We start from the raw sequence: 72,089 nt of genomic DNA, 5'->3' as shown, positions 1-72,089 counted from the left end.
AGGAAGAAATATATGATTGTCATCATTTGCAGATAAAATTACTAAGTATAGAGGAAACCCCAAATAAGCTACAAATTGTTAGAATTAAAGGAGCCTTTAGCAAGGTGGCTGGATATGAAATCAATAGATGAATGTCAGTGGCATTTCTATACGCCAGCAATAAATAGTTAAAAACTGTAATATTAGGAAGATCATTTATAATAGTAAAAAGATACTACACAATACCTATAATTAAACCTTAAAAAGATATGCAAGTCCAAAACTTAAAAGTATCAAATTCTTCACAACACACTGAGGAGACCTAGATAAATAATTTTCATGCTCAAACTCATCATTACAGTAATATAAAATAAAACAACCATGTGATACCAATTTTAACTTATGCAATTAAAAAAGATTGATAGCACCATATTATTCAGTGTTCTGCAGAAAAACAGAACCAATGGGATATATATATATATATAAATATAAATATATATAAATATATAGAAAGTGATTTATAATGAGGGATTGGTTCACAGACTGGGAAGTGCCATGGTTTGCTGTCTGCAAGCTGGAGGCCCAGGGAAGCTGGTGGTGTTGTATCAGCCCAAGCCTTAAAGGCTGAGAACTCGGGGAGCCAATGGTCTGAATCTGAAGGCCTGAGAACCAGGAACACGGATGTCTAAGGGCAGGAGAAGATGGATGTTCCAGCTGTAGTAGAGATAGAAAATTTACCCTTTCTCTGCCTTTTCATTCTATTCAGGCCTTCAATGAGTTGGGTGATGCCCTCCCATTTGATGAGAGGGGGTCTTCTTTATTCAGTCCACTGATTCACATGCTAATCTCATCTGGAAACACCCTCACAGATGCACCCAGAAATAGTGTTTTACCAGCTATCTGGGCATTCCTTAGCCCTGTTGAGTTGACACATAAAATTAGCCATCACAAACACTAAGTAGTGGGAAAGATATAGTGTAACAGGCAGTATCACACATTTTAGGTGTGAGTTCAAATTGGCACAGCTTTTTTGGAGAGAGATCTGGCAGCACTAATACAATTTTTAAATGTTTATACCCTTGGACACAGCAATTTTACTTTTGAAAATTTCCCTTTAGACACATATGCATAAGAGTACAAAGACTTTTGTACAACAATTTTCGTCACATTGTAATTTGAAACACTCCGTCTACCAGTAGATGACTAGCTAAATAAGTTGCTATAGATGTGATATACAATGAAATACAGTATCAATCACTCATATGAAATGAGATAAAGTACACATGCTGAGATGAAAATATACCAAAGGCATTTGATTAAGGAAAGATGAGTGTCGGTATCCCTGGATGCAGAGACTGAGGCAAGGATTTGGATGCAGGTAGTTTATTTGGGAAGAATCCCAGCAATCAGGTGTGAGGAAGTAACAAGAATGAGGGGAGGAGCAAAGGGAGTATGATCTTCACATAGTGTGGCAAGGGGTTTGCTTCAGTTGGGACCTCCTGAGAAGTGTAAGGAAGGGTTCCAGCATTGTCCCTTGTCCCCTGATTGAAGGACAGGAGACAGAAGGTGAAAAGATGGACAGCCTGTGCAATGGGAGTTGTAGCTCACACAGAACTGCCCACTCCACTTGTGGCTGAAATCAGAGGCAGTCCAGGGAATGTGACGTGTGGCATTAGAGGAGTTTGCTACAGACCGATTCAATTTAGGTAGAAGAGGATGTCTGCATACATCCCTAGAGGTATGTATGAAAAGTCGTCTTTTTCTTTTTTTCCTTTTTTTGAGATGGAGTTTCACTCTGTTGCCCAGGTTAGAGTGCAGTGGCACGATCTTGGCTCAGTGCAACCTCCATCTCCCGGTTTAAAGTGATTCTCCTGCCTCAGCCTCCCGAGTAGCTGGGATTACAGGCACCCGCCACCACAGCCACCAAGCCTGGCTAATTTTTGTATTTTTAGTAGAGACAGGGGTTCAACATGTTGGCCAGGCTGGTCTTGAACTCCTGACCTCGTGATCCACCTGCCTCGGCCTCCCAAAGTGCTGGGATTACAGGTGCGAGCCACCGCGCCCAGCCGAGAAGCCCTCTTAAGCTGTGACCGGATGAACTGCTGCCCTCCATTCCCTCCATCAAGGAAACATAATGATGCCTGCATAGAAAGCTTAGGATAAGTAGGTTACTCTTTGTCTTCTCAAACATTAGGGAGCCTCAGAATCACCTGTAGGGCTTGTTAGAACACGAATTGCTGGTCTCTGCTTCCAGGTGTTCTGATTCAATTGGTCTGGAGCAGGCTGGAGAATTTGCATTTCTAATAAGTTGTCAGGTGATGCTAATGCTGCTGGTCTAGAGATCATGTACTGAGAACCACTTGTCTAGAACATCTGTGTATTTTTCCCAGCCATTGCCCAGAGCCTGCCGTGTTAGTTCCCAAACCTGTTCATGTCATCTTCACTTGTTATTATAGTCAGGTAATTTAATTAAATATTGCATGAGCTAATGAGATACAAGTAGACAAAGAATTGTGTCTATACAATACGAGTTGAATGTTACTGAAAAGACTCAATATAGATGAGTCATTGAAAACTTGCAAAATGTCACAAAAATTCAAAATTGAAAATTTATAAGAATCTAGAAGATTATTCACAGATTACTCATAAATATCTTTAGTTCTTGCTCCATATGAAGTACCTGCAATAAGGAATGAATGCCAATATATTATGGTGTGATCCATGTAAAAAATACACCTGAAATGCCCTCGAGTATCAAAGAAGAGACGTTATACCCATATTAGATTACTGTCAAATACATATACATTTATTTGTTTTAATTTAACAAGAAAGTTTAAGGTGTTTATGATTTTTTTTCTGATTTCCTGCTTAGTTGACTATTTTGATCAACTAACCTGTCCTTATCTAATTGAATGAGAACTTCCATGGCCTCCAATTTTGAACCTTTCTGTTCTAAAGCAGGTTTCTCCCCAGGCACGAAGCTGAAAACTAGGAATTCCAATGAGGATCCTTCAATGTCCCAAATAGTATCTTATTATTTTAAAAAATGTCAATTCTATGTTTTCTACATTTTTCAGAATTGCTGCCTATCTACCTGGGTCATTACTCTGCTCACAAGTACACATTGAATAAAATCGAAATCCTCGGCATTCAGGGCTGTCTCTGAAATGATTGACATCTGTCACTTGCTCCCCCTAATTTTTCACCTCTCTTCATTTACCCTGTACCACACATAAAATATCATTTCTTGACTATGCATTTGTGTTTTTTTTTCATGAGTTCTTTCCTCTCCTCCTCTGTCTAGAGAACTCCTATTTATCCTTCAAAACCCAGCCCAAATGTCTCATCTCTGAGAAGCCTTCCCAACTCCCTCTTTTGTTCTAATAGCTCTTTGTTGTACATGGTCCTTGATACTACTTGTCAGAATGCTTTGGAGTTTTTTGCTTTGGTTTCAGTGGAAGCTGTAGCATCTTAGCTTTCAATATCTAGGACATTTGTAATATTTTCCCATCTTACTTTATCACTTTACCTGAACTGTGCTCCAGTCCTGACAGTCTAGTCCTGAGTAGAGGCTCAGGAATATTTGTTGAGAAATATTAATGAGTAAACGAATAAATAAATGGACTCTCATTACATCTGACGTATTTGATATTTCTTATTCAAGCATCTGTAGACATAAAAACCCACCATAATTTAAATGACAACTTAAGTATAATATATGTTGACTTGAATCACTCATATCACTCACTCTTATCACTCACTCTTTTAGTGCTTAGCAATTTCTTCTTGTATCCATAAATAAAGTCCATTCCTGTTTTAAAGCCTGTTTGAAAAAAAACAGAGTGAAACTCAAATTGTTGAGAAGATAAGTAGCTTTATTAAATATGATAGCTTCAGCATTTTACAGATTCACCAGCGAAACTTCTCAACTGAGAGAGTGTGATGCTGCCCAGGTTCTTTGGCTATAAAGTAGGGGCAATAACAGCTCTGACACCTCAGGGCCATGGTATTTGGTGAGATAGTTTATGTAAGGTGTCTGAATGCAGCATGGACCCAACACATACCAGTGGATTTAACTGACTAATTTTTGTTAAACTGAGCACAAAAACAGAGACCAAATAGCAGCAGAGGTTGGAGCTAACCATGTGCAATCCCCTAAGACCCAGCGATTCCACTTCTGACTGTACATCCAATAGAAAAGCTCACAAAGATGCATCTGAAGACCTGCCAAGGATGTTGATAGCTTCAGTACATGTAATAGTCCCAAACTAGAAACAATCCAAATAGCAGCATTAAAATGAAGAAACACATTGTATTACATTCACACAATGGAACTCCATACAGCAATAAAAACAAATGAAGGACTCAGTGTGGAACAACACGGATGAATCTCATAAGCACAACACAAAAGAAAGGAGTCATATGCAAAAGAGTACATATATCTTTAATTGATATAAATCTTAACAACAAGTGAACTAATCTGCTGATAGAAATTGTGAGTGGGAACAGAGACTGGGAGAGAGTCTGAGAGGCCTTCTCGGATGCTGCAATATTCTAGATCTTGAGCTAGGGATGGTTATCTGGAGGTCCTCAGTTTTTAAAACTTCATAAGGCTATTTATGAACGGTGTGCCTTTCTTTATGGATGTCACATTTCAATAAAAAGCTTAATTAAAATGAGAAAAGACAAGCAGGTTGAATGTTTGGCAAGAGGGACTAGCAAATGTAAAGGCAAGGAATTCCTGGTGTTTGAACATATAGCAGAGATGTAGAGAAGCAATAAGGAGGATGCTTCAAGAACAGATTCTTAAGTCAATGTGTATCTAAGGATAAAAAACAAAGCCTGTGATAGTAATGGCTTCTTTTCTTTTCTGGATTACATGACAAAAATGCTTGTCATCTGATGAGATAAAAGGATAGCCATCTGGAAAAGTAAATAGTCTAAACTTTACACTGTACATTAGGACAAATTCTAAATGAATCAAAGATGTATATGTAAAATAGAAAACCATTAATGTATTAGAAGATGAATGGGAGAGTTACTTTTTAATCTTGGAATAGAGAAGGCCTTTCTGACTATGACACAAAAGCAAGAACCCATAAAAAATGGATAAATTCACTACACAATTATAAAAGCCTTCTGTTTGGTGAAACAACCACAACCACATCACACAAAAAAAGCAAAAAAGAAAACATAAAAAGCAAAGCCAAAAGAAAAATGAAAACAGGACAGGTAAATTGTAATTTAATCATGGTAAGAGGACTAAACTTCTGTCTTAGTCCCTATAATGGAATACCAAAGACTGTGTACTTTATAATAGAAATTTATTTTGCTCATAGTTCTCAAGGTTGGGAAGTCCAGGATCAAGGAGCTGCATCTGATGAGGGCCTTCTTGCTGTGTCATAACATGGCAGAAATCATCATGTAGTGAAAGAATGTGCAGGAGAGGGTAAGAGAAGGCTGAACTTGCTTTTATAACAAATTCACTCTTGAGATAATGAACTCACTCCCATGATAATGGCATTACTCCATTTATGAGGGCAGAGCCCCCTCATGACCTAATTACCTCTTAAAAGTCACCCTCTCAACATTGTTACATTAGGGATTAGGTTTCTAACACATGAACTTGGGAGGACACATTCAAACCATAGCACCTTATGTTAAGAGCTTCTAGGAACAGATAAGAAAAAAAAAACAAAAAAAGATAGGAAAACAGATAAAGCTTATGAACAGATAGTTTACAGAAAAAGAAATACAAGTTGCTCTTAAACATATGAAAAAATGCTTAACCTCATTCACAATATGAGAAATGCAAATAAAAACAGACTTTATTTTTCAACTAATTGATTGGAAGAGAAACATGCTTGATAACACTCTTTTGGTGGGCCTCTGGGAAACAGGCATGTTTATATATTGCTGTTGGGTGTGCACATTGGAGCAACCCTTCTGGAGGCTATTTGAAAACATCTATCAAAATTAGAAAAGTATATCCCTTTGGCCTTGAATTCTAGTTCTGAGATTTGTCTTACAGATCTACTGGTCCACCTGCAATACCAGGTTATTCACTTCAGCATGGTAATCACAAGAGTAGAGACAATCCAAGACCATCAACAGATGGCTAGTTAAGCAGATGAGGCATCCATACAATGGGATACCATGTTAAAAGAAAGAAGCTCTCTATTAAGGACAATGGAATTCCATGTATAAAGGAGGAAAACCTCTAAATAAGAAAAGATCTGTAAGATACACAATCATGCAGAACAAGGCAAAGGAGAAGAGTGCATATAACATGTGAAGGTATGTGTGGGGATAACCAAATAATCTATATGAATAGTTGCTTGATCTGCATAAAGAAGCCTAGAAGAATACATTAAGAATATCAAAACAGAGTTACCTGTGTGTGGAAATGGAGATGGGTGGAAATTGAGAGAGGAAGGGATGGCTGGGAAGAAGACTTTTTCCTGGTTACCTTTTCATGCTAAAAAATGTTGATCTTTGTGAATATATTAGCTATTCAAATAATTTAAAACACATCTTAGCTTGTGCTGGGTCTAGTTCTAATTAGAATGCCCTGGCTTCTTCTTAAGCTAGTGATTTGGCAAGGTAGAGTAGAGAGAATTTCTGTTTTGGGGGTTTTCAGTCTTTTCATTAGTAAAAGAGCAAATGGAAGTTATGTACGAATCCAAGATTTGTGCTTTCTTTCAATGGCTTTTAGTGAAATAAAAGGATTGAAATAGGTTGCCTAACATATTTAGAGTCTCATCTTAGAGGACAGGGTTTTGTAAGGCTAGAACTTGGCAAGTGGGCACAACCAATGGGAAGCAGTTCTGGGTTCCCCATTTGTAGCTTCACAGGCAGAGACAAGAGCTGACAAATCAGAGGGAGCTAGCTGAGGGTTTGGCAAAAAACAATTTAGCAAGCTCCAATTTTACCCAACTACCTGGATATTTCAAATAAAAGTAGCTTTTAGGTAAAAATGATTCTGGACAATTAATGTGATTCCTTATTTTATGTTGTCTGACTCAACAGAGAAGGATGATTCATAATCCATGGCCCAGCCCGTGTCCAAATCCCATCGACCCTCTCATGGGGGCACGAGCTGTGTGGTGTTTATTCATTCAACATGCAGTTTCTGAGTGAAGAACTGAATAAAAGCAGCAGATCACCTCTATAATTCCAGCACTTTTGGGAGGCTGAAGCAGGAGGATCGCTCGAGCCCAGGAGTTCAAGACCAACCTGGGCAACACAGTGAGACCCCCTACTCTACAAAAAAAATTTTTTAAAAAATTAGCTGGACGAAGCCGGGCGCAGTGGCTCACGCCTGTAATCCCAGCACTTTGAGAGGCCGAGGCGGGCGGATCACAAGGTTGGGAGATCAAGACCATCCTGGCTAACACGGTGAAACCCCGTCTCTACTAAAAATACAAAAAAAAAAAAATTAGCCGGGTGTAGTGGTGGGCACCTGTAGTCCCAGCTACTTGGGAGGCTGAGGCAGGAGAATGGCATGAACCCGGGAGGTGGAGCTTGCAGTGAGCCGAGATTGCGCCACTGCACTCCAGCCTGGGCGACAGTGTGAGACTCCATCTTGAAAAATAAATAAACAAATAAAATTAGCTGGACATGGTGGTGTGTGCCTGTGGTCTCAGCTACAGGGGAGGCTGAGGTGGGAGGATCGCTTGAGACCAGGAGGTTGAGGCTGCAGCAAGCCAAGATTATGCCACTGCACTCTAGCCTGGGCGACAGAGTGAGAACCTGTCTCAAAAAAAAAAGGAAAGGAAGCAATTCTCTGTGTCTCTATCATTTGGCCAGACCTCGAAGCATACAGCCAGCAGGGTGAAAAGGAAATTAACATGCGAGGTGCACAGATGCGTGGCTGGTGGACCCAGGGTGGTGAGTGGCTCTCCATTAATTAAAGAGAACGTGAGGTGAAGTCGTTGTCTACAAGTTACAGACTTTGAGAAATTGTCTCAATAAAGGAGAACTTCATTTGGCCTTCGGTGAGAGCCAATCAATAAATTAGTTGGCTGAGGGTAGAGACATGCGGGGAGAACCAGGATCTATGTAAAACCAGGGGGGCAGTGAAGAGTCAAAAGGGCAGGCAGCGAAGCAAAGGTAAAAAAAATTAATAAAATAAAAAGCTGCTCCAGCCCCAGCTTGCATTCCCTGTGATGCATAAACCAGGTGATCTTCGTTAGCCTTGGGAGAGGCAGAGAAGGTGAGAAGTGGGGGCCGATTGTCACAGGACTGTGGCCATCTATTTCCCCCGTGACCATCTCCATTAGGACAGGATAGAGGTGAGATCAATCAGAAAGCCACCTTCACAGGGAAGACATCCTGGCCCCGTGTAAATGCGCTGTGAGCTGCTGTTAGTGACTCTAATGTGGTTCTGAGAGGCGTCCTCGCCCAGCCCCAAAGCTGCAGACTCAGGCAGGGCCCGGGGTGCTGAGCTGAGGGGCGTTCCATCACCTGGACAGGGAAGGCAGACGGCCCTGGGCTCCCAGCTGGCCTTGTAAAACTTGAGTCATGGTGACAGAATTCCTTCCATCATCGTTTATGCTGCACCTTCCTGGCTGCGTTACTGTTATTTAGCATCCTGCCGTCATCCATAAAGCACCTTGCTGCCATTTGTTCTTTATTTCTCACTCTCCTGAGGTTTGCTGTTCTCATTCCCTGTCTGGAGCAGAGAGGTGGGGGGTGGGGATAGAGAGAAAGAGGAGAGAGACAGAGAGAGAGAGAGAGAGATTAAAGAACTCTGTTCCAGGTTGCCACCTGCCTGCCCCTCGGCCCCCAGGGCCTGGCCTCCCCTCTGAAGGCCCTGCCCACCCTTGGTGGTGGCACCTGCCAGGTGAGTGTGGCAGGGCTGGAAATATGAGGCCTGGCATCTGGCCCTCTGCCCTGCTGTTCTGCTTTATAACCATGGGCAAATCTTTCTGTCTTTTCTGTGTAGCCTGAGCTATAAAATGGACAAATGATGGTGGTCCCCTTTTCTTCCTCGCAGTGATGCCATGCCGGATCTTAAGTTTTTCCCTAATGTAATAAATCTCAGAGACCAAATAGGATCATCAAAAAGAAAACCCACTGAGTTCCCAAGAAAGGCATGGCTCTTCACGCCCCTGTTCATGTGTGTTCTTGCCATGAAAGGCCGTCATCTGTGCAGGCATCCCCATGGCTCTCCCGTCCACCTCCTGAGTTCATCGCATATCAGGTCCTTCCTTTGCTAGAAACCCTCGATGGCCTGTATCTCATGCAGAGTCAAAGCCAATCTTCCGAATGGCCTGGGCACTCCACGGTGGCCCCTGCCCTTAACTGACAGCCTGGCTCCTCTCCCCTCCTCCCTGCTCTGCCCAGCCATGCCAGCCACCTTGCTGCCCTCGTGCACACAGCTGGGCCACACCCACGATACCTGGCACTTTCTGTTTCCCAAAGCTATCCTTTCTGACTCTTTCCTTTAATGTCACCTTCTCAGGAAAGGCATCCCTGACCAGGCTGGGAACCCCCCAGGGTGGGGACTTTGCTGCTTTGTTTCCTGCTGTATTTACAGTACCTTTCTCAGTGCTGAGACAATAAACATTTGCTGAATAAATAAGTTATATCTCCCTTTTAGCAAGCAATTAATAATAGTAATACACTTGGTATGACAGTTTCCAAAGCACTTCGAATGCAAATCCCACAACATTCATATATTGCAGGCACATTTGCCAGTCACAAACTTAGATATGTAAAGATGGTCACTTTATGTACCCTGGGAGTTAACTTGTTTCCAGACCCCCAATTCCACCCATCTTGCCAATACAAGGAAACTGAGTAAACCCAGGCTGATTCCAGGTATGATTCCCCAGCTGGTCTACCTTGGCTTGTGTTGGCTGGACTGGGCAGAGAATGAACCTTGCCCTATAGCAGCTTTTGGGGATGTTTGGCCTGGGAAGGACGATGCCTGGCTCACAGCCCACCCACAGCCCTGCTGTGTGCACCAGCCAGTGACACCCAGCTGTATTAGTCCATTTTAATGCTGCTGATGAAGACATACCCAAGACTGGGCAATTTGCAAAAGAAAGAGGTTTAATTGGACTTACAGTTCCATATGGCTGGGGAAGCCTCGCAATCATGGTGGGAGGCAAGGAGGAGCAAGTCAATGTCTTAATTGGATGGCAGCAGGCAAACAGTGAGTTTGTGTAGGGAAACTCCTGTTTTTAAAACCATCAGATTGCATGATGCCCATTCACTATCATGAAAACAGCGCAGGAAGGGCCTGCTCCCATAATTCAATCACTTCCCACCAGGTGCCTTTCATAACACATGTGAATTCAAGATGAGATTTGGGTGGGGACACAGCCAAACCATATCATTTCACTCCTGGCCCCTTCCAAATCTCATGTCCTCACATTTCAAAACCAATCATGACATCCCAACAGTCCCCTTAAATCTTAACTCATTTCAACATTAACTCAAAAGTCCACAATCCAAAGCCTCATCTGAGACAAGGCAAGTCTCTTCTGCCTATGAGCCTGTAAAATCAAAAGCAACTTAGTTACTTCCTAGATACAATGGGGGTACAGGCATTGGGTAAATATAGCCATTCCAAATGTGAGAAATTGGCCAAAACGAAGGAGCTACAGGCCCCCATGCAAGTCCAGAATCCAGTAGGGCGGTCAAATCTTAAAGCTCCAAAATGATCTCCTTTGACTCCATGTCTCATATCCAGGTCACACTGATGCAAGAGGTGAGTTCCCATGGTCTTGGACAGCTCCACCACTGTGGCTTTGCAGGGTACAGCCTCCCTCCTGGCTGCCTTCATGGACTGGCATTGAGTGTCTGTGGCTTTTCCAGGAACACAGTGCAAGCTGTCAGTGGATCTACCATTCTGGGGTCTGGAGGATGGTGGCCCTCTTCTCACAGCTACACCAGGCAGTTCCCCAGCAGGGACTCTGTGTGGGGGATCTGATCCCACATTTTCCTTCCACACTGCCCTAGCAGAGGTTCTCCATGAGGGGCCTCACCCCTGCAGCAAACTTCTGCCTGGGCATCCAGGCATTTTCATACAGCCTCTGAAATCTAGGCGGAGGTTCCCAAACCCTGATTCTTGACTTCTGTGCACTTGCATGCTCAATACCATGTGGAAGCTGCCAAGGCTTGGGGCTTCCACCCTCTCAAGGAACAGCCTGAGCTGTACGTTGGCCCCTTTTAGTCATGGCTGGTGCAGCTGGGACACAGGGCACCAAGTCCCTAGACTGCACACAGCAGAGGGACCCTGGGCCCGGCCTATGAAACCATTTCTTCCTTCTGGGCCTCTGGGCTTGTGATGGGAGAGGCTGCCACACGGCTCTGACATGCCCTGGAGACATTTTCCCCATTGTCTTGGGGATTAACATTTGGCTCCTTATTACTTATGCAGATTTTTGCAGTTGGCTTGAATTTCTCCTCAGAAAATGAAATGTTCTTTTCTATTGCATTGTCAGGTTGGAAATTTTCTGAACTTTTATTTGCTCCTTCCCTTATAAAAGTGAATACCTTTAACAGCACCCAAGTCACCTCTTGAATGCTTTGCTGCTTAGACATTTCTTCTGCCAGATACCCTAAATCATCTCTTTCAAGTTTGAAGTTCCACAAATCTCTAGGGCAAGGGCAAAATGCCATCATTCTCTTTGCTGAAACATAGTGAGTCACCCTTGCACCAGTTCCCAACAAGTTCCAAACCACATTTTCCTGTCTTCTTCTGAGCCCTCCAAACTGTTCCAACCTCTGCCCGTTACCCAGTTCCAAGTCACTTCCACATTTTCGGATATGTTTTCAGCAGGGCTCCACTCTACTGGTACCAATTTACAGTATTAGTCCATTTTCACACTGCTGATAAAGACGTACCCAAGACTGGGCAATTTACAAAAGAAAGAGGTTTAATTGGACTTACAGTTCCACGTGACTGGGAAGGCCTCATAATCATGGTGGAAGGCAAGGAGGAGCAAGCCAATATCTTACATGGATGACAGCAGGCAAAGAGAAACTTTGTGCAGGGTAACTCCCATTTTTAAAACCATAAGACCTCATGAGACTAATTCACTATCACGAACAGCGCAGGAAAGACCCACTCCCATAATTCAATCATCTCCCACTGGATCCCTCCCACAACACATGGGAATTCAAGATGAGATATGGGTGGGGACGCAGCCCAACCATATCATTATCCTGGCTCCTTGGCGACCTTTTGCTTTCCACACACACACAGGGGATTTCTTTAGGCCTGAGGAAGCAGCTTCTTCCCTTCTGCCCACAGCTGCACTCAGCATCACTCTTCCAATTCTCTTCAAGGCTTTTTCCTATCAGAGTTCCACTGGGGATCAGTTCTGGATTCACTAATTTTGGGTTTCCAAATCCATCAGGAGAATCTCAGATGCTACCCTGAGGGTTGGAGAGAGAAGAGGACCCCCACCAGCGGGTAAATCCCAGCTCCCCACTCCTCACTTTCTCTAGCCTGCCCTGCTCTGGCATGCATCCTCCCGTACGCTGTGTTCCCGCCCCAGTCCACCAGGTTTTAGTTTTGAGAGCCAAGTTTTTAGAAATTTCAAAGCCCTTTCTTTCTCAAGCTCTTGCTGCTTACAAACCAAAGGCAAGGCTGGCTGTCAAACAATGGCCCAGGCATGGACTTTCAAAAGTCTATTTTTAAATTGTAAGGGAAAAAACAGGAACCAACCAGAAGGGAAAATGTGTTGAATAATATTTCAAAACATCATGTGCGTACACATTCACTGCTGATTTACAGCTTATCAAAACATTTCTACCTACATAAGAGCATGAGATAGGCCGGGTGCGGTGGCTCATGCCTGTAATCCTAGCACTTTGGGAGGCTGAGGTGGGTGGATCACCTGAGGTCAGGAGTTCAAGCCCAGCCTGGCCAACATGGCAAAACCCTGCCTTTACTAAAAATACAAAAACTAGCCTGGCATGGTGGTGCGTGCCTGTAATCCCACCTACTTAGGGGACTGAGGCAGCAGAATTGCTTGAACCTGGGAGGCAGAAGTTTCAGTGAGCTGAAATCGTGCCATTGCACCCCAGCCTGGGCGACAAGAGCCAAATTTTGTCTCAAACAAACAAACAAACAAAAAAGCATGAGATCTGTATGGTACTGGTGTAGAGACAAACGGGGCCTCCAAGGTCATACCAGGCAAAAAGGGCACTTCCATCCTAAAACTCCAGTCTTCTGGTTCCAAAATTTGTTGTTGTTTTTAAATGATCTGTCACACTGATTAGCCTAGAGACTGTATTTGATTGAATCCTTGTGTCTTATACTTAACAAATGTGGGAAGTGTGAGTTGAGTAGATGAATTCCTACCCCAGAATGCAGCTCATCTGAGGGATTTATTATTAGACTCACTTTAAAAAAAATCTCTTTGTCCATTGCTCTTTGTCTTTTTTCCCTTATCCTGATGCCTGTTCCTCTTTCCATCTGTTGGTAGTATATCTCGATGGATTTTTTTTTTGTACATTTCCTTGCCCAATACGAGACTAGTAGGCATTTTATAATACTTTGAAGTATAAAATTCTTATTAATTTATCTTTTTATTAAATACAAAACAGACAATAAATTGCTGTTTCAAACAAGGAAATATTTTACAAACAAATAAAAATCAGAAGATCTGGTGGTCCCCAAAGTGGATTTTCAAAGCTGCTAAAAATATACAATCATTTAATTCTTCTGTAGAGGGCTACCTCTTTTTAGGATAAATAAATGATATGTATTTCTGTATACAGGGATTTTTAAAGCCATGTTTCCTTTTTTTTTGAGATGGAGTCTCACTCTGTTGCCCAGGCTGGAGTGCAATGGTGTGATCTTGGCTCACTGCAACCTCTACCTTCCAGGTTCAAACGATTCTCCTGCCTCAGTCTCCTGAGTAGCAGGGATTACAGGTGTCCACTACCACACCTGGCTAATTTTTGTATTTTTAGTAGAGATGGTGTTTCATCATGTTTGCCAGGCTGGCCTCGATCTCCTGACCTCAAGTGATCCTTGCACCTCGGCCTCCCAAATTGCTGGGATTACAGGTGTGAGCCACCACACATGGCTGATGTTTTTGTTTTCTTTTTCTTTTTTTTTTTCCTCTTTTTGCTGAGCGAATTTTATTGACTACTGTCAACCCTTATTCTGCTCACCAGGCTGTCTTTTGGTGAGAGGTTGGGTTAGGGGTTCCTTTTAATTGCCTGAAAAGTCTTACTGTATTTCTCTGGTTATTAAATACACATTTTTATTCTGGTAGTTGCATGCTTAACACATTTGAAAGGTTTCAAAATTTGGTTTTCCAACAGATGCTGTAATCTGTATTTCTAACGTTAGGAATAGTGACAAATTATGGCCAACTTTAACAGTTGATTGTGCAGTAAAAGTACAAACACTGACAAATATGGCATCAAGAGTCTATGCTTGTTTTCTTAGTTTTCTTGCTACTTTCTCCATCCTTTTAATCCATTCAGTCATTGGTGAATTTATTCATCAAACAAACACTTATTGGGCAGCTACTATATCCCAGGGGATGCCTAGACACCTGGTGGGTGCCGGGATGCAGAGTCTTTAGCAGGTGGGGTGTCTGTCCTCAAGGAACTAGACACAGAGGATCAGAGAGTCAGGGAAGGCTTCCCCAAGAAGATGACCTTTGAGGTGGGCTTTAAAGGAGATGATCAAGTGAGCGAGGGCTAAGGGCGACAACCTTTTGCCAATTTCCAGAAATCATTCCCCAGTGTTACTGCATGATTCTGTGTGGTTTTGCTACTCTGTGCTCACACTTTATAGATCCTTTCTTTGTGAAACGATCCTCAGATGACATAATTAAAATCTGTTCTCTGTCTCCTGCCACATCCCCGACTGATTTGAGGGAGGTGTTTGATTGTTGTTCCAGGCTCCAAGGCAAGATCAGAAATTGTGTCTTTGTGTCTGTGGGAGACAGGGATTGTGGAGGGATCCTCTGGGTCTCCCTGGATGGAATGGGACAGAACCAAATGCTGGAGGTGGAGGAGAAGACCCCAGGGGTGAGAAGCAGAGGAAAGAGAATAAGGTCCTCCAGGGTCCTCCAGCATGGGTCTCAACTGCAAGTGACTCTGAGGGAAGGCCACCTCATTCTCCTGAGCTCTCTGTGTATATTAACCAGCTAATAGTAAAGTTGTTTGACAACAGGTTCTTCTACCCCATTGAGAACACAGCACTGTTTTTTTTTTTTTCTCAAAACGACAAAAATAATTGAAAACAAACAAATGTTCAGTTGGGGACACGTTTACATTTGTTCAGTGAAATATTATCTAGTTATTGAAAATGATAAGTATAAAGACAATGGTGGACATGGAAAATATTTTAATCGATCTATATGTTAAAAAATGAATACAAATGTTCTGTATGCTATAATAACAGCGATGCGAAAGTAAATGCACACTGATAAGAACTAGAAAGGAATATGTAAAAAAAAAAATTCAGGATTAACGATGTTTGTATTCGTTAAGATAATGTAGGTAGTTGTAAAAGAAAAACTCTGAAATCCCAGTAGCTTAACACACTAGAAGTGAAGTTTTGCTCATAACAAGTCCAGTACCAATATAAAGGACCTAGGCTCCTTCCAGCTCATGGCTACCCCTCCTCCAGGGCCTCACAATCCCGTTCATTCAGCGGGTGGATAAAGAGCTATGCCCTAGCCCTCTTGGGCCCGAAGGTGTCCATCTTTATTTTCACTCACATTTGATTGGTCTAATGAGTCACATGGCCCCATCTTGATGCAAAGAGAGCTGGGAAATGTAGTCCTGGCTGGGCCACAGCATCCTTATAACAATTCCATATACAGAAGGGACCACAGTAAGTTAGCATACTTGAGTGCTTTAATGCTTTAGTATTTAGTCATCTGTTTCTGCCCCAGTGATATTTTTTCTTTATTTTAAGTTTTTCTCCTTTAGATTTGTTAGATATATTTTTTTAATAGAGAAAATTAAAAGACTCCTGTGTATTATTTTATTTCAGGAAGTGAGATGGGGCATATAAACTCAGGAAACTGAGATGACTGGGGAATAGAAATGCTGGTAGGCAAAGCAAAAGCAGAAATTAAAGTGCATATCTTACCCAGTGCACATCAGACTCAGTGTTTCCTCCCATTTCCAACCTTTTGCTGGACTATTAGTTATTATGGACTGAATTGTGCCACCCACCAAATTCATATGTTGAACCCCCCCTCCCCCACAGTCTGGCTGTATTTGAAGATAGAGCCTTTAAGGAGTAATTAAGGTTAAATGAGGTCACAGGGCGAGGCCCTACTCTAATAGGACTGGTGTCCTTGCAAGAAGAGGAGGAAACACCAGGGATGAGTGTGCCCAGAGGAAAGACCACGTGGTGACACTCAGTAGGCAGCCAGACATCTGCAAGCCAAGGAGAGAGGCCTCAGCAGAAACCAAACCTGCCAACATCTTGATCTTGGACTTCCAGCCTCCAGAATTGTGAAAAAGTAAATTTCTGTTGTTTAAGACACTCAATCTGTGGCATTTTGTTATGGCAGCCCTAGAAAACTAACACATTACCCCTCCCTCTACCAACTTTTTATCAAGACTGCCCCTAAAGCTCAGATGGTGTGCCACCTCCTCTGGGAAGCCCTCCTCTTACTCTAGCTGCATGGAATGTCTCTCCCTTGGACTGTCTCAGTGTTCTGATGTTATTCTGTCCACAGTCCACACTGCTTGGGAAACTTGCCTGTAATCCCATCTCCTTATCTTGAACGTGAGTTCCACAACATGAGGGACCATATCTTGTACTTCATGCACCTAGAACAGTGTCTGGCACAGAATGAGTGCTCAATAAACAAATGGCTAGCAAAGGAATGAAGGAGTGACTTTTGTTGTTGTTGTTGTTGTTTTCCCCTTGTGACACATCGAGACTCACTCTGTCACCCAGGCTGGAGTGCAATGGCACGATCTTGGCTGACTGCAACCTCGACTTCCTGGGTTCAAGTGATTCTCCTGCCTCAGCCTCCCAAATAGCTGGAATTACAAGTGTGAGCCATCATGCCCGCCTAATTTTTGTATTTTTATTAGAGATTGGTTTTTGCCATGTTGGCCAGGCAGGTCTTGAACTCCTGACCTCAGGTGATCTGCCCGCCGTGGCCTCCAAAAGTGCTGGGATTGTAGGCGTGAGCCACTGTGCCCGACCAGGAACAAATATTTCTAAATGAACTACCCTAGAACCAGTGGATAATATTTTGACTGATCAAAGCTGCCCCAAGGCAGTCTTTGAACCATGTAGCAAAGAGTCAGAGATGCTTTTCTCCAAGTGCTGTCTGGGGAGACATGATCTGTGTTTGACTATGCAGAGCATAACAATACAGAGTGGCAATTCTGAATAAGTCGAATGAGAAAGAGGATCTCCCTCCTTAGTACAGTGCATAATCTGAGACAGGATCAGAGGCTTGCAGGCATTGGAAATCTATTTTTTCTTCTGTACTTTTTGATATTGAGTCTATAGTGACCTTCTTGTCTGAACTAAAAACATTTACTACAATAATAAACACCCAAATATTTCCTCTTTCTGGAAGGTGCTGTACCCTCCTCCCTACTCTATCAGGTAGGCTACTTAAAATTCTTTCTTTCAAGCTTCTCTTTAAGTTCCTTCTGCTCCATAAATCCCAACCTGCCCACTGCAGCCTCAAGAGCAGAGCTCTCACTGTTGATTTCTGGACCAGGAATCATACTTTCCTCTTAAAGGCACCATAGGATGGTTGAGGTGGAGGTGATATCAGCAAAAAAGGTGGAGCAAGGACCTCCAAAAATCATCTCTTCCATAGAAACGATGAGATCATCAGCAAAAATGGTCAGAATCAATGTGTGCTGAAGTTAACCAAACTTGCAGCAATCTGGAGAGCATTTATTCAAGAAAAACAGCCGTATCTTTGTATGAAATGCAAGCTTTATGGCAATCTAATTGGCCTTATTACCATTGCCCACTCTTGAGCTCTGTAGTAGTAACCTTGAAAATCCATAGTCTGCAATCATGGCGAAAACCAGTGGCCTGGCAGACACTGGAAAGGGAAGAACAGAGCTGAAGCTCCTTCAAAGCCTCATTTCCAGAGAATTGCCACTATCTGACTTGTTAGTGGTTTCTGGAAGACCCCACACACAAGGCTGTCTTTATTTGATCTGACTGGTAGCTCCTCCAGTGTGAACAGCTTTTTTTCCCCAGGGACAGTTGTCTAAAACAATTAGGCAATTGTTTAACATTGCAGCTTCCCAAGATGGTAGATAACAGTTTGGGGAAACAGTATACAAACCTAAAAGCTTAAAAAGAAAAGCTAGGAAATGAAATGTCCATAGGGGTCTTTGAAAGGCTTTGACATAGTCTTGGGAATCTAGAAGGCCAGGCACATGTTTAGGACTGTGCACATGCTCCTGTTCAGGAAGGACCTGAGAAGGCCCTATGCTCTCTGCTTTGGCTAATTTTGAGACTCTGCATAAGCAGGAAGTGAAGGCCAAGATTGATTTTTAAACTGCCTGGCTAAGTGTTGAAATAATACCCCCAACATACACACAAAACTCCTCAGCAAAGACTAGGAAACCTATTGGTAATAGACATTTAAGGAAATTTCTGCCCAATCACTGGCTGACCACTGAGCAAACTAAACAAAGACTTCAATGGCCACACACAACAAAGAATAAGACTTTACAGAAGTAGTTCAGAAAAGTCACCAAGAAAACAACCACAGCAACAACAAACCCTGCAGAGAGGGAATAATTTGATTTCCAGAGTTGCCAGATTATATTATTTTAAATGTCCAGTTTTCAGCAGCAGCAACAACAACAAAAAACACAAGACTTGCAAATAAACAAGAAAGCATTGTTGATACACAGTGGGAAAGAAAACCCAGTCAATAGAAATTATCCCCAAGGGAGTCCAGACATTGGTTTACTTATTTAAAATATTCAAATAGCTAAAGGAAACCTTGTATAAAAAATTAAAGTATTAGAATGATGTTTCACCAAAAATAGAATATCAAAAGAGATAGAAATTATGAGAATGGACCAAATAGAAAATCCAAATTGAAAAGCACAATTACTGAAATAAAAAATTTATCAGAGAGGCTTAACAACAGATTTGAGCATGTCAATAAGAGAATTTTCCAGTCCAAGGACAAAGAGAGAGAGGAAACAACAACAACAATAAAGAAGTGAACAGCCTTGAGATCTGTGGGATTCCATGAAGCATACCAACATATGCATACTGTGAATGCCAGAAGGAGAGGAGAGAGAGGATGGGGCAAAAAAAATATTCAAAAAAGTAATCACCCCAAACTTCCCTAATTTGATGAAAAACATCACTCTATATATTCAAGAAGCTCAACAAACATCAGGTTAACTGAAAAGAGATTCACACCTAAATATATCATACTCAAACTGTTAAAAGCCAAAGACAAAGAGGAAATCTTAAAAGCATCCAGAAAGAGGCTACTCATCACATACACAGGATTCTCAACAAGATTTATCAGAAACCATGGGAGCTAGGAGTCAGTGAGTGACATATTCAAAATGCTGAAAGAAAAGACTGTCAAACAAGAATTATATCCAGCAAAATTATCCTTCAAAATGAAGAAGATGTAAAAATATTTCCAGATAAACAAAAATAGGGAGATTTTGTTGCTAGCAGATCTGGCTGAGAAAAAATACTAAAGGGAATCCTTAAGGTTGAAATGAAAGAATTTAGATAAGAATGAAGAAATAAAGAGCACCAGTAAAGGTAACTACATAGGTAAATATAAAAGGCAATATTAATGTATTTTTGTTTGTAATTCTTCCTTTCTTCATGCTTATAAATTTGTGTTAACTGACATATGGTGTATAAAAAATGTAATTTGTATGCCAATAACAGCACAAAGAATGGGAGGAGAAAATAATTCTATATAAGAGCATAGTTTTTAGATAATATTTAACTTAAGTTGGTTTAGGATGTTAATGGTAATCCTTAAGGCAAGTACTAAGAAAATAACTTTAAGAAATGGGGGCAAGGCTGGGCATGGTGGCTCATGCCCCTAATCCTAGCACTTTGGGAAGCTGAGGCAGGCAGATCACCTGAGGTCAGGAGTTTGAGACCAGCCTGGCCAAAATGGTGAAACCCTATCTCTACTAAAAATAAAAATTAGCTGGGTGTGGTGGCACACGCCTGTAATCCCAGCTACTCAGGAGGCTGAGGCAGGAGAATCGCTTGAACCTGGAAGACGGAGGTTGCAGTGAGCCGGGATCACGCCATTGCACTCTAGCCTGGGTGACAGAGCAAGACTCTGTCTCAGAAAAACAACAACAAAAAAGGAGGGGCAAAAGAAATGATAATAAAATTAAAATAACATATGAGAAAATAATTACCACGAAAAAGCAGCAATGGAGGAATACAGAAATACAAAAAGACATAAGACATATAAAGTAAATAGAAAAATGGCAGACAAAAATCTTATCAGTAATTATATCAAATGGAATGGATTAAACACTCCAACTAAAGGACAAATATTGGCAGATGGGTAAAAAATGATTCAACTATATGCTGTCTACAAGAGGTACATTTTAGATTCAAAGACACAAATAGGTTGAAAGTGAAGGGATAGGAAAAGATATACCAGGCAAACAGTAATCAGAAAAGAGCTAGAGTGATTAAACTAATATCAGACAAAATAGACTTTAAGAAAAAAATCATTACTAGAGACAAAGGAAGACATTTTATAATGATTAAAGAGTCAACATATCAAGAAGATTTAACAATGATAAACACATGTGCACCTAACATAGAGTTTTAAAGTGCATGACACAAAAACTGACAGAATTGAAGGCAGAAATAGACAATTCAGCAATAATAGCTGTAGACTTCAATACCTTAATTTCAATAATAGATAGACAACCAGGAAGAAGATAAACAAGGAAATAGAAGATATGTGCAATGCTATTAACTAAGTAGGCCTAAAAGTAATCTATAGCACAATCTGCCTAACAGCAGAATACATATTCTTTTTAAGTGCAAATGGAACATTCTTCAGGAGAGACCATATGTTAAGCCATAAAACAAATCCAAATTCACTTACAAGGGTTGATATCATACAAAGTATGTTCTCCAACCAAATGGAATGAAATTAGAAATCAATAACAGAAGGAAATTTGGGAAAATCACTGATTTTAGGAAATTAAACAACACACTCCTAAATAACCAATGAGTCAAAGCAGAAATCACAAGGGAAATTAGAACATCCTTTGAATCAATGAAAATGAAAACACAGCATACCAAAACACATGAGATGTAGCAAAAATAGTGATTGGAGGGAAATTTATAGTTCTAAATAGCCATATTTTAAAAAGCAAGATCTGAGTTGAAAAACTAAACTTCTGTCTTAAGAAACTAGAAAAGTAAAGCAACTAACTTCAAAGCTAGCAGAGGAGGAAATAAATAAAATAGGGAATAGAAAAACAACAGAGAAAATCAACAAAAACCAACAAACTAAGAAAATTGACAAACCTTTAGACTGAGCAGGAAACAGAGAGAAGATTCATATTACTAAAATCATTACTAAAATCAAATTTCTGAAATGAAAGAGGGAACATTACTACCAAGTAAAAAAGATGATGAAATAATACTAGGAACAACTGCATACCAACAAATTAGAAAACCTAGATGAGATGAACAAATTCCTCTAAAGATCAAAAGTACCAAAAGTACCTACACTGACTTAAGGAGAAATAGGAAATCTAAATAGGAGTAAAGAGATTAAATTAGTAATCAACAAACTTCCCACGCAGAAATGCCCAGGACCAAATGACTTCACTGCTAAATTCTACCAAACCTTAAAGAAGAATGAACACCAGTCCTTCACTTAGTCTTCCAAGCACAGAAGAGGAGCGATCACTTTCCAACTCATTTAAGAGCCAGCGTTACTCAGATATCTGTAACCAGATAAAGATATTACAAGAAAAAACTACAGACCAACATTCCTTATGAATATAGACGCAAAAACCCTCAACAAAATACTAGTAAACCAAATCCAGCAACATATGAAAATGATTATATGCCATGACCTAGTGGGATTTATCCTAAGGATGCAAGGTTGGGTCAACATGGAAATCAATGTCATATACCATATGAATGGAATAAAGGAAAAAACCCACCTGATCATCTCAATAGACTCAGAAAGACCCTATGTCCAATTCCTCTCTGCCACTTGCTAGCTTTGTTGCATTGAACAAATGCCTTGACGTCTTTGAGCCTTAGTTTCTTCAATGGTTAAGGATTAAATCAGTTAATATAACTAGCATCAATATATGCTAATGTTTCTTATTGGCAAACATGAAAGATTCTGATGTAATAGGTCAGGAGTGGGCCCAGGTACATGCATGTACACTTAATTAACAGGTTTCAATTGAAAAGAAAATATATGTGTTAATCTTTCGAGTTTACAAAGACACGTATGTTCAAAATTCTCTTCTGAGTGGTGCATGGTTTCAGACAGTTTCTGTGGCATGTGTTTTCTTTACATGCCCATTGGTTTTGTGCTATAGGGTACCCCTGGGACATACATGCCTGGATTGAGACTCATCATATGTGAAACATCCTGGCCACAGTAGATGGTCAATAAATTGTAGTTCCCCCTTTCTTTTCTTGATACATTTTTTGTGGCTCTATGAATTTGACATGTTTATCTCATTATAAACTGGGTGCTTTGTCTACTGAGCTCACTTATATACCCCTTTGGAGGAGAGACCTATGTCTTCTGCTCCTTTTGTGCTTACCACAGAGTCATACGCATAATAGTTGTGTAAATTTGCTTTTTAAAAATATGTTGTTGAGAATATAAGAGAATTGATAAGCTAAGTGAAATAATTCATTTGATTTTAAGTTGTAAAGTCATTTGGAAGTGTTATTACCTAGCAGCAGTGTGCTGGATTCACTAGCTAGACTACACTAGTCTAGTCTTCCTAGTGGCACTTAATTTACACAATGGTAGCACCATGGAGTACAGAGTTACATTTAATATTATAGCACTGAGCACATAGTAGGTGCTTAATAAACAACTGTTGGATTCACAGAGGAGTGGCAAAATATGGGCTCATTTTTATTGGTGAGAGAACAAAGAAAAGCACAGAAGCTGTTTAAGACATGAAAGATGCTAGTGTCAGGGTAAGCAATGTGTTCTTACCTGTACCAAATGTGCAAAGCAGATTTTTGGAGACAAAAACAAAAGGTTATGTTGAAGGCAATCAATTTTGCTTAATTTTAACATGGCCACATTTATGCCAAGTGATTAGTGTTTTCTCATTAGCTTAGCAACTGTAGTGTGGCTAACATATTTGGCAAATGCTGATTTTAGAAGTCAGATGTTGTGCCAACCTTGCAAAATGATCTAGATATAGTTTTTAAACCACCCGACCACTTCACAATTGTTTAAATGGGTCATAATAGCTTTTCATCAAAAGAAATATATTTTCTTGATGGAAAGGAATTTATTTGAAGTATTGAAGATAATGTTGAATATTAGGAAAAAATGAACACATTTGAAAGGCAACGATATTGGATATTAAAGAAAAATCACTCCCGCAAGGAATCTGCCACCATGGTTTCCACAAGGCCAAAAATATACGAGGTCCTGAGTGTGCTGCCCTCTCAGGCAACACAGAAGATGCACCATGGGGTTGTGGGGGAAACGAAGATTTTGTACTTCTCACTCTGAAGTTCATTTTTATTTTGACTTTGCTTTTCATGTCAATTAGAGGCTCTTTGTTAAAATGATTGCGTAATTTTCACAGAACTATGCTCTCCCCTCAAGGGAGGCTTCTGCATACCATCTTTTTAAAGTGTGGCAGAGAGAAATGTAAATGCCCAAGAGATACAAGCAAGGCTTCTGGCTGAGAGAAGGGGGATAAACTCCTTGTTCAAATACCCGACACAGAGATTGCGGGGAACGAAAGCTTCCTTTGCTTTGGAACTCATCTCTGTGCTCGGTTCCTGTCTTGTGATAAGGTTACAGTGAATGGGGCTGGCATCCTTCAAGGTTACTGTTCCAGAAAATATTTGCAAATAATTTGATGTGCTGTCAGTTAGTAGGCTGCAGTGAATTCTTATAATTCAACATACTAATGTGGTTTTTTAATGCCTTAAGCTATAAATAAGTTGGATATGCAAAAGTTTCTGTAATGTTTATTTAATAACAATATTTAAAAAATAAATCTTGATTATTCCATCGCGCTTCAATGGAAATCTTCCACTCCGACGGTTGGTTGTCTGTGACCTCAGGCGGTTCCTTCCTTCCTTTGTCTCATTTGATATCACTAAAGAAACACGCTTGTTTTTCTTTTCAGGCTTTGGGAAGCAGCACTCTGATGCCTCTGCCTACATGCTCCTCATCCAAGTCTTTGCTTGTTAAATGACTGAACTCGATTCAATTTGAATAATCCCAGTGGGATGGCGCCTCTTTGGGTGTGGGGCCCTGGGAAGATGAAGCGGGCACCCCTGGATTTAGGAAGCCTGTAGGCCAGTTGGAGCCCCAGGCTCCATATCACAAAATCAGTGTGCCTCGACTGTATGAGAACACAGAAGGGAATATTGATCAGTGTGTGGAGGCCGTGGCCCTGAGTGGGGCCTGCAAAGACATATGTATATATATAGTTACCAGGTGGACGGCAGAAGCCAGGGTTGCAGTCAGAATGCACCAAGATGGGAGGTATCAAGGGTGAATCTCATAATGGCAAGACAAATTGTAGTGCCGATGTTTCTATTGATAATTTTCTGGAATGGGGTCATTTAAACTATGGATCAGCCGAGGGTATGCTTTGACCCCGGGTGTGCCTCACGGGAGACCTCCAGGAGCTTCTGGAAGTTGCGTTCAGCCAAGAGCCCTGGGGCTGGGGTCAGAAGGTAGCAGGATCCCAGTGAACTAAAGAGCAGCTGTCCGGGTGGGGGCGCCCTTCTGAGGGCCCGTGCTGCTGCTGATTGTAAAGAAGCGCCTGACAATGCAAAGACACGGCAGAGTGCATCCTGTGTAACCGGCGCATGCGCGCCCAGAGGCGCCGCCCACGCTCCTCAAGGTGAGAGCGAGAATGCAGAGGGTGGGTAGGTAGGAGGTGGGGAACAATTTTGTGGCTTCATGATGCCCCCTGGGCTGTCCCCAGTGCCAGGGCAGGCCCAGCCTTTGGGGAATGTGTGCAGAGGAGGCCTGTAAGCGGGGGACAGCTGGAGACCAAGCTAGTGAGCATCTACCTCCCCGTCTGGAGGCATGCTTCTCAAGGTGCTGTGTCAATTTTTATTAAAAAATGGCTTTATTGAGATACAGTTCACACACCATACAATTCGCCCATTTAAAGTGTTCGGTGACTTAAGTTTAATGATGTTAGTATATTCGCAGAGTTGTGCATGGACCACCGTAATTAATTTTAGAACATTTTCTTTACCCCTGAAAGAACTTTATATCCTTTATCTATCCTCCTCCTCCCCTCCCATCCCCGCAATTCCCCCATCCCGCCATCCTCCCCAGCCCTAGGCAACCACTAATCTACTTCCTATCTCTACAGATTTGCCAGTTCTGGACACTTCATATAATGGAATCATACAATATGTGGTCTTTTGTGACTGGCTTATTTCACTCAGGATAATGTTTTCTAGGTTTGTTCATGTTGTCACTAGACTATATAGCTCCCTATCACCAGGAGCCATGGCTTTCTTGCTTACTCTATTTCTACAATACCTACTGTGTGTATCTGACACACAGTAGGTACTACAAAACATGTGTACAATGAAACAATCCATAAATTGTAGTAGCTGAGGGCAGCCATGGCCCTGGGTGTGCCCTGTGAAGACGTGAGTTCCTTCCCAGCCCCCTCAGCTGCCAGCTGCCAGATGACCTTGGCTTGCCAGATGACCTTGGGCTCAGATCGTTTCTCATTTTAGTTCTCATCTGTACCACCAGGCAAATGGTCTCTTGTTCATGGAGACTTGAATGACTCAGACATTGCAGATGAGTTTTGCAGGTCTTCATGTAGTACCTAAATTTTGGAAAATATTGTTAACAGAGCAGTTAAGAGAATACAGAATGCTTTCAGCTTCTGGGGCAGAGCAAGTTTAGCAATAGTCAATTGCTCAGCAAGACAGACAACAATTTTATGAAGACTTTTTTTGTCCTCCCCACCCTCAATTAAAATATGTAGGTAAAGTAAAGGTTAAATCAGGCTTGGAAATGTTTCTGTTGCCTTTTGAACATACACAATTGTTTGGGAAAAATGTACTCATTATGGTTATACTCTACTTAGTAGAAATATATGATTTCTTTTTATATTTTAAATAAGTAGACTGACTTTTTTTTTCTCAGGCAAAGTCATAATTGTATTTATTTTAAATTTATATCCTGTCTGCTTCAAAAAAGAATTTGAGGCAGCCAGGAAAATCATAAGCTATAAAATGAGCAAGCTCCATTTTCTACTAATAAAATAAAAGTTAGGATCTCATCAGTGAAACAACTTCTCTTTGTGCTGTACTGTGTGCAAATATTTGGATTACTAAAGCGAATTTATGAAGCAATTACTTTTAATGCTATAAGAGGAAATTAAGTACTCATTGATTCTTGATTTATAAGCTAGAGCTAAAGATCATGTAAAAGCAAATATAACTTAATTAAACGTCCCTCGGCTTTGCTACTATTGAGGTCTTCACTCATAAAGTTAGTAAAACAAACCCTTCCTAGAACATAAATGTATATTGGTTCTTCCAGTTGGGAAGGCAAATAATTTACTGGTTAAATATATTCAGCAAAGTTAACCCAAGTGAGAGATTTTCCCAGTGTCCTCTGGGGCTTGAAGAGATAAAAGCTATTGTAGTTTTAAGGAAACCATTGTCCTGGGAATGATAGGTAGTAACTTGCTGTGAAAAAGAGTAAACAAAAGGGTGTCTCTTTTTTTTTTTATTAGAAAATATATTTTAATATGCCCACAGAATAGACTATAGATCTGTGAAAGAAATAGAGCTTTACAGTCTATTCATTGGCTATACACTTGTGGTTATTCATTGCTGACAGTGAACACATTAACCTGGGATAATTTAATTGAATCTTCTAGTAATGTTGCTATTTTTCTACCCTGAAGTGTAAATGATTTTTAAAAATTAGGTTCTAAAATGTAACACTTCAAGTGATGTATACAGCAAATCAAGGAGCCAGTGTGAGCTCCCCTTTGTGTTCCATGAGTTATTGATTAGAAAAGCAAGAATAAAGGAAAGAAAAAATAAAAGAATGAAAAAACACAGCAGCAAAAGATTGCCAAGTAGGGCCGGGCGTGGTGGCTCATGCCTGTAATACCAGCACTTTGGGAGGCCGAGGCAGGTGGATCATCTGAGGTCAGGAGTTCGAGACGAGCCTGGCCAACATGGCAAAACCCCATCTCTACTGAAAATGCAAAAGTCGGCTGGGCGTGGTGGCACGTGCCTGTAATTCCAGCTACTCAGGAGGCTGAGGCAGGAGAATCACTTGAACCCGGAAGGTGGAGGTTGCAGTGAGTGGAAATCGTGCTATTGCACTCCAGCCTGGGTGACAAGAGCAAATCTCTGTCTCAAAAAAGAAAAAAAAGAGTGCCAAGTAGAAACAAGACCCACTGGACCAGGAGCACTCACTGTAAGGAAACTCCACTTACATCTCACTTTCCTGCCCTCGTTTGTTCTGCAGGCATCCACTGATTCAAAGTTTAGGTTTCCTGTCCAGTTGAGTAATAAGAGGATTTATTCAAATAAATTATAAATAAGCATGAATAGGAAGGGTTCAAAGTTTCTCATAGAAAATAAAGGTTTTGAGAAATTCTCTTCTTCCTCATTAGGATAGACTGGAATCTTGTCTTCAATGGCACATCAAGATGGTGTGAGGAGTGACGTAGCAAGAGCAATGAGAGAGAGAACTGGCGTTTTAGATTCCAGCCAGGAAATATTATGATAATGGTTATGAAAAATGTAACATGCTGACTTCAAGAAGATGACATCACCACCAGCAGGGCCTGAATGTTAAGGGCATTTTTTTAGGAAGTACTGATGGGTGGTCAGGATTTCTCTTGGGTTGGCCTTAGGCAACCAGGTTGGATTAGGCAAACATCTTTGCCTATTTGCAAGTTGAGGTTAAAGGCATTCTGCAGTCGTGGAGATAATTTTTCTCCCTGTCCTTCCTGTGAATAAGTCCATGATTTTGGCCTCCTTGGTGCTGTGTTCCAATCACAGGTACTCTTGGGCCCAGATCTGCATGCTGGGTGTGGCGGTGTACTAGGAATACAAAAAAATCAAGGTAAAAAGATGCATTCGTTTCAGAGAGCTGCCATAACAAAGTACCACAGACTGGGGGGCTTAAACAACAGAAATTTATTTCCTACAATTTTGAAGGCTAGACATCTAAGATCAAGGTGTTTGCAGGGTTGATTCCTTCTGAGACCTCTCTTCTTGGCTTGTAGATTGCCGTCTTCTCCCGGTGTCTGCACGTGACTCTCCTGCTGTGTGTGTCTGTGCCCTAATTTTCCCCTCTTATAAGGACAGCAGTCATATTGCATTAGGGTCCACCCTAATGACCTCATTGTAACTTAATTCCCTCTTTAAAGACCTGACATCCAAGTACAGCCATATTCTGAGGTACTGCGGTTAAGGCTTCAACATAGGAATTTGGTAGTGAGGAGGGGAACATAATTTAGCCCATTAATAGAAGAAAAAACCGAGGTGGACATACATATTTGAGTCAATTATCAAGAAACGAAATGAGCAAGTTGTCTTTCTTATAATCTGTGTTTTGTCCATTTGTGACTGTGCTATGCTGCTACATGCTGGCCAACCAGCTCTCTGAGAAACAAGAAACTTGATTTGTAGTGTTTGCTGACTTCCAGGGTGTAAATATTCCCAACATGGCCTGTTTCAACCTCCAAGATGGCTTCATTGACTGTGGAGTTGGGGAGACATGTGCACAGTCAGCCCTCGTGAGCAGGTGTGAGCCGCCTCCAGAACTCCACTGATGTGACTGATAAAGAACAGAAAAGTAAAGGGGAAGAAACTGAAACTCAATTTTGGTAATTTTAAAGCTATTCCTATAAAGCTTGATAATGGGAGGAGGTGCAGAAATGTTGATTAAAAGAAATTATCTGTAATTTTGTCATTTTGCTCCTATTTCACCATTCTTTTTTTTCAGGCAACCATTGATAGTAATTATTTGCCTGTTAAAAGTGAAAATTTAGGACAATGGGGACTTGGTAAAAGGATATAATGATATAAAAAAAGTTAAAAGAGCCCCTGTTCCCAGTAATGTGGTGGACAAGTAACCCTGAAACACATACATGCACATGTGTGCACACACACGCACACACACACACACATCTCTTTTCAAAGTGTCAATGAGCTGGGAAATGAGTATAGAATGTTCAGAGGCCAACAAGAAATGATGCACTGAAGTAGGTCGGTTTTTCCAGCCTACTTTGCTGAACAGGGTAGCCTTGAACTTTGATATTCATAATTCCATGGGAACAGGAGAGAAGGCTCAAGATCTCCCCAAGGATGGAGTGTAAAAGGGGAACCCCTGCTGGTACTTGAAAGCAGTAGTTGTTTCTTCACTGGGGTGATTTTGCCTCCTGGGGACATTTGGCAATGCCTGGAGACATTTTTGATTGTCATGACTGGAAAGGTGCTGCTGGCATCTAGTGGGTAGACATCAAAGATGCTGCTAAACACCCTACACTGCATGAGACAACTTCCTACAGTGAATTATCTGGCTCACAATGTCAGTCATAATGAGGTTGAGAAACTTCGCTCTAAAAGGTTACATTGCCAATGTAAGAATGAACTAGAAATTAAACCACCTTTCTCTCATCTCCCAAAATGCAAGCAAATGTATCGTTGAACCAGCACCATGGTTCAACAATATATTTACTTGCATTTTGGGAGATGAGATGCTTGCATTTGGGGGTAGTGTGCCTCTATGGGAACTCATAAGTGCAGGCTGCCCCCATGCAGATTTGCAGCCAAATTCATTCTAACTGAGGCAATAATTCATTCATCTCAGGTGAATTTAAAATGGTTCCAGGCTGGTTATCTTCCCAGGTGCTTGGCAGAAGCAAACTGCCTCTATCCTCCCTGTGAAAATCCACCTTCAACTTAGACCTCAAATAACCTACACTTACACAGTTCCAAAAAATTTATACACATAATAAAAAACACAAGAAAACATCTTGTATAATCAAGAGTGAAGGCCAACAGAAAAAGAAAGAAGAATCAGTCCCCCAAAGACTTTTGTTGTTGAAATTACCAGATAGAGAATATAAGAATAGTTAATATGCTTAAAGGAATAAAATGAATAAGAATAAGAGGTTATAGATCATGACTGAGCAGATTTGAAAAATAAATAATACAATTAAAAAATCAAAAACAGTATGATTAATATTAAAAACTCAATGGAAAGCAATTAGACACAGCTGCTGAGAGTTAATAAACTCAAGGATAGGTCTAAACACTTTCCCACAGTGAAGCACAGAGAAATTAAGATATGGAAAAGAAGAAACAGTGATAAAGTGATGTGAAGAAAGGAATGAGAAGGTCCAACATATCTGTCCAAACAGAGTTTTGTAAAGACAGAAAATGGCACAGAGGTAATGTTTGAAGAAACAATGACCAGTCATTTCCCAGAACTCATGACAGATGCCAATCCACAGATTAAGTCCAGTGAATCCCAAACACGATAGATAGATAAAAGGAAGCCCTAAACTTAGACCCACCACAGTGAAACTGAGCAACACCAGGAACAGAGACTATCTCAAAAACTATCCCAGAGGGAAATAAATTACCCTCTTGTCTTCAAAAGAATAATTAGGCTGAACACTGACTTCCCAACAGGAACAGCAAAAACCCAAACAGAGTGGAATGACATCCTCACTATACTAGGTGAAAATAACTATCAACCTAGAATAATTTACCAACTGAAGTATCTTTTGAGAAAACTGAGACACTTTGCTAGCAGTAGACCTCTAACTAAACGAAGTTCTAAAATATGGACTTTAGGCCAATGGGATGTGGTCCAGATGGATGGAATCCATGAGATCTTACCTTGAGATGCAGGAGGAAACAGAGGGAGGAGAATATGTGCAGCTAAACAGACATGACTTGTGTAAAACAATATTAAGAATTCCATTGGTTAAAGATAAATAAGAACATTTATAAAATAGCACCAATATCTGGAGGAAGTGACTAAAGTCTCCTAAGGTCTTATATAAAAAACAACAGATTTTCAAAAGAAAAGGTGCTTCTATCACCTTCCACACTAATAACACTCTCAGGAATCAGAGGGATTTATGTAAATGCCTTAACTCCTTCTCCTTCTAAGCCCTTTGTGGGTGGACCTGATGCATGTTAATCCTCTGTCTCCATCATCGGCACCTAGCTCAGCACATTGCACATAGACGGTGGTCGACATATGCTATTGTGTTCAGTTGAGCTTATATCAAATAAGCTGTAGTTATCAGTAGGGCTACTGTACTTAGAAGTTAAAGAGACATATTCATTTTTCACTGAATACTTTAACTCAAGTTTTTCATGGCAAAGCATAAAATAGTGTTGTTCTTATCTTTGGGGGCTGTCTTGGTTTGGGTTCCCCCAGAAGGAGACCCTGAGACAAAGATTCAAGGCCTATGTAGCTTTGTTTGGGAGGTGATTCCAAGATATGCTGGCAGTGGCATGGGGAAGTGAGATAGGACAGGACGAAAGCCAAAGAGGGATGAATTAATGAGGACAGTGATTGCTGAGCTGCATCCCCCTGGGACCTTTAGCAGAAAGTGAAGAAATGCCTGCGTTAACCCAGCCATGGGCTCCTGTATCACTGGATGCAGCTGCTTTCTGGGCATCCCTCTTTAAAATGTTTGGCTTTTCCTGTCCATAGCCCACCCCCTTCCCGGCCAGAGATGAAGCTTGCAGGGAGAACATTGCAGCATTTGCAGCAAGCCTCCTTTGGCTTCTAGAGGTGAAAGTTGGGGAATGGGGGACCATGGGCAGGACACAGCCTCTGCTATAGCACTAGAGGCTTGAAATCAACCTTTTGGAAAGAAAACGTGAGTGCAGGCAGGAGTGGTGAAAATTAACTTTAAGGAAATAAGATAAAAAGGGCCCTTAGACAATAAAAGGGGTTGGAACTAAAGGAGCAACATCAAGAAGTATAATGGTCTCAGTGGCAGTAATTGGGCAGAGGTTCATGGACACATAGATAGGACAGTGATGGCTGTGACAGTAATTGGGGCTTTTCTGAACACAGGGGTGGGGAATTAGGAGACAGGGCATCACAAGCATGAGCACTCACACATGGCAAGGGTAAAAAGGTCAACAATGAGCCTGAGAGTTACCCGGAAAAAAAGTTAGCTGCTCATGCAGGGCAGGAGTGAACAGAGATAGTTTAGACATATCATTCATGAGGGTGAATCAATGGATGTGGTTTCATTTCTAAATGACACAAATAGATAAATATATTGAAACACACTATATAGGATGGGCAAAGATAAGACAAGCAGAATGAAAAAAAAAGAGAAATGAAGCAAGCTGTAGCATGACTATCAAATAAAGGAGATTCCAAGGAAAAAGGCATCGAATGAAGCAACTACCTTATGAAGGTAGTGCACGGACATTTGTTGGTTGCTTTTCCAGAAGCGATTCCCTCAATAGTATCCTGATTCCCCTTTGAGAGGTTACCATTCTCCCATTATTAGCCATGTGTTTTGGGGTGGGAATAAACTCTTTTTAGCTTTTGGATGGGGGCCCCAAAACAGTATATACAGACACCCAAAAAGACAGAGTAGAAAGAGAAAGAAAAATGAAGTTCTTGGTAGCATTATTTGGGGCTGCTGGATCAAGCCTAATCTAAAGCTTATTTTGTTAGTTACAAGAACTAGTAAATTCTATTATTGTTTCAACAAGTTCTCTTTCTTCATCTTTTATTTTAGGTTCAGGAGCTGCATGTACAGATTCATTACAGGGGAATAATTGTGTGTTTCTGGGGTTTGGTGTACAAACCCTGGTAGTGAGCATACTACTGGATAGGTAGTTTTTTGACTTTCACCCCTTCCCACCCTCCACTCTCAAGAAGGCCCTGGTGTCTGTCGTTCCCATAATGTGTTCATGTGTACTCAGTATTTAGAACATGTTGTATTTGGTTTTCTGTTCCTGCATTAATTTGCTTAGGATAGAGGCATCCAGCTGCATCCATGTTGCTGCAAAGGACATGATTTTGTTCTTTTCTATGGCTGCAAAGCATTCCATGGTGTAGATGTACCACATTTTCTTTATCCAATCCACTGTTGATAGGCATCTAGGTTGATTCCATGTCTTTCCTATTAAGAATAGTGCTGTGATGAACATATGCATGCATGTGTTTTTGGTAGGATGATTTATATTCCTTTGGGTATATACCCAGTAATGGGATTGCTGGGTCGAATGGTAGATCTATTTTAAGTTCTTTGAGCAATCTCCAAACTGCTTTCCAAAGTGGCTGAACTAATTTATATCCCCACCAGCAGTGTATAAGCATTTGCTTTTCTTGTTTTTGTTTTTTGAGACTGGATCTCACTGTTGCCCAGCCTGGAGTGCGCTGGTGCAAACAGGGCTCACTGCAACATTAACCTCCTGGGTTCAAGTAATCCTCCTGCCTTGGCCTCTTAAGTAGCTGGCACCATGGATGCATGCCATTATGCTGGCTAATTTTTAAATGTTTTGTAGGAACAGAGATTTGCCATGTTGACCAGGCTGGTCTTGAACTCCTGGGCTCAAGCGATCCTCATGCCTTGGCCTCCCAAAGTCCTAGGATTACAGGCATGAGCCACTATGCCCGGCCTGACTTTTTAATAATAGCTATTTTGACTGGTGCCCAGTGGTATCTCATTGTGGTTTTGATTTGTATTTCTCTAGTGATTTGTGATGTTGAGTATTTTTTCATATGCTTGTTTGCCATCTGTATGTCGTCTTTTGAGAAGTGTCTGTTCATGTCCTTTGCCCATTTTTTAATGGGGTTGTTTTTTGCTTGTTGATTTGTGTAAGTTCTTTATAGATTCTGAATATCTGACCTTTGTCAGATGCATAATTTGCAAATATTTTCTCCCATTCTGTAGTGCCTGTTTACTCTGTCACTAGTTTTCTTTTTCCTGTGCTGAAGCTCTCTAGCTTAATTAGGTCCCACTTGTCTATTTTTGTTTTTGTGGCATTTGCTTTTGGAGACTTCATTATGAAAACTTAGCCAAGGTCTATGTCCAGAATGGTATGTCCTAGGTTTTTCTCTAGGATTTTTATAGTTTTAGTTCTTAAATTTAAGTCTTTTATTCATCTGGAGTTGATTTTTGTATATGTTGAAATGAAGGGGTCCCATTTCAATCTTCTGCATGTGACTAGCCAGTTATCCCTGCACCATTTATCAAAAAGGGAGTGCTTTCCCTATTGCTTATTATTGTTGACTTTGTCAAAGATCAGATGGTTGTAGGTGTATGGTATTATTTCTGGTTCTCTATTCTGTTCCATTGGTCTATGTGTCTGTTTTTGTACCAGTATCATGATGTTTTGGTTACTGTAGCCTTGTAATATAGTTTGAAGCCAGCTTTGTTCTTTTTGCTTAGAATTTCCTTGGCTATTCAGGCTTTTTGGGTTTCATGTAAAGTTTAGAATAGTTGTTTTTTGAATTCTGTGAAAATGACATTAGTAGTTTGATAGGCATAGCATTGAATCTATAAATTGCTATGGCCATTTTAATAATATTGATTCTTCCTATCCATGAGCATAGAATGTTTTCCCATTTGTTTGTGTCATCTCTGATTTATTTCAGCAGTGTTTCAGAATTCTCATTGTAGGGATGTTTCACCTCCCTGGTTAGCTGTATTCCTAGGTATTTTATTCTTTTTGTGGCCATTGTGAATGGGATTGCATTCTTGATTTGGCTCTCAGCTTGAAAGTTATTGGTGTATAGAAATGCTATTGATTTTGTACCTTGATTTTGTATCCTGAAACTTTTCTGAAGTTGCTTATCAGTTCTAGGAGCCTTTGGGCAGAGACTATAGGGTTTTCTAGGTATAGAATCATATTGCCTGTGAAGAGAGAGTTTGACTGACTCTCTTCCTATTTGGATACCTTTTATTTCTTTTCTTTTTTTTTTTTGACTGATTGTTGTGCCTGGGACTTCCAGTACAATGTTGAATAAGAGTGGTGAGAGTGAGCATGCTTATTTTGTTCCGGTTCTCAGGAGAAATGCTTCCGTTCCAGGTTTTGCCCTTTCAGTGTGATGTTGGCTGTGGGTTTGTCATAGATGGCTCTTATTATTTTGAGGTATGTTCCTTTGCTGCTTAGTCCATTGAGGGCTTTTTTATCATGAAGAGATGTTGAGTTTTATCAAAAACCTTTTCTGCATCTATTGAAATAATCATGTAGTTTTTGTTTTTGTTCTGTTTATGTGATGAATCCATGTATTCATTTGCATATGCTGAACCAATCTTGCATCCCAAGAATAAAGCCTACTGGATTGTGGTGGATTAGCCTTTTGACGTGCTGCTGGATTCGATTTGCTAGTATTTTGTTGATGATTTTTGCATCTATGTTCATCAGGGATACTGGCCTGAAGTTTTCTCTTTTCATTTTGTCTCTGCCAGGTTTTGATATCAGAATGATGCTGGCCTCATAGAATGAGTTAGGGAAGAATCCCTCCTCCTCAATTTTTTGTAATAATTTCAGTAGAATTGGTACTAGCTCTTTATACATCTGGTAGAATTTGGCTGTGAATACATCTGTTCCAAGGCTTTTTTTGGTTGGGAAGTTTTTTAAATTACCAGTTCAATTTTGGAAATTGACATTGGTCTAGACATTCAGGACTTCAGTTTCTTCCTGGTTCAGTTTTGGGAGGTTGTGTGTTTCTAGGGATTTATCCATTTCTTCTAGGTTTTCTAGTTTATGTGCCTAAGAGGTGTTCATAATAGTTTCTGAGGGTTTTTCGTATTTCTGTGGGATTGATAAGATGATGTCACCTTGTCATTTCTGATTGTGTTTATTTGGATCTTCTCTCTTTTTCTTTATTAATCTAGCTAGTGGTCTATCCATCTTATTATTCTTTCAAAAAACCAACTTTTGGGTTCTTTGAATTTTTGTATAAATTTTCATGACTCAATTTTGTTCAGTTCAGCTCTTATTTGGGTTATTTTTTCTTCTGCTAGCTTTGGGGTTGGTTTGCTCTTGTTTTTCTAGTTCCTCTAGGTGTGATGTTAGGTCATTAATTTGAGATCTTTCTAACATCTTGATATATGCATTTAGCACTATAAGCTTTCCTCTTAACACTACTTTAGTGGTGTCTCAGAGATTCTGATACATTGGGTCTTTGTTTTCATTAATTTCAAAGATTTTCTTTATTTCTGCCTTAATTTCATTCTTTACCCAGAAGTCATTCAGGAGTAGGCTGTTTAATTTCCATGTAATTGTATGGTTTTGAGAGATCTTCTTGGTATTGATTTCTATTTTTATTGTGCTGTGGTCTGACAGTGTGGTTGGTATAACTTCATTTTTTAAAAATTTGTTTAGAATTGCTTTATGGCTGAGCATGTGGCTGATCTTAGAGTATGTTCCATGTGTAGTTGAGAAGAATGAATATTTTGTTGTTGCTGAGTGGAGTAGTCTATAGATGTTGGTTAGGTCCATTTGGTCAAGTGTCAAGTTTGGGTCTCAAATATCTTTGTTATTTTTCTGCCTCAACGATCTGTCTAACACTGTCAGTGGGGTGTTGAGGTCTCCTACTGTTATTGTGTAGTTATCTAAGTCTCTTCATAGGTCTCTAAGAACTTTTTTTTTTAGATGGAGTCTTGCTCTTGTTGCCCAGGCTGGAGTGCAATGGCGTGATCTCGGCTCACCGCAACCTCCGCCTCTTGGGTTTAAGCGATTCTCCTGCCTCAGCTTCCCAAGTAGCTGGGATTATAGGTGTGTACCACTATGCCTAGCTAATTTTTTTGTATTTTTAGTAGAGATGGGGTTTCACCATGTTGGCCAGGCTGGTCTCGAACTACTGACCTCAGGTGATCCACCCGCCTCAGCCTCCAAAGTGCTGGGATTATAGGTGTGAGCCACCATGCCTGGCCTAGAACTTTTAAAAATGAATCTGGGTCTTCCAGTGTTGGAGGCATATATATTTAGGATATTTAAGTCTTTTTGTTTAAGAAGACTTCTTGTTTGTCGTTATGTAATACCCTTTTTTGTCCTTTTTGATCATTGTTGATTTGAAGTCTGTTTCATCTGAAATAAGAAAGTAACCCTTGCTCTGTTTTGTTTTCTGTTTGTTTGATAGATTTTTTTCATCCCTTTACTTTGAGACTACAGGTGTCATTGAATGTGAGATGGATCTCTTGAAGACAACATACAGTTAGGTCTTGCTTCTTTATCCAACTTGTCACTCTGTGTCTTTTAAGTGTGACATTCAGCTCACTTACATTCAAGGTTAATATTGATATGTGAGGATTTGATCCTGTCTTCCTGTTGTTAGCTGGTTGTTATGTAGACTTGATTATATAGTGTTTTATAGTGTCAGTAGGCTATGGTACTTAAGTGTGTTTTTGTGATGGCAGGTACTGGTCATTCATTTCCATGTTGAACACTTCCTAAGTACCTCTTGTAAGGCAAGTCTGGTGGTAACAAATTCCCTTAGTGTTTGCTTGTCTAAAAAGGATTTTATTTATCCTCCACTTATGAAGCTCAGTTTGACTGGACCTGACATTCTTGGTTGGAATTTCTTTGCTTTAAGGGTGCTGAATATAGGCCCTTAATCTCTTCTGACTTGCAAGGTTCCTGCTGAAAGGTTCACTGTTAGCCTGATGGGGTTCCCTTTGTATGTGACTTGCCCCTTCTCTCTAGCTGCCTTTAAGATGTCTTGGGGATGTTTGTCTGGTATAGTATTTCACAAGGGTTCTCTGAATTTCTTGAATTTACATGTCAACCTCTCTCATGAGGTTGGGGCAATTTTCATGGACAATATCCTCAAATATGTTTTCCAAGTTGCTTGTTTTCTCTGTATCTCTTTCAAGAATGCCAGTGATTCATAGGTTTAGTCTCTTTATATAATCTCATATTTCTTGGAGTTTCTGTTCATTTTTAAAAATTCTTTTTCTTTATTTTTGTCTGCCTGCATTGATTCTAAGGAGCAGATTTTGAGCTCTGAGATTCTTTCCTCAGCTTGGTCTATTCTGTTATTAATGCTTCCAACTGCATTCTGAAATTCCTGCAGTGAATTTTTCATTTTCGGAAGTTCAGTTTGGTTCTTTCTTAAAATGGCTATGTCATCTTTCAAATCTTGGACCGTTTTACTGTGTTCCTTGGATTGGGGTTCAACCTTCTATATGTTAATGAGCTTCCTTACCATCTAGATTTTGAACTCTATGTCTGCCATTTCAGTCTGGTTAAAAATCATTGATGGGGAGCTAGTGCAGTCATTTGGAGGTAAGAAGACACTCTGGCTTTTAGAGTTGCCAGAGTTCTTGCACTGGCTCTTTCTCATCTGTGTAGGCTGATGTTCTTTTAGTCTTTGAAGTTGCTATCTTTTGGTTGGGGCTTTTTGCTTTTATATCATCTGATGCCCTTGAAAGTTTTGCTGTGGCATAAGTGGGGTTTAGTCAATTGGCTTTGTTTCTGGATGCTCTCAGAGGGCCAAGGCTCAACTCAGCACTCCTGGGCTATGTGTTCCAACCTTGGGGTGCTAGGCCTATGCCTATAGCTTTGTTCTCTGGCCCCTTTAGGTTAAGCACCTGCTGTACTGGAGGGACTCAGTTGTTCCCAGTCCGCTAGCAACAACGCTCAGATGGGGGCTGTTGGAAAAAGCACTCCAGCAGGACATCAGCAGACCCCCATGGGTGTGTGCTGGTTGGAATAGTGGTGGTGGTGGGGGTCCATGCACATGTGTGCCAATGAGGCAAGGGGCTGTAAGGGAAGGCTGCAAGTGAGTGCACACTGGTGGGGGAAGGCTGTGAGCAGGTGCACACTGGCAGGAGTCAGTCTGCAAAAGCATCTCAATGGTTAGGTGGAGTCTGCTGGTAAAAGAGCTGTGGCAGTGACTGCTGGCAAGCTGAGGCTGCACTGCAAGTAGGTGCAGCCAGGCAGGAACCCTTGGAGAGGCTGGCAGACAGAGGGATGCTCAGATCAGACTGTTTTTTTTCCCATGGGCAAGACAACCTTGCTCTGTCCAGGTCTGGCAGCCAACAAAGGCTAGAGCTGCCTAGAGGAGTATGGTGGGCCTTGTGGGGGTGGGCTCCCGTAGCTGTGCTCCACTGCAGTCATTCCTCCACCTCTGGGCTCTGTGCAGGCTGGAGTTCTCTCTCTGCCAACTCTCCAGAATTCTGTCTCTGCCAACACTCCAGGCAAATGTCTGTGATGGTTGTGGGGGTCTCCTACAGCTAGGATCCTGGAGGTCCATGGAAAGAGTTAGCCACTCCACGTGTATATCACTCATCCCTTCCTTAGCAGCTGCTCAAATCCAGGAATGAGTCTTGGTTCTTGGTCATCCTGTGTAGGGTTCCTAGCTTTCTCCCCTTTTAGCCCAGCGTGTGTGTCCTCTCTCTGTCCATGCTCAATGCTTTCTTTCTGAAGATCTGTTCAGATTGTGCTGTTTTACTTGATGGTCTGGTCTCTTTCAGTGGGAGAGGCTCTTCCTGGCTGTGTCTAGTCAGCCATGCTGGCTCTCTCTCAAAAAGTGTGAGTTGAGTTTTTTATCACTTGCAAGGTAAGGGTTTTTTTCTGATACAAAGGGCTGCATAGCTAAGATAAAATTGTCATAATCTTTATTAACTAAATAATAAATTTCATTGAAATACATAAAGCAAATTCTCTAGAAATTCAGGACAAAACAAATAGAAATAAAGTTGTAATGAAAGACTTTAAATTCCTCTTTAGTGACCAAATAGGAAACAAACCAGTATGGGAAAATCTGAATAATATAATTAACAGGATAGATCTAATTGATATTATATATACAGCACACCTTTAACAGTGCCAGTGGTAATGGTACATGTACACATTTTTACAATTAAACCATAATAAAAACTTATTGTGTTCTCTAAAGAAGAAAAAACTATGACAGTCTCTGACAAACAGTCTTGGAGCTAATAACAAAAGTAGAAAAGTAACAAATCCTCGAAACCCTACAAATCAAACCAAAACCTTCCTGTGTGATATCTTTTTTGAATAAAAAAGTAAATAAAACTTGTAACTCTAGATAACGTATCTAGAAATAGCTACAATAAAAATATGACTTCAAAACCTTTGAGATATAGCAAAAGTTGGACTTCAAGGACATTTTCCATTAAGCACTTTATTAAACAAAAAAGGGAGGAAAACATGATCCAAGCAAGCAATTCAAGTAATGAAAAGAAACTGTATTTTCTGCTCAGTTTTGCTGTGACACTAAAACTGTGCTCAAAAATGTATTTTTTAAAAAGTAATTCATAAATTTTAGGAATGAAGAAGTAGATGACAGATAAATTAGAAATTAATAAATTAGAAAATTATATAATTAATAAACACAAGATACAGTTCTTTGTGGGAAAAATTAATGTCATGTATGAATCTATCAGCTAGATTAGTCAAGAACTAAGAGAGAAAGCCCAAATATACAAAACTAGGATTCACACAGGGAAACTAAGCATAGATATTGATAAATGGGAAGGATTCTAAGGTAGTATTTTGTTTAATTTCCTGCTAATCAACTTGAATATAAAAATGAAATAAATGACATTCAAGAAAAATACATAAGACTATAACCAACTGAAAGAGAATTAGAAAATCCAAATAGGCTCTTAGCCAAGGAAAGGGCTGAGGAAGTTGTTACAGAAATCTTAAACTGCAAAGTTCTAAAACCCAGAGAGCTTCAGGGACAAATCACCCAAACCTTCAAGGAACAGATAATTCCTGTGCTTCATTAGCTCTTCCAGAGCAGAGAAATAAGGAAATCTTCTAAAATCTTGTTAGAAAGCCAGAAATTGTAAAGAGAGCGTGGAAAAAGCTAACCAGCCCACTGACAGACAATGAGTAGGCTGATGTCAATACTCACGTAAAAATCAGAATCTCCTATTAAATATAGAACATTCATACGGATATTTAGTATATTTGTATCTTACATATGTCTTATTTAGTATGAAATATTAAAGAAATAATGGCCAAAAGAAGTTCTTAGTAAAGATGAGTAAAGATGGTTTAATATAGAGAACTCTGTTCATGTATTTTATCATATACTCTCACTAGATTCCAAACTCATTTAATAAATTTCAATATCTGTTCCTTATTTCTAAAAACCCCATAGTAAAATAGAAATAAATGGATACTTCTTAGATAAAATTTTATGTGTTTGTATGGTGTGTGTGTTCATTACATCACACGAAACAATACCAATATTCTGCTTCATGATAAAACACTAGAGGTAATGCCCATTAAAGTCAATAAAAAACAAGAGTAATCATTGCTATTCTTACACTTTGATAGTTATCACCAAATTCCTGTGCAACAAGGTTTTAGCAATTTATACTCCCATTAACTGAAGATGAAAGTGCCTGTTAATCCACACTCTTGCCTACGTTATGTTTTATCACCCTTTTAAGTCTTTGCCAATTTGATATAGGAAAATATTTACAGTAGTTTTAATTATCATTTCTTTAAGCATTTGTGAGCTGAATTTTTAGGTTTAAAAGCCATTTATAGTTTTGTAACTAACCTATTTCAGTCTTTTGCCTATTTTTCTGTTTGATATTCCTTGTTTGAAATTGTCATATTTGTAAATTAATAATATTAACCCTTTGTCATATATCTTACAATTTTTTCCAGTTTATAGTTTGTCTTTAATCTTATTTATGTGTCTTTTGTCATGAATAAACTTAAATGTTTTTATATAATAAAAATTTCAACCTTATCTCTGAATAGTTTTTTGGCCTTGGTATTTATATTGAGAAGGGCTCTATTCTAAGAACATGAAACTATTCCCCACTGCTTTATACTAACAGTTCTACGGTTATAGTTACAATTTAACATTGAACCATTGGATACACCTGCAATTTATTAAGGTGTAAGGATTGAGGTACAGTTACAAATGACTAGCAAAATTTCCCATGTCATCCATTGATGAGTGATTCATCTTCTCCCATTGATTTTAGGCATCATTCTTCAATACTATTTTCTTTTCTAACCTCAGGTTTGCATGTATACATTTTATTCCGTTTCACTCATCTGATTATTGCTCTTACCAGGACAGGCTGTTTGCCAGGGCAAGTGCTTCACCATTATTCTTCTATTTTGGAATTTTTCTTATTATTCTCTGAAGTTAGTTCTTCCCGATAAGCTCTAGAATTATTCTGTGAAGTTCCAAAAAATGTTCCGTTGACATCTGACTGAGACTATTGAATTCTAGTTTGATTTAGAATGAAATATTGAATATTTCCCCTAAGATAAAATATGTTTCTCTATTTAAAAAATAATTTCTATGCTCTTCAGTGGAGTTTTACAATTTTATTTATGTGCATCTTATGTGCTCTTCATCTACTTTATTCTTAGGTGTATTGTATTTTTGGTACTATAGTGGATTTCCCATTATATTTCTTTTCTTTTTTTTTTTTTTTTTTGAGATGGAGTTTCGCTCTTGTTGCCCAGGCTGGAGTGCAATAGCATGATCTCAGCTCACTGCAGCCTCCACCTCCTGGGTTCCTGGGTTCAAGCAAATCTCCTGCCTCAGCCTCCCAAGTAGCTGGAATTACAGGTATGCGCCACCACACCTGGCTGATTTTGTATTTTTAGTAGAGATGGGGTTTCTCCATGTTGGTCAGGCTGGTCTCGAGCTCCCAACCTCAGGTGATCCACCTGCCTCAGCTTCCCAAAGTGCTGGGATTACAGGCATGAGCACTGCACCTGGCCTTATATTTCTTTAAATCATATTTTTAAGAGGTTATTGACTATATAAGTTATATATATATTAATTTTAAATTAGAACCCTTAGTAAGCTGTATTATTCTTTCTATTAAGTTTTTAGTTGATGTGAGTCACAATCATATCTGAAAATAATTATTTTTGCCTCCCCCTTTCTAGCATTTGTAAATGTTATTTATTTCCCTTGTCTAATAGTAATGACCAACAATTACAGAAGAATGTTAAATAATAATAGATTACATTTGCTGAGCACTCGTTATATGCCAGATATTGTACTAAACTCTTTATACTAATTAACTCATTTGATTCTCAGAAAAACCTAAAAAAGTTAACATTATTATTCTCATTTCTTAGATAAGAAAATTAAAGTATAGAAATATAAGGCAATGTACCCATATTTTCACAGCTGATAAGTGGTAGAGCCAGAATTTGAACTAACACAATTCCATCCTTTGCAGAGTCATGCTTTAAGATCTACCAGTTTGTCTGTGTCTATCTGTATAATATCTGGCCTTTATAAGTTTGTCTATCATGTGCCCAGATGTGGATTTCTTTGTATTTTTTCTGCTTGCAATTCACTGAGTTTTTTATATTTTTTGAGTTGCTATTTTGTTCTGGTTTTTCTTGTCAAATTTTGAAAATTTTTAGTCAATATTTTTTCAAATGTATTTTGGATCACTTTATTCTTTTGCGGGACTCTAAATACATATATGTTAGACTGCTTAATGCTGTCCCACAGGCCACTGGGACTCTGTTGATTTATTCCCAATCTTTTTTTCCCTCTGTGCTTTAGTTTAGATGATTTCTGTTGACCTGTCTTCAAATTCACTAATTCTTTCTTCTGTTATATCCAATCAATTGTTATCCCATTCCATGACTTTCGAATTACAGCTATTATAATTTCCCAGATCTAGAACTTTCATTTGATTCTTTTTTAATGGTTTCTATGTCTTTTCTGAAATTTTCTGTATCTTCACTCATTTTATTAATATTTTCCTGTAGACCACTTAATACATTTATCATAATTATTTTAAAATCCTCATCTGCTAATTCTAATATCTAAATTATTTGAGGTTCTGTTTCTATTGATTGCTCTCTTGATCATCTTATTTCTTTACTTGTCGAATTATTTTTGATTGTATACTAATACTGTAAATATGTTGATATGGTATATAGAATATGGATTCTTTCCTTTTTTTGGAAGAGTGATGCTTTTTCTTGCAGCAGGCAGTTAAATTACTGACAGATCACCTTGAACTTATGGATATTTGGTTTTGCACTTTCTTATGGCAGTTCTATTTCAGCATTTTCTTAATCTTAGATTGAATCCCTCTTGAGACAGTTTTTACTCCTAAGGCGTGGCCCTTCAGAGGTTTCAATGGGTCGCCCAGGGTGTTTACCAAATCCATCTAACTTGGTAACATGTGAACTCTGAATTCTGTTTCCCCTATGGTGAAGAGTAGCCATGTTCAGAGTATGGCGAAACTCTGCTCGGCTCTTTCAGACTTCTGGATGATATTGTTTTCCTACTAGAATCTTTGGGGTCTCACTTGCACATGTACTGTTTTGGGGTTAGCCAAAGAGTTGGGGTAAATTTATATATAGATTTTGAGATTTCCTTCTCTGTGGCTCTCTCCTTTTAAGGATAAACTCCTCAATTTTTACATTCTCAGTTGTCCCAAACTCTGTTTTCTTGCTTCTCAGTCCAAGAACCCTGAAGCTTTCTCCTTGAGTCTAGTTGCCCTGAGCCAAGTAGACTAAGGAGAGCCTGCAAGGGAAAATCCATATAAATGTGGAATCTGCCTGTTCTTCTACTGTTCTCCAGGCCTTTAAACCTTTTAAAAATGACTTTATCCAAACTTTATCATTTCATTTTTTTTTTCAATTGAGACAGAGTCTTCCTCTGTTGCCAAGGCTGGAGTGCATTGGCATGTTCATAGCTCACTGCAGCCTCCACCTCATGGGCTCAAGTGATCCTCCCACCTCAGCCTCCCAAGTAGCTGAAACTACAGCTGCATGCCACCATGCCCAGCTAATTTTTGTATTTTTTGTAGAGACAGGGTTTCACCATGTTGCCCAGGCTGGTCTCAAACTCCTGGGCTCAAATGATCTGCCCACCTCGACCTCCTAAAGCTCTGGGATTCAAGCGTGAGCCACTGCTCCTGGCCTATATTTGTTTTTGAGGGAGAATTAGTCTGATATACATTACCTGATCAATGTAAGGCACTCCATCATTGTCAGAACTGTACCCTTCACCTGTGCACACAACTCTGAGGCCATGCTTTAAAAAGTTTAATTATGACCACTGTAATACTTTTTACATTAAACCAGTACACAAATACACACATCATACACTAAGACCACTCACTACTTGGTAGTATACCAATGTTATGAAAAATAACTCTATTTTCTCCTTCCTTCCTTCCTTCCTTCCTTCCTTCCTTCCTTCCTTCCTTCCTTCTTCCTTTCTTTCTTTCTTCCTTTCTTGGTCTCATTCTGTCTCCTAGGCTGGAGTGTAGGGGCGTGATCACAGCTCACTGCAGCCTCAACCTCCCTGGCTCAAGTGGTCTTCCCACCTCAGCCTCTCAAGTAGCTGGGACTACAGGCATGTGCCACCACACCAGGCTAGTTTCTGTATTTTTTGTAGAAATGGGGTTTTGCCATGTTGTCCAGGCTGGAATAACTGTATTTTCTAAAAATATCATAGTAAATAGAGTAGCCTTGTTTTACATGTATGTAAATCTTTTTAATGTTTTGCTTCTTCCAAGATAGCTTGATTCTCGTTTGCTTCTGCATTCAATCTATTGTAGTATCACATATCATGTAGCCTTTGAAAATTCTGCTATACACTTGTAAAAGAATGACGTCGAAAAAGACAAATAACATCTTTGTATTGTTATAAAATTATCAGAACTTCCAGGGTTCCCTCAAAACATGCTTTGAGAATTACTGCTCAAAGCCATTATTATCAATATTGTTCACATAGGCTATAAAACATAGTTTAAAAAATTATAATATTTACTTATTAAATGCCAACTTTGTGCCTACTTGGTCTTAGAGTCTCTATTTAACTTTTCAGAGCAATCCTTCACGGTAGGTGTTATTGCCTCCTGCCCACCTCCACCCTCCCCGCGGCCCCTGCTCCCCCAACACTTTAGAGGAGGTGAGCAAACTGAGAAAGACAGACTCAGGTTTTTTCCCAAGGTCACACCCTAGTAGATAATGGTAGATAATTGGGTTGAATTCAAACCCAAGACTGTCTGACTTCAAAGCTCAAACTCTTTCCATCGTCCTTGTCTCTCAACAAAGTTCCCCTCATTAAAAACACTCTATGATGGAGAATAAAATGGCAGCCATTTCTTTGATCTCCTCACTGAGTGATCTGCTTAAATGCAACATGCCATTATGGTTCTTTGAGTGGCCAGGAGCTAAACTGACCTAAGCCCTTCCCTGTCCACTATGCCTACAGGACACTCAAAGCTCCTCCATGTGCCTCGCTGCCATTAATTCTGATAAATAGCTCAGAATATGCTTTCAGCATATTGTATCACACACTTTGGCATAAGGACGATTATTCTGTAATAAATGAAAGGATCACATCCTCTGGTGAAGAATAGGCAGCAATGTAGATCAATTCCTTAAAAAGATTTTCTCTTTATTACTGTCAAGGGGTTAGATCTAGGATAGTGTAGCATACAGATAATAAAGGTGAAATACAGGATACTTTACAGATAACTACTATCCACTTTCTTTTTTCTGACAGTTATGGAGGGAAAGGAAAACCATAGATGTCTGATAAGACCCAGAGACATCCTTTCATTATATGTCTTAAGAGAGAGGAACAAGTGAGAGTAGCATAGAAAGAGACATAGGGAAAAAAATTAGAAGGATAAGGAAAAAATCTGAGCACTTCTTTATTATATGGGTGGTTTCTGATTACTGCACATCTGTGAACAATATTTGAGATTTATTTCTTCTCTCTGGGGATTCCTTGCTGGGCTAAAGTTGATGTCTGGAGCTATGTATAGCTTCTGTGAAAGGATCCCTTGGCAAATTAAATTCCACGGTTTTGTCTTCATTCATAATGCATACTTCATACATCTCCGCAAATAACCATTGGAATTTAAACTAGAGAGTGACAAAATAGACCTGGCTCTGGGTCTACACAAAATTGGAATATTTGACTACTCTGAAGTCATCTCTGATCACTTTCCCTTTAATATTAGACTAATCTTTTCCCGTTGAAATGGTTCTTTTTCACATTTAGAATTATCAACAGTGAAGAATGAAAACAAAGATGCTGTAGCACAATTTCTCAAAATAAGTTTCTATGCTAACATCAGCCATATGAAAATACAGAGACAACCACCATAAAAAGTTAAAATAGAAAGGAAAAAGGAATAAAACAAACTACTCCCCACTTCCTCCCCACACTGACCTAGCCTTGAGGATACAGTAAAAGTTCTATATGAGTGGCTGCAGTAACTGTGGGCACAGATTCAATTTTTCAATATAATTATTTCAAGTTCTAACCTTAAGGTTCCTATAAACACAATTCCAAATCTTAAAGTACTCCAAAGGTCTTCACCCGCATTAAGCAGGAGAACTAAGGCATCCTTCACTACAGAGATCCGTAATTCAGAATTATGTCATGCTACAAAATGGAAGCTAGGATTCAACCTGCTGATAACTGATGAATTTACCAACGTTGCAGTCTGTTTGGAGAGCTGTGAATTGTCCAGATTCACTTTAAGCTCAGGTTAAAAACTTGCTCTTTTTCTGTATTTGTTTGTAAATGATTAGTATACTGTCTAAAAAAAGAAAAGCAGGATATGGATGACAAAGAAATCATGAAACAGAGGGCATGGGTATCAACATTATAAAAACATAAACAGAATAAATAGAAAAAGGGAAACAATTATTCATAATCGCAATATTTTAATACTACCATTTGTAGCATTTTAATTTTCTCTTCTGATTTTTTTTTTTTTTTTTTTGAGACGGGGTCTCACCCTGTTGCCCAGGCTGGAGTGCGGTGGCATGATCACAGCTCACTGCTGCCTCAACTCCCAGGCTCAGTTGATCCTCTCTTCTTAGCCTCCTGAGTAGCTGGGACTACAGGTGTGCACCACCATTCCTGGCTAATTTTTGTATTTTGTGTAGAGATGGGGTTTCATCATGTTGCCCAAGCTGGTCTTGAACTCCTGAGCTTAAGCAATCTTCCTGCCTCGACCTCTGAAAGTGCTGGGATTACAGGCATGAGCCACTGTGCCTGGACCAGATCATTTTTCTCATATATGTGTGTGTGTGTGTGTGTGTGTGTATGTAGGCACTCTCTTTCCTTATAAAAGTCACATTCATAATTTGTCTCTTGTTTTTTGAAATCTAACATCATACATAACAAGTATTTACAAAGTTTCTGTGTAATCTTAACAATCTCTCTAATGGATATACCATGATCACTTTTGTATGACTATAAATGTGTGTTGTGCCTCAATTTTGTGTATATATTTGTGTATAGAATATCTTCATGCATACTGCTTTTTCCTTTTGCTTCCTCTCTCCTGTTTTCTTTTGTCCTAATCAACACCATTATTCCCCTCCCTGACACACGGAACAATTCTAAAAAGTTTTCCTTTGGGAGGCTGAGGGGGCGGATCATGAGGTCAAGAGATTGAGATCATCCTGGTCAACATGGTGAAACCCCATCTCTGCTAAAAATACAAAAATTAGCTGGGCTTGGTGGCATGCTCCTGTAGTCCCAGCCACTTGGCAGGCTGAGGCAGAAGAATTGCTTGAACCTGGGAGGTGGAGGTTGCAGTGAGCTGAGATTGTACCACTGCACGCCAGCTTGGCGATGGAGTGAGACTCCGCCTCAAAAAAAATTTTTTTAATGTATTTTTGTGTGTGTTCCTGCAAAATATGTATTCTTGTTTTGTATATATGCATTTTTATCTTACATAAACATATCTCATTCTGTTTCTTACTTTCTTCACATAGCTAAAGGGATATCTATGTCATTGCTTCTAACTGCAGTAAACATTCCATGACCTGCCATGTAAACTATCCATTTTCCCAGTGCTGGGATTCCAGATTTCCTCCAGCTCCTCACCACAACAAATAACCATGTCTAAAATTCACCAGTAAAGGCATCTAGACCTAGAGATGTGTTTTTTTTTGTGGGAGAATTTTTAATTACAAATTCATTTTTAAAAATCGATAAAGAGCTGTGCAGATTTTCTAATTTTTTATGACAGTATTGTTAGTTTGTATCTTTCAAGGGTTTGTTGATTTTATCTAAATTTTCACAATTATTGACTGAAAGTTGTTCATAGTATTTCCCTATTATTCTTTTAGTATCTGTAGGATCCGTAGTGATGTTCTCTCTTTTGTTCCTGATATTGATCGTGTGTGCTTTATTTGTTTTTACTTGATCAATCTAGACAGAGTTTTATCATTTTATTGATATTTCCAAAGAACCAATTTTTGTTTTATTGATTTATTTCCACTGTTTGTTTTTCATTTCATTGATTTCCATTTATATCTTTATTATTTTCTTCTTTCTATTTATTTTAGGTTTAATTTGATATTCTTTTTACATACTCTTAAAGGGGAAGCTTAGATCTTAAAGATTAGACCATTATTCTTTTCTAAAACAAGCATTTAAAGCTATAACTTTTCCTCTAAACACTGCTTTAATGTCAACCAAGAACATTATGTTACATTTCCATTATCAGTCAGTTTGAAATATTTTCTCATTTCTTCTGTGATTATTTCTTTGTGCTATGGATTATTTTAAAGTGCATTGTTTAATTTCAGAATGTTTGAGTATTCTAAAGACACCATTTGTATTGATTTCTAATATAGTTCTGTAGTGGTCAGATAGCATACTATGTATAATTTCAAATTTAGCAAGATTTGCTTTCGTGAATGTCCTTTGTATAATTAAAAAAGTATTTTGCAGTTGTTGGGTGAGGTTTGTTTTAAATACCCATTAACTTATATTTGTTCATAGTGCTATTTTCTATTTGTCTGATTTTTGTCTCCTAGTCCATCAATTACTGAGGGTAGAGTATTGAAATAATTACCTGTACTTCTTTTTTTTCTTCTCCTTATAATGATTTTACTTTTCAATATGTTCTTGTGTTTGTGGTGATTGGGTGGAAATGCATTTAGGATTGTTATGTCTTCTTGATTAATGGACTCATTTATCACTTAAAATCTTCCTTTTTATTGTAATATTTCTTATCTTTATTTCTTTGATGTTAATAGAGCCACACCAGTTTTCCTGTAATTTATAATATATAGTTAGATTATGGGATAACTTTTTCTGTTTACTTAATTTTTAAAAAAATTTTTAAATTAAAATACTTAAATAAATACATAATAATTATACATTAATATCCCTACATACTCCATGAATATAATTATACATAAATATGTATAATTAAGCATACATATTTATATATATTTGTACACATATACATTTATATATACATATAATTATATGTATAATTAAGTATACATATTTATACATACATATTTATACACATACATATTTATATATACATATATTTATACATACATATGTATAATTCATTATACATATGTATCTATAATTATTACATTTTATTCATGGTGTACATAGGGATATTTTGATATATAAAATGTGTAATGTTCATATTAGAGTAATTAGCATATCCGTGACCTCAAACATTTATCATTTCTTTGTGTTGGGAAACATTCAGATTCTTCTCTTTTATATATTTGAAATATGTAATAAACTATCGTGAACTATGACCATCCCACAGTGCTATAGACACTAGAACTTATTCCTCCTATCTAGCTGTAGTTTTATAAAAATTATGGAATGTTTCACAGATGTGTTCTCTATCTGTTTACTTTTTACCTACCAATGCCTTTACAGCCTTTATATTTAAAGTGAAGCTCTTGTAAAGAACAAATAGCTCAGTCCTGCTGAGGTTTTTAGTCCAATGGAATTAGGCCAAGGTGAGTCAGCTCAGAATAGAGAATGCAGTACACCAAGATGGGTCTGGGAAACTAGTGGGAAAGTGGAATTATTTTAGTAACCAAAAAGGTGTCATCTTAATTTGCAATGAAGAACATTTTAAATCCAACTATCCAGATGGCTTTAATTTACTAAACTATTTCTTAACCTCTAGTATCATGTTTACTTAACAGTGCTGATCCAAGGATATGTTACAGGCATTGGGGGAAGAAGTCACTTAATTTCAACCTCTTGGGGGGAAAACAAGCAAAAAATAAAATCGGAAATTTTTTATTGTTTCTTTTTAGAACTCCGCCTGTTATTAAAGATGTGCTCATTGGATAATTAAGTACTCTAGTGATAGTCAGGACTGTTAAGATGCTGAAACAGAAAGACAACATTTCATTATTTTCCAATAACCTGTAGTCTTTAGGCTGTGGAGCTCCTAAGATCAATATTTTTATCTCTGTAAGGGCAGTGTACATTCATTTTGTTGCACATCTAGCATTTCCAAAGAGGTCACTGTTTCACACAAATAGAGTCGCCTAGTACTCTGTTATTATAATGAATCCCCTCCAAGAGACATAAAATACTTAGAAAATTGCAAACTCCTGTTTTAACCAGCATGAATTCCAGCAGTTCTAATAAATGCTTTTTTAAAGGAAAAAAAAATCACCCTGACAACAAACAGTTGCTTTTATCATCCCTGCCATCAAATAGTAAAGATCTGACAGCTCTTCAGGTAATCAATTTTCATGAATTCCTAATAAGAGTTAGAAAACCAAGTAGGTCTCCCAGCCTCAGCAACTCAACAGTTGTGTGTAGGCTATAATTTTAAAAAATAGTTAGTCATCTCATCATACGAGTCCTGAGATCATACTGTTAACTTTTATACAAGAAATATGGCTTGTTATACAAGAAATATGGCTTGTTATACAAACAATGTGTACTATCCTGTGGCATACCTAATAGGACAATTAGGGTTTATCACAGAATTTGTATATATCAGCATTTTCAATTTCACCTCAGGATTTAGTTTTCAAGTCCTCAACCTAATGTGGAAATATGATTTTAAAATTTGACATTGCAGCAGGGCAGACTGCCCTTTTTGAAAGAGTTTGCTAAATGATTAGAAGAATATGAATGTTAAATCCGGGCTTCAGGAAACATTGGATTATAAATTAAAGTGTTGTTTATAAAACCCTTCCCAAATTGTGCTAAAGTTTTTTAAGTGAAATAGGTTCTCTGACATGCTGTATTTGAAATCGGATGGAGGAAGATTTTGTCATTGTTGTTGTCTTCCAACTATATGTCTGCATGCCACTGATTTTTATTCACTCTGCTCTCTGAATTTGAACAATGAAAAGGTCGTATTAATGCACCACTTGCTAGAACAATGGCCAAGGTCCCTCTTGGCAGCTGAAAATCTAGATCATGAATCTTGATGGAGAAAGATGTCAGTCCATAAATATGTAAGATGTCCTTAAGCCGAGAGATCTATCATTTTGGCCTTATTTGTCAGATACAGAGAAGCAGAGCCATTCTCCCGGGACCCTGGAGCTCCCAGCCAAAGCTCCCTTCTGCAAAGAAGACTTTCACATGAAGCCTGCCTGAGGACTGCTTACTTCCTGGTTATTTTGCTAAAAGAATGTCCGGCAAAAGTAAAAGACAAAGAGGAATTATTTAAACTGTTCAAGGGGAAAATCCCAGCAATCAATATCGCCTACAACCCTAATCTCTTCGAATGGGTTAGACTAAGAAATGTGGGAAGGAGATCGATTTTGATATGTTTTTAGTTTAGGAGCAAACCACACTTTAATTCTACTGTGTAGAATTTCACCTCTTGCTGTTAGTTATGAATACAAATTAGAGGTCAGAACTGAAAATTTGGTCTTGGAATAACTTCCTCATTTGTCCAGTGTAATACCTGCCTCTCAAAAATTTAAGCATTATGAAATAACATGTATGAAATGTGTGGCATGAATTTTTAAAGCTCACCTTGTGTGAAAATGATTATACATAATACCAAATAACTACAATTTATGGTTCTCAGGGAAAACAGGAGGGATCAAATTATTCATGAAGTCAGATTTAACATGGTTATCAATGGGCTGTAGGAGACTAACTGACAGGTAAAAATGCTGCCTATCAACACCAAGTAGGTAATGTGAACTTAAGTTCCTTTATATGCTGTATACCTCCAGTAATTGGGCCTGTCTTCTAAACTCTAAAATGGTAAGGCTGTGAGAATACACAGTGCCCATAACTTAGTTATATTTAGGAAAATGATACTCTTTTCCATCATTTGCATTTGTGAATGTGTAGAGGAAGAGTTACCAAGGAGGTGAAGTTCGATTGAAAGAAATCTCCTCAAAAATTAAATTGGAAAGAAAAAAATGCGAAAAGTTTAAACAGATAAGTAAATCATCTATATTTGGAGGAATGATCGTATCTATTTGCCTTTCATTAATAAATGTTGGATATAACAACTGGAATTTAAACAAACTTTCAACAATTTTTTTTTGTCTGTTGATTTCATAGTCTTCAGGTTTTATTGGATGGGCACTGAAGTTCTATAGTTCAGTGTTCTCCTGAGGCAGGGATTTTTTAAGAACATCCCTGACAAGTACTTATCCAAATTCCACTGAACCTGAACCTTCCATGTGGCCAGCACTCCTATCTCTCACGAGGCAGGTTGTACAACTCTTACTATTTAAAAGGTCTTCCTTGTTTTGCAGGGAATCCCCCTCTCCATAACATCATTCCTCAATGCTGACCACATTATTTTTAATGACAGAGAACAGCTTTTCACAGGGTGACCCTTTAACCCCGGGAGAGGAGTTCCTGAGCCTTCAGAACCCAGCCTCTCCAGGCTAAATAGCTGTTTCACACCCTTCCCCTTAGAAAGCAGAGTAAAGTGAGCAATGATGGCTCTTAACTTTGTTTGGGTCATTGTTCCCTTGGAAAATCAGACCCAAGCTAGGAAACCTCTTCCCTTCCTAATGAAAATGTGCATATGCACATGCCCTTAAAAATGTACAATAATTTCGGGGATTGCAGAGTAGTAGGTTGAGAACCACAGGGGCTCCTGGGGACACTCGGGTCATCTTGGGGCATCAAAGGCTGCTCATCAGCACGGGGCTCCGAGATATAAGAGAGGAGTGGTCGGCTGGGTAGCAAAGAATGGGGTTTGTTTTTGTTTTGATCCTTTTGTTTTATTTATTTACTTTTTTTTTTTGAGATAGAGTCTCACTCTGTCACCCAGACTAGAGAGCAGCGGCATGATCTTGGCTCACTGCAACCTCTACCTCCTGGATTCAAGCAATTCTCCTGACCCAGCCTCCTGAGTAGCTGGGAGTACAGGCACATGCCACTGCGCCCAGCTAGTTTTTATTTATTTATTTATTTATTTTTAGGAGAGATGGGGTTTCACCATGTTGGCCAGGGTGGTCTGAAACTCCTGACCTCAGGTGATCCACCAACCTTGGCCTCCCAAAGTGCTGGGATTACAGGTGTGGGTCACCATAACCAGCCCGTTTTGATCCTTTTAAATCAAGCAATAGACACCATGGTGTTTTGTTTGAAAAACTGAAAGCGGACAAATTTTGATTAACTAAGGACTGTGGATTTGCTGAGGATTTTATGAAGTTGTGTGCACTTTAGTGTCCCCTTTTCCTGGAAGGCACCAGCACGGCTGGCCTCACATACTAACCTGGCAGGAGACCCCAGTGACCAGCAGCTCTCTCCCTTCCTCTAACCACCCTGAGCTGTTACATGGTACTCATCACTGGACGAGCTATCAACCTCTCATCACTATAGCACGTTAGACTTTAGAATCAGCTGCAATAATACTGGAGCCTACAATAACCAGTGAAGATGCAATAATTTTTAAACATTTTTAATTTGGGGGAGTATATAGTAGGTGTATATATTTATGGGGTACATGAGATCTCTTGATACAGGCATACAATGCATACTAATCACATCAGGGTAAATGAGGTATCCATCACCTCAAGCATTTATTTCTTTGTGTTACAAACATTTCAATTATATTCTTTTAGCTATTTTAAAATGTACAATAAATTTTGATTGACTGTAATCACCCTGTTGTGCTATCAAATACTAGATCTTATTTATCGTATCTAACTATATTTTTGTACCCATCATCCATCCCCCCACTCCCCCGCTTTCCCTTCCCAGCCTCTGATACCCATCATTCTTCTGTCATTTCCTTGAGCTTAATTGTTTTAATTTTTAGCTCCCACAAATAAATGAGAATATGTGAAGTCTGTCTTTCTGTGCCTGGCTTATTTCACTTAATATATTGTCCTCCAGTTCCATCCATTGCTGTTGCAAATGATAGAATCTCATTCTTTTTTATGGCTGAATAGTACTCCATTGTGTATAGGTAGCACCTTTTCTTTATCCATTTGTTGATGGACACTTAGGTTGCTTCCAAATCTTGGCTATTATGGATAGTGCTGCAAAAAACATAGGAGTGCAGATATCACTTTAATATGCTGATTTCCTTTCTTTTGAACATACATCTAGCAGAGAGATTGTTGGATCACATGGTAGCTCTATGTTTCGTTTTCTGAGGAACCTCCATTCTGTTCTCCATAGTGGTTACAGTAATTTACATTCCTGTGAACATTGAACAAGAGTTCCCTTTTCTCCGCATTCTCACCAGCATTCGTTATTGCTTGTCTTTTGAATAGAAGCTATTTTAACCGGAGTAAGATGATATCTCATTACAGTTTTGATTTTAATTTCGCCAATGATCAGTGATGTTCAGCACCTCTCCACACATCTATTTGCCATCGGTATGTCCTCTTTTGAGAAATATCTATTCAACTGTTTTGCCTAGTTTTGAATTCTATTATTGCATTTTTTCCTATTAAGGTGTTTGGGCTCCTTATATATTCTGATTATTAATCCCTTGTCAGCTAGTTTGCACATCTTTTCTCCTATTCAATTCTCTATTCACAGAATAGGAGAATGATGTGATACCATTTGTCCATTCTGCTTTGGTTGTCTGTGCTTTTGAGGTATTACTCCATAAGTTTTTGCCCAGACCAATGTCTTGGAGAGTTTCTCAAATGTTTTCTTGTAGTAGTTTCATAGTTTGAGGTCTTAGATTTAAGTCTTTAATCCATTTTGATTTGATTTTTATATTTGGTGAGAGATAGGGGTCTAGTTTCATTCTTCTGCATATGAATATCCAGTTTCCCCAGCACCATTTATTTAAGAGACTGTCATTTACTTGGTGTATGTTCTTGGAAACTTCACTGAAAATGAGTTCACTGCGGATGTATGGATTTATTTCTGGGTTCTTTATTCTGTTCCATTGGTCTATGTGACTACCTTTTTTGCCAGCACCATGATTTGGTCACTGTAACTCTGTGATATAGTTTGAAGTCAGGTAGTGTGATTCCTCCAGTTTTGTTCTTTTTGCTCAGAGTGGCTCTGGCTACTCTGGGTCTTTTGTGGTTTCATATAAATTTTAGGATTATTTTTTCTATATCTGTGAAGAATGCCATTGGTATTTTGATAGAGATTGCATTGAATCTGTAGATTGCTTTTACTAGTATAGACATTTTAACAATATTGATTCTTTCAATCCATGAACGTGAAATGTCTTTCATTTTTTGTGTCCCCTTCAATTTCTTGCATCAATGTTTTATAGTTTTCATTCTAGAGATCTTCCACTTCTTTGGTTAATTCCCAGGTATTTTATTATATTTGTAGCTATTGTAAATGGGATTACTTTCTTGATTTCTTTTTCAGATTGTTCACTGTTGGCATATAGAAATGCTACTGGTTTTTGTATGTTGATTTTGTATCCTGCAACTTTACTAAATTTGTTTATTAGTTCTAGTAGTGTTTTTTTTTTTTTCGGTGGAGTCTTTAGGTTTTTCCAAATATAAGATTATATTATCTGCAAACAAAAGTAATTTGACTTCTTCCTTTCCAATTTGGATGCCCTTTATTTCTTTCTCTTGTCTGATTGTTCTAGCTAGGACCTCCAGGACTATGTTGAATTACAATGGTGAAAGTGGGGATCCTTGTCTTATTCCAGATCTTAGAGGAAAGGCTTTCAGTTTTTCCTCATTCAGTATGATATTAGCAGTGGGTCTGTCATATGTGGCTCTTATTGTGTTTCAGCATGTTTCTTCTATACCCAGTTTGTTGAGGGTTTTATCATGAAGTGACGTTGAATTTTATCAAATGCTTTTTTAGGATCAACCAAAATGATCACATGGTTTTTGTCTTTCATTCTGTTGATATGATGTGTCACATTGATTAATTTGTGTATATTGAACCATCCTTACATCCCTTGGATAAATCTCACTCGATCATGATGAATGATCTTTTTAATGTATTGTTGAATTCAGTTTGTTGTTGAGGATTTTTGCATCAATATTCATCAGGTATACATAGTCACACCTTTGTTGGTTTTGGTATCAGGGTGATACTGGCCTCATAGAATGAGTTTGGAAGTATTCTGTCCTCTATTTTTTTTGGAACAGTTAGAGTAAGATTGGTATTAGTTCTCCTTTAAATTTTTGGTAAAATTCAGCAGCCAAGCCTTCAGGTTCTGGGCTTTTCTTTTCTGAGGGGCATTTTATTATGTCTATCTCATTACTTGTTATTGTTCTTTTCAGGGTTTAGATTTCTTCATGGTTCAACCTTGGTAGGTTGTATACTTCTAGGAATTTCCATTTCTTCTAGGGTTTCCAATTTATTGGCATATAATTGCTCATAGTAATCTCTAATGATCCTTTTTGAATTTCTGCAATATTAGTTATAATGTCTCCTTTTTTATCTCTGATTTTATTTATTTGAGTTCTCTTTCTTTTTTCCTTAGCCTGGCTAAAGGTTGGTTGATACTATCTTTTCAAAAACCAACTTTTCATTTCATTGACCATTTGTATTTTTTTGTTTCAAGTTAATTTATTTCTTCTCTGATCTTTATTTTTGTTTTCTTCTACTAATTTTGAGTTTGGTTTGTTCTTGTTTTTCTAGTCCTTTAGGGTGCATCATTAGGTTGCTTATTTGAAGTTTCTCTTTCTTTTTTTTTTTTTTTTTTTGGTGTAGGCACTTATAGGTTAAAACTTCCCTGTTAGTATTGCTTTCACTGTATCCCATAGATTTTGGTATTTTGTGTTTTCATTATCATTTTTTTCAAGAAAATTTTAAATTTCCTTCTTAATTGCTTCATTGATTCACTGGTTATTCCAGAGCATGTTGTTTAATTTTCATGTTTCTGTGTAGTTTCCAAAGTTCCTCTTGTTATTGACTTAAAGTTTTATTCCATTGTGGTCAGGTCAGTTACTTGATATGATTTTAATTTTTCTGAATTTTTAAAGACTTGTTTTGTGACCTAACATGTGGTCTGTCCTTGATAATAATCCATGTGCTAAAGAGAAGAACGTATATTCTGTAGCCATTGGCTGACATAGTCTGTTCATATCTATTAGGTCCATTTGGTCTATAGCACAGATTAAGTCTGACGTTTCTTTGTTGATTTTCTGTCTGGATGACCTGTCCAATGATGGAAGTGGGGTACTAATAATATTCACTTTATGTATCAGGGTGTGCCTGTGTCAGATGCATATGTATTTACAATTATTTATATCCTCTTGCTTAATTGAATCCTTTATCATTATATAATGACCTTATTTGTCTCTTCTTATAGTTTTTGTCTTGAAACCTTTTTTGTCTGTTATATAGTTACTCCTGCTCTTTTTTCGGTTTCCATTGGCATGGAATATCTTTTACCATCTCCTTTTTTCCAGTCCATTTGTGTCTTTATAGGTGAAATGTGTTTCTTGTAGGCAACAGATTGTTGGGTTTTGTTTGTATAAATTCATTTAGCTACTCTATGTCTTTTGATTGGAGAGTTTAGTCCATTTACATTCATTATAATTATTGATAAGGAAGGACTCAATGCTGCCATTTTGTTATTTGTATTCTGGTTGTTTTGTAGTCTTCCCTCCCTTCCTTCCTGTCTTGCTTTTCTTGAAGGTGATTTTTTTTTTCTGGTGGTATGTTTTAATTGCTTGCTTTTTATTTTTGTGCATCTGCTGCAGGCTTTTTGATTTGCAGTTACCAAGAGGCTTGCATATAACATTTGATAACATATTATTTTATTTTATTTCATTTATTATTATTATTATTTGAGATGGGGTCTTGCTCTGTCACCCAGGTGACATGATGCCCTGTTGCCCAGGTGAGATGGTGAAGTGGCACCATCTTGACTCACTGCAACCTCTGCCTCCTGGGTTCAAGTGATTCTCATGCCTCAGTCTCCTGAGTAGCTGGGACTACAGATGTGTGCCCCCACAACTAGCTAATTTTTGTATTTTTAGTACAGATGGGGTTTCATTATGTTGGCCATGCTGGTCTCCAACTTCTGGCCTCAAGCAATCCACCTGCCTTGGCCTCCCAAAGTGCTGGGATTACAGGTATGAGCCATCACTCTTGGCATGATAACCTATTATTTTAAACTGATGACAACAGTGATTACAAATACAAACAAACAAACGAGCAAAGAGAAAACTAATATAACTTTGCAATTTAACTTCATCTCCTTGCTTTTTAACTTTTTGTTGTTTCTGGTTATATCTTATATGATATCTTCAGGAGTTGTTGCAGTTATCATTTTTTATAGTTTCATCTTTTAGTATTTCTACTCAAGATACGAGTATTTTACACACCATAATTACAATGTTATAATATTCTGTGTCTGTGTACTTACTAACCAGTGAGTTTTGTACCTTTGGATGATTTCTTATTGCTTGTTGACATCCTTTTCTTTCAGAATGAAGAACTCCCTTTAGAATATCTTATAGGACAGTTCTGATGTTGATGAAATCCCTTAGCTTTCATTTATCTGGGAAAGTCTTCATTTCTCCTTCTTTTTGAAGGATATGTTTGCTGGATATACTATTCTAGAATAAAAATTTTTGTTTTTCCTTTAGTGCTTTAAATATGTTGTGTCACTCTTTCTTGGCTGGTAAGGCATCCAATGAGAAGTCTACTGCCAGACATATGGAGATCCTTTGTATGTTATTTGTTTCTTTTCTCTTGCTGCTTTTAGGAACCTTTCTTTATACTTGACCTTTGGTAGTTTGATTAGTAAATGCTTGATGTAGTCTTATTTAGGTTAAATCTGCTTGGTGTTCTATAACCTTCTTGTACTTGAGTATTGATATGTTTCTGTAGGTTTTGGAAGTTCTCTGTTATTATCTCTTTGAATAAATTTTCTACCCTGATCTTTTTCTCTCTCTCTGCCTCTTTAAGGCCAATAACTCTTAGATTTGCCCTTTTGAGGCTATTTTCTAGATCTTGTAGGTGTGCTTCATTCTTTTTTATTCTTTTTTCTTTTATCTCCTCTGACTGTGTATTTTTAAATAGCTTGTCTTCAAGCTCACTGATTCTTTCTTCTGCTTGATGAATTCTACTATTAAGAGACTTTGATGTATTCTTCAGTATGTCAATTGCATTTTTCAGCTCCAGAATTTCTGCTTGATTCTTTTTAATTATTTCAATCTCTTTGTTAAACTTATCTGATAGAATGCTCAATTTCTTCTCTGCCTTATCTTGAATTTCGTTGAGCTCCCTCAAAACAGCTATTTTGAATTCTCTGTCTGAAAGGTCAATATCTCTGTCTCTTAGGATTGGTCCCTTATTTAGTTTGTTTGGTGTGGTCACGTTTTCCTGGATGGTCTTGATGTTTGTGGATGTTCATCAGTATCTGGGCATTGAAGAGTTAAGTATTTATTATCGTCTTCACAGTCTGGGTTTGTTTGTACCCATCTTTCTTGGGAAGGCTTTCCCAACCAGTAATGGTGTGGCTCTTGCAGACTTATAGAGGTACCACCTTGGTGGTCTTGGGTAAGATCTGGGAGAATTCCCTGGATTACTGGGCAGAGACTCTTGTTCTCTTCCCTTACTTCCCCTTATGTCTCTCAGCACAGAAAGGGAAAAGAAGTCTCTCTCTCTCTGTGCTGAGCTTCCTGGAGCTGGGGAAGGAGTGACACAAGCATCCCCGTGGCTAACACGGCTGGGAAGGCACTGGGTCAGACCTGAAGCCAGCACAGCACTGGGTCTTGCCCAAGGCCTTGGGTGACTACTGCCTGGCTATTGCATATGTTCACTTGAGGCCCAAGGGCTTTACAGTCAGCAGGTAGTGAACCCTGCCAGGCTTGTGTTCTTCACTTAATTGTGGCAAGTTCCCCCTACCCTGGGCAGATCCAGAGTTGCCATCCAGAAGCTATGGCCTGGAATTGAGGACCTTAGGAATCTACTTGGTGCTCTATTCTACTGTGGCTGAGCTGGCACCCAAGCTGCAAGACAGTGTACTTCCCACTCTTCCCTCTTTTTTCCTTAAGCAGGAGGAATCTCTCCCTGTGGCCACTGCAGCTTGGGATGTGCTGAATCACACCTAAAGTCAGCATGGCCCAATGCCTGTCCAGCACTGCCTGGCAACCACTGATGTTTATTCAAGGCCCAAGGGCTTTTTAGTCATCAGATGATAACTCCTGCCAGGACTGAGTCCTTCTCTTCAAGGAAGCAAGTTCCCTTCTGGCCCAGGGTGTGTCTAGAAATGTCATTTGGGAGCTAGGACCTGGAATGGGGACCTCAGGACTTTACCTGGTGCCCTATTCTACTGTGGTTAAACTGATATTCAAGTTGTAAGACAAACTCCTCCTTACTCTCCCCTCTTCTTTCCTGAAACGGAAGGTGGGAGTCTCTCCCAGAACTGTGAGCTGCACTGCCTGAGGTTGGGGGAGGGATGACCCAAGGACTCCCCTGTCCACCCCAGCTGGTGTCTCACTAGGTTGTGTACACTCCAAGTCCACTGGCTCCAGCCCAGCACAGCACCAGAACTTGCCCAGAAATTGTAATCCTTGTGGCTTAGGCTGCCTTTCAAATTTATTTAGAACCCCGTACCACTTTAGCCCACAGTGGTGGGGCTAGCCGGCACTCAGGTTCCTGACAACTTGGAGATGTGATTCTCTTCTGGATAGGGCTGGTCTTAATGCTCCCTCCAAGACTACAGCTGATTTCTTCTCTGTGTTGCTTTCTGCTGTTACAGGGCAGCACTAAGTTCCAACACAAAGTACCACAGTCACTGTGCTCTCCCTTCACCAAGCACATAGATTCTCTCTCCATGCCATGCGGCCACTGCTGCTGTAGAGGGATGGGAGAGGGGTGGTGCTGGCAATTCAAGACGGTCTTTTCCTCCCTCTTCAGTGCTACTTTCCTTAATATGATGTTAAACCCGGGTACTATGATTCCTCATCTGATTTTTTGTTCTTTTGAAGGTATTTTCTTGTGTAAATAGTTGTTCAATTTGGTGTTCCTGCTAGATGGGACAATTGCTGGAAGGTTCTATTCAGCCATCTTTCTCTGAGTCCTCAAAGGAGCAATTTTATTCTTGTTTTTCATAAATGAGTAAACCAAGACTCTGAGAAGACAAATGACTTGGCCAGGGCCACAGAGATGGGTGTGTCTAGGACCCAGAAGGCTGGACTCCCTGCTACCCTCCCCAGCACCCGTTCATCCACACAGAGCTATTAACTTAGTGAGCTGAATTATAATCTCATTAAAATAGAATGAGAAGTATCAGGACTCCTGGCCTTTCCAAATCTCACTTGTCTAAGGCAGTGACTTTGCCCTACAGAAGGGTTTGAAGACCTGGGAGCCAATTCTTTACTGATGGTTCCAGAGGAACCAGAGTTGACCAGAGGGGAGAAGCAGCCCTTGCCAGGGGGAAGTAATCATGAAAGGAACTGATCCTGTCCACTGTGGGCAGAGGTAGTTTGCTGCATCCAGCTTTGGGGAGTAGATTTCCTTCTCTGAGACTTTGTTCAAGGTCTAAGCATCTAAAATCCTGCCTCTGGGTGATTTGAACCCTGAACCTTAGGGCCAGATAACATCTAACAAAAAACAGACTTCTTGAGAAATCATATCCTGCTCCTGGTCCCACCCCAAAACTGTGAGGACACCAGCCAGCTCCAGAGAGCTCTGCAGAGAAAAACCCGCTACAGGGGATGCATGTGGCTGGTGCCCAGCTGTGTGTAGCTAATCTCTGCTTCCAGTTGCCTGATGCCAGTGTCTGCGCTACTCCAGCAATGCCTACTCCATATTTATGTTCCTCACTTTCCTTTCCGACCTTGAAAATGCCTGGAAACGATTTCTTCTGTTGCTGCTGTTTGGAGCCTCAGCGGTGAAGTTTATTCACAGCAAGGCGGGAGCTGGCCACTCAGGCTTTGTGCTGCAGGGCTTTCTGGCAAAGAAATCACCCCACTACCTGAGACAGAAAAAGAGAGAGAGCCCTTTCAGGCTGGCCAGAGAATGATCAGGAACGGCCCCTGTGTGCTTTCTTCCAGGTCTCCACACAGCTGGAAGCCACACAACCTGGACAACTGAGCTGAGTGTGTGAGTTGGGGGGCAGGGGAGGGGGTGGTCAGAGAAACTGAGACAATTGGGACACATTGGGGAGGCTCTGAGGGGACACCCCATTTTGTCTGTTATGAGCTTGCCCTGGCCTTACGCCTCACACAATGCTGGGCATTTTGGACACTGAGGTGGGATGACCAACAAGAAAATGAGGCAAATTCTTTTCTCAAAATCTGTCAGTGAGATACTCAGAGCATTTGGGGAAAATTAATAAAAAAACTAGCACTTGAAGACAATGTAGCTATTTTGCTCTTTTTGAGCTTCCTGGAATTTTTACTTTACATATTTGGGGGCAGTTTCTTCAAGAAGAATCTGGAAGATAACAAATGTCCAGGCTTGAATAGGCCTGCGTTATTTTCATGAATCTTCAGAAAGGCACGGTCTGGAGGACCCAGCTGGGTTCAAGAGGGGTACAGTGCAAGACCCTGCTCACTGCCGGCATGTGGCCTCAGCACATTGCACATGACACTATGTGCCACCCTCAGGGAAGCCACACATGGTACTCTCTCTTGTTCTTCTCTCGTACAGATGTCAGCTGAGGCCATGACTCAGGACTAGTTATAGACAGGGCTCAGATGCGAGACTGCACAAGACAAAGCCAACTTTCAACTGGCCGTACTGCCTAACCTGTGCATAGAGCAAGTAAGATGGGAATATTAATGACAGATGGTCTTCCCCTGCTCATGGGGTTCTGTGACAACTGGAGAAGTAGCTGAGTATAATGTGTGAAGCTACTAAGATGATTTTAGGTTGCACAGAGATGAGCCCTAGCTACTGATGGACTCATACAGCAGGGAAAGTTACTCCCTCTTCGATCCCCTTCAAATAATTCTGACTCCAGCCAGTACCAAAGTCCCAGTTGGGTGTTAGCCTTTGACACCCATCTAATGCCATCCTCTGGCTCAGAACCTTCTGCAAAGGACAGCATCAAGCTAGCTGTTTATAATATTGTCTTGTGCCCACTGTATTTGTTTTTATAGATTTTTTTTCTTATTTTGGTCAGGGAATACTTATTTTCCATTTACAGAGTGACATGAAACTTAAAAATCAATGTATTGTTTTATGAAGTACAATCAATTGAAAGAAAAAGATTAATTAATTAATTGGATAGGTGGTGCACAAAATTCACGAAGGTTTGGAAAACACCGATACAAGACTGACAGTGCAGACTTGGTGCCGAACCCTGGCTCTGCCATTTCCTAATGGCATAGTCTTGTGCAGGCCATTTAATAATTGGTAATTACATGAGGTAAGAGATATGGGAATTCTCCTTGATCTGTAAGATAATAGTCAATGATTCTTTATTGTTACTTAATGTTATCGAATCATTATATTAAATAGAAAGTACCAAGTCTCCGTCACACTTGAGTTTTCCTTGTTGCTATGACCACTATGCGTAGACAGGGCATATGCAGAGAGCCACCAGCACCCAGACACTGAAGGATCAGACTCAGGGAGGAGTTTTGGATGGAGACCAGAGCAGAGGGGGAAAGGCTGCCCTGGGGCAGGAATTTCAGAGCTATCATCACACCAATAGCTTCCTGATGGTGTCATAAAGACAACTGGTTGTCAGCAGGGCCGGGGCACAAGCTGCTGGTCTTCCACCACCAAGGAGGGGATGAAACCATCACCACAGTCAACACAGTGAACATAAACACTTCCTCCCGACCCTCACTGCCCTCCTCATCCCCAGACAGATCTGCTTTCTGTCATGATAGATGAATATACACTTCGTGGAATTTTGTATAAACAGATGCACGCAGTATGTACTTTTTGTCTTGCTGCTTTCACTCAAAATAGTTATTTTGAGATTCATCTATGTTGCTGTATCAGTAGATCATTCCATTGTAGCACTGATTCCATCACACAGATATACCACAATTTGTTTATACATCCACCTGTTGATGGATATTTGTATTTTTGTCTAGCTTTTGGTTATTACAAGCAAAGCTGCTATAAACATTCGTGTACAGTCTTTTTATGACCATAGGCTTTCATTTCTTATGAATCAATACTACAAATGTAATGGCTGGGTCATATGGTAGATCTGTGTTTCACTTTTTAAGGAACTGACAGGCCAGGTGCGGTGGCTCACACCTGTAATCCTGGCACTTTGGGATGCCAAGGTGGGTGAATCACGAGGTCAGGAGTTGAAGACCAGCCTGGCCAAGATGGTGAAACCCTGTCTTTACTAAAAGTACAAAAATTAGCTGGGTGTGGTGGCAGGCACCTGTAAACCCAGCTACTCAGGAGGCTGAGGCAGGAGAATCACTTGAACCTGAGGGGCGGAGGTTGCAGTGAGCCAAGATCATGCCACTGCTCTCCAGTCTGGGAGACAGAGTGAGACTCCATCTCAAAAAAAAAAAAAAAAGAAAAAGAAAAAGAAAAAAAACTGACAAAATGTTTTCAAAAGTAGTTGTATCATCTTACATCCCAACTAATGGCATGTGAGGATTCATTCCAGTGCCTCCAAATCCTCACCAGCCTTTGGTATGGTCAGTCTGTTTCACTTTAGCCATTCTAATGATGCATAGTGACATCACATTGTGGTTTTACTCTGTCTTTCCCTAACTCAGTAATGTTAAGCACTTTTTTTGTGCTTCTTGTCATAGTATATCTTCTTTGGTAAAGTGTCTGTTTAAATATTTTTCCCATTTTTAAATTGGGTTGTGTTTCCTCTTATTATTCAGTTATAAAAGTTCTCTCTATATTCTAGGAACAAGTTCTTTGTCAGATAAATTTTTTACAAATATTTTCTTCCAGTCTGTGACTTGCCTTTTTAGTTTCAAAACAGTGTCTTTTGAGGAAGAAAAATGTTTTATTTTAATTTTATTTTACTATTATTTTATCTTATTAAATAAACGAGATGGGGGTCTTGCTATGTTGGCCAGGTTGTTCTTGAATTTCTGGCCTCAAATCATCCACCCACGTCGGCTTCTCAAAGTGCTAGGATTATAGGTGTGAGCCACCCCAGCTGGCCAAAAAATTTTAAATTTTAATGAAGTCAATGTACTAATTTTTTTATTTTATAGCTTGTGCTTTTCAAAATTTATTTTTGTTGTATTGAAGACATCTTTGCTATACATATGTCATTAGGATTTTCACCTATGTTTTCTGTGGAAGTTTTATAAATTTTTTACCTCTTACATTTAGGCAAATGATCCATTTCATGTTAATTCTTGTATATGCTGTGAGGTAAAGATTGAGGTTTTTTTTTTTTTTTTTTTTTTTTTTTGCATATGGAAATTCATTTATTCCAACACCTTTTACTGAAAAGACTGTCTCTTTCCCACTAAGCTGGCTTGGCACTCTGGGTGAAAACAAAATTGACCATCTGTGTATGGGTTGATTTCTGGACTCTATTCTGTTCCATTGATCTCTGTGTCTATCTTCATGGCAATATCACACTGTCTTGATTACTGTGGCTTTTTAATAAGTCTTGTAATCAGACAGTGTAGTGTAGACCCTCCAACTCTGTTCTTTTTCAAAGTCGCTTTGAGTATTCTGGGTTCCTTGCATTTTCATATAAATTTTGGAGTCAGCTTTCCAGTTCCACCTTGCCTTCCTGCATGATGAGAGGTCGAGGCATTTTCTGGTTGGGCATCTCAGGAAGGTGGTGAGTACAGCCCCTCTACTGTGTAAAACAACAGGCAGGGGAAGATGACTTGTGTCTGTTTCTCTCTCTCTTTCCCTATATCCTTTCCCCCTCACTTGTGTAATTACTCAAGGAATACTTCTGGCAATTAAAATTCTTGTTATATAATCATAGTCTATGTCAAGCATGTCTTCATGGTTGAATCTCTTTCTCTCATCTAGACGCCAGCAATCAGGATTTGCAGTACAGATGAAGACTGGAACACTTATTTTAATGGGCTAGAAGACTTCCTGGCATGTTTTGAGTAAATTGTGCTACTGTCATGCGGAACTGGATTAATGTCTGTCTTATAAATAAGACCCACATGGTATCACTCTGTTTGCAAAGTGTAGTAGCCAGTGTCACTGGTTATATCTCCGTCTGCTGTGTTAGGAAGCATTCTTGTCCTGTTTTATTTTTCCCTCAGAAGTATAGAAAAAGGACCTCATGCCAGGTGTGGTGGCTCATGCCTGTAATCCCAGCACTTTGGGAGGCCGAGGCGGGTGGATCACGAGGTCAGGAGATCAAGACCATCCTGACTAACACGGTGAAACCCTGTCTCTACTAAAAATACAAAAAAATTAGCTGAGCGTGGTGGTGGGCATCTGTAGTCCCAGCTACTTGGGAGGCTGAGGCAGGAGAATGGCGTGAACCCAGGAGGCGGGGCTTGCAGTGAGCCACTGCACTCCATCCAGCCTGGGTGACAGAGCGAGACTCCGTCTCAAAAAAAAAAAAAAAAAAAAAAAAAGAAAAAGAAAAAGAAAAAGGACCTGGGTCCAAGAAAGCTTTGCCTCATAGCCTGGCTGATGAACATAGAATCCAACCCCACCAGCCATTCCAGGACACAGAACGGGACAAGGGTGAGAGGTGTGAGGTGTGTAAAGGACAATAATAGCCAGTAAATGGCCCTAAGAGTGAGTGTCACATTAATCTTTTTTTTTTTTTTTTGTGAGACACAGTCTTGCTCTGTCACCCAGGCTGGAGTGCAGTGGTGCCACCTCAGCTCACTGCAACCTCCACCTCCCAGGTTCAAGCAATTCTACCGCCTCAGCCTCCTGAGTAGCTGGGAATACAAGTACCCGCTACCACGCCCAGCTAATTTTTGTATTTTTAGTAGAGACGGGGTTTTGCCATGTTGGCCAGGCTGGTCTCGAACTCCTGACCTCAAGTGATCCACCCACCTCGGTCTCCTACTGTACTGGGATTACAGGTGTGAGCCACCAGGCTCAGCCTACATTAAATTTTGTATCCTAGGTGCCCTATGCTCTTCACCCTAGTATAAGGTGGATAGGTACAGTTGGCAGCAGGATGTTGAAAAAACTGCATTGCATCTCAGTCCTTAAGAGCTCTCATTTTCAACCTAGGGTCATGCATTCCCTACATTCTTAAGCATTGACTTAAAAAATTATCTTGGCCTTCCTATGCTACTCTCATCCCCAAAGAAAACTAAAGAATAATAATAATTTTTAAAAACCTTCATTTCCTGAATTGAGGTCACGTAGTGGGTTTTAATAATTTATTTTTTCATAAAAGAAACTTTTCTTTTGTGGGGTACCTACTCTGTGCCAGGCACTGGACCATGATGGGGGGACGTGGCCTTACAAAGAGAGGGATAAGCTCTTAAATCATTAAAGTCAAAAGGAAGCTGGAAGATGCTCTGTGAGAAGGGCAGGGAGAGACCACGTGGTGCTGCAGGGAGGGAATCATGGAAGAGGAGGCATTTGAGCTGGGTCAGAAGGTCATTAGCCATAAATCTTTATCAATCTGTTGTGGCAAACAATGACAATCCCACCACATCACTGGCAGGGAGCACTTTATAGGGGCCAGGCAGGCACCGAGTGCATATCCTCACAACAAGTGGTGTTTGTATATTGTGTCTGTATTGCCTATGTCTACTGCCCCCATTTCACAGGTAAGAAAGCCAAGAATTAGGGAGAGGCTCATAACTTGGCCGAGGTCATACAGCTAATAAGTTTAAGAGTCAAGATCTGAACCAAGGCAGTCTTGTTGCATAGCCCAAATATTAGCAGAGAAAATCTCTTCTTTAAGTCAAATGGACTCATGTTAAACATTAAGTGGAAATATTTCAGAGACTTCAGGATAGGTTTTTTTTTTTTTGTCTAGAATGTTCAATATTTAAGTTTAAGAGTGTTGAGAAGGAACAGCTCAGCATGTACTTCCTATCGAAAGTGTGTGCCTTGGCGATTATGAAGCCTCTGCCCGCACACAGGCGTGGCGAGGACGGCCGCGCGGCCCTTCTGCCCTCACAGGCATTCAGGAAGCTAAATAAGACTTCACTGGCTACAATAACACCCGTCAGTTATCTGTGCTGTAGTGTAAACAACGAAATTCTTATTATGTACTCAGAATCCACAAAGCCATTACCATAGCAACTCTGTTTTCATGTCATATCTTTAATGAATAGGTAATGAAAGAAATTCTACATTTACAACTTCATTACCAGTTTTTTTTTTTTTAAAGAAGACACACACACACACAGACACACACACACACGCACACACACACACCCCTATCTGTAATTTTGCATATGGGCGTTGTCATGTTTTAGCACATGGTGACCGTCACAGAGGAATTTTCAAGGCTGTCATTTTGGATCGAATGAATGGAACAAAGACAAAAAAAATATTGCTAAACCCGACCCACCATGCCAAAGACTCTGCTAGTTTCACTTTTTGCCTCTTTATGATTTTAATAATTTTGGCTCAAAATAACTCTCCATCCTTAGAAACAAGCAAGCATGTTTGCAGTGAGCCGAGATCGCGCCACTGCACTCCAGCCTGGGGGACAGAGCAAGACTCCATCTCAAAAAAAAAAAAAAAAGAAAGAAAGAAGCAAGCAGGTTTGGAAGTGGAGAAGGGAAGTTTAAAACCAACTGCTGGTCTCCTTCAGGCTTTCTGACCTGTCTTTTTTTTTTTTAAGTTAAAAATGATTGTCTTCCTTAAGACTTTCTTATCACAAGGAAGTTGATGAGATAGGGATCTGATTTGCTGTTTAAGGATTGCTCTAATGTAACATAAAAGATCGTCTAATCATGGCATCTAATTGCTGAGAGGAATAAATTCTTGTAACATCAGTGCAAGTGTCTTAAAAAGAACTTTTACAAGAATTATTAACAAAGTACTATGTAGCCTCCATCCTGACAGTATGATCAAAATGTGTGCACAGGTCTAAAAGGACAGCAGGAGAGCCATAGGGCTACAGGGAAGAAGGAAGAGGCTTTGATGTTCTCCCAACACACCCCCATACACACGTGTGCACACACATCCATGTACACACATGCACACACACAAGTGTATGGACATGTACACACACATGCATGCACACGCATATGCAAACATGCATGTACACACACATGCACATATGCACATGTATGGACACATGCACATATGCACACATATGCATGTACACACGCACATTTTTGCGCACATGGATTCTGCCCACTCCCCTCTTCACCCGGTGCTGTTGATGGAACATTTGGGTGGGGTAAAAGCAATCAGCTGCAGTTTGATCTGCACAGGAGGAAAAAGTAAAACCTTACCCCTCTTCTGCCAATCAGTCCTGTCTCCCCATTTCTGCCCTGGTCAAGTTCCCGATTGCTTGGGAAATGCCGCACGTTTTCCTGCATAGTTATTTGTCATCATGCCACTAAGCAGTGAAATCCAGTAGCTTGTTGGGCAGCAGATCCTCAGTCACGAGATCCCATCATTTGGGGTTTGTGATATTCTCAACAGTGACCAGGTGGAAGCTCACCGTGGTCCATTCCTGGAGAGAGTGTGCTAAGAAAATTCAGAGGAAAAGGAAGATAGGAGAGAAGACATGTAAATTACTTCCAAGTGCCCTTGGAAGAAGAGGCTTATTTGTCTATACAACATGTCTATTCATTAAAGTCCTTTCTTTAAAAGCTTTGGACAGGGGGTTTTTTTTCAATGTAACTCTAAGTGCTTGAAAATAATAAAGCTGCATTTCTCTAATAATCCTGTGTAGATGAGAGGCTGTATGCTACAATGGAGGAAAATATTGCTGGGGCTTCCTTACTAACTTGCTGTGTGGTCTTGGGAAATTCACTTCTCTGAACACGGTCTCATTTTCTATACCAGGAGTCCCAGATGACTGGGCCGTGGACCAGTACTGGTCTGTGGCCTGTTAGGAACTGTGCTGCACAGCAGGAGGTGAGCAGTGGGCGAGCGAGCATTACCGCCTGAGCTCCATCTCCTGTCAGCTCATCAGGCATTAGATTCTCATAAGAGTGTGAACCCTATCATGAACTGCACATGTGAGGGATCTAGGTTGCAAGCTTCTTATGAGAATCTAATGCCTGATGATCTGAGGTGGAAAAGATTCACCTGAAAACCAAAACCATCATATCCTGGCACCCCTTGCTGTGGAAAAATTGAATTCCATGAAACTGGTCTGTGTTGCCAAAAAGATTGGGGGCTGCAGTTCTATGCGTGGAAATGGGTAGGACGAGATGACCTCTGAGCTCCTTCCAGCTTTACTGTTTTATGAATGCACAGCTTTTCACTGAAACACAGCCTACGGCCCCACCTCATCAGGCAGAAGCACAGATGGCCTGAGAGGGAAGCACCTGGGCTCACGTGAATGCTGCCACTGGAAGTGTCCTCAAGACTTCTGACTTGACTTCAGCCCTGTTTGTCATCTCTGTCCATGGCATCCTTGGTGTACTCAAGGTTCATCTCTCCAGAGGGTGGTCTCTGGTCAGGTCGCAGCTTCAGCTTCCTGGAGGATGCTGGCCTATGTCTTTGAGGTGCCCTTGATATGAACTTGTGTGAGCTCCATTGCCAGGATTCTACATCAGCCTACCTCTAACACACCCTCTGACTCTGGAGCTCAGCCAGCCAGCCAGCCATTTTTGTGTGACATGTTAACAAACACAGAAATGCAGCTGAGCACCGACTGTGCAGGGTGGGGCTGGCACAGAGCCATGGCACTGGGTTTGGAGTCAGAGCTTCTGGATTTGGGGTCTGGCTGTGTGATCCTGGGCACATTGCTCCCAGCTTGAGTCTGAAAGTGAGAACACGAATGTCCCACCCCCCAAAAATCTCATG

Source organism: Symphalangus syndactylus, chromosome 2 (assembly GCF_028878055.3).
Source record: "Symphalangus syndactylus isolate Jambi chromosome 2, NHGRI_mSymSyn1-v2.1_pri, whole genome shotgun sequence".
Taxonomy (NCBI): domain Eukaryota; kingdom Metazoa; phylum Chordata; class Mammalia; order Primates; family Hylobatidae; genus Symphalangus; species Symphalangus syndactylus.
The sequence above is the reverse complement of the archived record's forward strand: the minus strand, read 5'-3'. Positions refer to the sequence as shown.